The sequence below is a fragment of the Phascolarctos cinereus genome, unplaced genomic scaffold (genome assembly GCF_003287225.1).
Source record: "Phascolarctos cinereus isolate Bilbo 61053 unplaced genomic scaffold, phaCin_HiC Scaffold_1;HRSCAF=81, whole genome shotgun sequence".
NCBI classification, from domain to species: Eukaryota; Metazoa; Chordata; class Mammalia; order Diprotodontia; family Phascolarctidae; genus Phascolarctos; species Phascolarctos cinereus.
Window position 1 is genome coordinate 259,860,926 of NW_027555514.1, and position 72,089 is coordinate 259,933,014.

Below are 72,089 nucleotides of genomic sequence, written 5' to 3' on the forward strand. Positions count from 1 at the left end.
AGCAGAGGCACTGGACCGAAAAGCCTGGGAGCGTCAGGCTGAATTCGAGACAGCCTCGTAGCTGTCCGACTTACAGGGACCTACCTGAGAGATCAGGCCCGAAAACCCTTCCAAGGCAAGCTGAGCTAGCTGCTTGGAAATCTCCCTCCCAGCCACAAGACAACAAAGGAATTGGGGAGGGGGAGACCTACCAGTCATGGCTGAAGAAGAGTTTGAGGTTTAGCAGTGTTTCCCAGCCAGGGAACCATAAATGAAGAGGTCTAGGGGTTTTGGGGTGCTGGGACCCCAAGATCGCGGTACCAGGCCCTGCTAAATGAATTCAACTCAAATCTTCAGCCAGAGGAAAAGTTTATTAGTGAAATATCACATTGCCAGGTGACGCCAGTAAAGACCAGCAGGCATGAGAAGTTCTCAGCCTTGTGGGCCTGAGATTCTCAGCATCTGAATGAGGGCCAAGGTGGATCTTAAATACTAAAGTGACTTTGGGTGGCCAGAGAAGGGGGTTGGGGAAAGGGTCTAGGTAAGAATTCTAATTGGGGAGGTCAGAGAGATTGAATAGACAATGGGAATAGATAATGGAGGGAACAGGAAGGCAGAAGTTTGAAAGGCATCTGCACAAAATCAAGGTGGGGCTAGGACTTTCAAAAGGAGATAAAGGAAGGCCTTTCTGGAGCCTATAGACAAAAGGGAGCCTAAGGCTTTCAAAGGGAGATGAGGGTCTGGTGCCTGTGAGTCAGATTCCCTTTGAGGCAAAGGGTGAAGATCTTGGCTTGGGCCCCACCCTCATCACTACCATCTGCATAAAGCTAGGTTATTACTCTCTGCGATTTGGGATGGTCATGGGAGTCAGCATTAAGCATGGTAATGAGTACCCGTTTTGGCTGAAACATTGCTGGTTACAACATTTCTGATATTTGAAAGACAGAGCCAGTGAGGGCAATGCCACTTTCACTTCCTCTGTTTTTGTTTGTTTAGTTGTTGTTTTTTTTAATTCTGTATAAGGACCAATGTCCTCTATTTTACGTGAGGGTCAGTGCTTAGACCTGTGTGACAGTGACTGTTTTGTTTGACTTTCTTTGTTTAGCCAGAAGCTGTAATAAGGCGGAGGGACAGAAATGTTTTTAAAGAGTATTATGGGAATAGCAGACTTTGCCTAAGAATCACGAACAAACTTATCTCACTGAAGCATCATCCTGACTTTAAATCATTATGAGAAGAATCAGATTTAGTTCTTCTGCTGAAAGGACCTTTTCCCTGGGAGGATGTCCAGAGGCAGCTAGACAGAGGACTAATACATTTATCATCAGCTCTTTCAAGAATGAAAATCTCCATCTCTATTATAGAGAAGCATCTGTAGCCTTTCTACTTTTATCTATTTCATTTTTCTTCCTTTTTTTTTTGCTTTTTTTTTTTGTCTTTTTTGTTAAAGACAAAAGTCTTTAGTTACACTTGTGACCCTGGGTAAATCACTTCATCACTCTGGGCTCTAGAACTCTCTAAGATATCTAAAAGAAGGTGCTGGCCCACATTGACAGAGGGTGTTCCTTATCTGGGAATTCCTTATATTAATTAAGTTACAGGTACCTATTCCTAAATAAGGGTAGGACTGAGGACTGTAGTAGCTTAGGAGCACGTCATATCTCTTAAGGAAATTGATCACAGAATACAAGGCTACAATTCTAATAGAAGGGAGTCTTCATGTGTATTCAGGTCCCTAAAGTATGAAGACAGAAAAGAGAATTAAAAAAAAAAACAGACTGGGGCAGGTACCTCTTCTGCAATACTTCTTGATAAAAAATATTTTCTGTCCAACACGTCCATTATCCAAAGAGCCTGGGGTCAGGAGGCAGGGGTAATATGTTGTTGTTCGGTTGTTTTTCAATCATGTCTGACACTTTGTGGCCCCATTTTCTTGGCAAAGGTACTGGAGTAATTTGCCATTTCCCTCTCCAGTTCATTTTACAGATGAGGAAACTGAGGCCAACAAAGTTAAGTGCCCAGGGTCACACAACCAGTAAGTGTCTGAGCCTGAATTTGAACTCAGGAAGATGAATCTTCCTGACACCTGGCCCAGAAATCTATCTACTATCTACTATGCCACCTAGCTGCATTCTCCTCCTGCCCCCATGATGGGGGGTAATATGAAACAAGGTAAATCATTTCATTGTATTAGATGGAGACCCCTTCCAACTCTACATTCTGTGACATTATAATTCTGAATTTTTTAGTTAAATAGCTAATTGGCCTTCTTTAAACAAATTTAAATTCAGAATTCCGATTTTTTTTTTCAGATTTAGATCTCTAGATTACAGGGTTCATTTTTTCTTTGAAATTTACCACCCAGAATTTTAGTATATCCATCTTTCTATTTATCCCAGTCCATTCTATTACATTCTATCTTGTTTCATCTATTCCATTGTATCTCAATTTCTTTGTGTGTATACATATATAATACATCAAACATTTACTAAGCACTTACTTACGAGCCCCTAGGCACTGTGCTGATCAGGCAAGGGAGATACAAAGACAAATTTAACACAGTCGTTGCCTACAAAGGACTTACCTTACATAAGAGCGCTGGTTATGGAGTTAGTGGATCTGGGTTCAAATTCCACCTTTGACACTTAGCTCTCACTTTGGGCAAGTCAAGTCACTCAACTTCTCTGGGTCTTTTGTTTCCTCATGTATAAAATGAAAGGACCTTTCTACCTAGTGATCTATCATCCTTCAATCTTCAAGTAGCACCAATTAAACCATGTCTAAAATGATAAGGTTGAACTGCAAAAGGTTCTCAAAAATTTTGGTCTCACTCTTAAACATTATTGATGACCCCTCCCTCCCAAAGAGCTTCTCTTTTAGGTGAGTCATTTATTATTATTTAGTATAGGAGAAATGAAAATGTCTTGTTTTGACTTCATAGATCCCTTGAAAGTTCTCAAGGGCTTCCAGGTAGTCCCTGGATCACACTTGGTCTATTTAATTTCATCTCTAAATCCTATGACTTAATGTATAAGGATTTTCATCATCTATGACCAGAAGAGCAGATTTGGAAATGAGAAAATCTAGAATGCATGCCCCTAACTCTTTACCTTTTTAAATTTGTTCACTTATGTGTTTAAAAAAAAAAAGGATTAGCAATACTTACCTTAAGCACCTGAAAAGGTCATTGTGGGGAAAACACTTTGCAAATCTTAAATGGGTAAGATGTGAGTTGTTCAGTTATTGTTGGATGTCAGAGTTTACTGTCTATCAGAGCAGTTCCCAACCAGTTTGGTCCCTTGTGTTGCCCTCTACAGGCAGCATCTAATGTTTCCTAAATTCTAAATTCCATACTTCTGAGAATCATGTTGTAAGTGCCTACATATCTATCAGAAAGGTACAGATTTTAATCTCACAAAATGTTAGAACTGGCAAAAGGGCTCAAAAATCAAATCCATGACCAGTTCTAAAACACTGAGTTCTATAAGTAAAAAAATATATCAAACTATTATAAGTTTGATTTTCTTTTTACAAATAAATACAAGAATCATATCATATATCATTATTTCAGATGATACAGTGGGGAAAAAATTGGCTCAAGTCAGAGAACTAGGGTTCAAATTTTGCTTCTTCCTTATTACTTGCTTGTGTGACTTTGAATGAACATACTTTACCTTCCTAGGCCTCAGTTTCCTCATCTGTGAAATGAGGAGTTGGATGGTTTCAAACATTTCTTTCCACTTTTATATGCTTATGATTTTAAGTTATTATGCTTCCAAGATTACTTTCATTTATTCACTTACTTATTTTTTGTTATTTTTATTTTATCTTGAGACTGGGTATCCCTAGCTTGCTCAGATTAGAAAGAAAGTATAGTAAACTGCCATTCAAGGACTCCAATCCTAATACTGATGGCAATGTACAAGAGGCTTTGACTTGCTCCATTTTCCCAATCTGTTTGCTCCCTTTAGGCAGCCTCACAGTCAAACTTAGCTTCATCCTGGGCCTTGCCATATGAATAGGAATTCCAAATTTAGTAGAGACACCTGATAGGCTAAAAGATGGATGGGGGACCTTGACTCCAGGCCACATGTAGCCTTCTATGTTCTTCAGTGCAGGCCTTTTGACTGAGTCCAAGTTTTACAGAAGTAATCCTTTTATTAAGGAGATTTATTCTGTGAAGTTTGGATTCAGTCAAAGGGTGGCACATGAGGACCTAGAGGGCCACATGTAGGCCTTCAGGCCACAAAGGTTCTCTACTCCTGCTTAAAGCCACATACTACAAAACTCTGGAACTCAACTGATCCCAGCAGCCTCAATCTCTCCAGGAAGCAGGGAAAACAGAGGCATGTGCCACCATATCCCACTACAAAGTTGTCTCTTAAAAAGTGTTTGTGTCTTCTTGAATATTTGTTTCCTTTTTTTCCCCTAAATATTATCATCTGGAAGGTTGAGAATTTTGTGGGTAGGTATGTGCACTCTTATTCTTCATCTGTGGGTTACAGTATCAGAAACACATTGTAGAAACCTGCTAAGTAAATTATGGAAATCAAAATTCTTTGGGAAAAAAAAATTAAGTTTTAAAAATTTGAATGAATGCCTGGGGGGAAAAAAGCATTATTTTCCAGAACTTATTAACTAATAAAACATGCACTCTCACATACACCCCAAACTGGCCTTTGTTATTTATTTATAGTCTCTCCTTTTCAGAAGGAAAAAAAAAGCCACCCCAAGAAAAAATTAAATTTAAAAAAACCTATAAAATTGGGAAATAAAAATAAAATCAGATGTTCTTCCCCCTTATAAATGGCCAAAAGTGATCTCCAAAAAGAAAAAAACCAAAAACCAAAAAACACTCATTCTTCAAAAACCATTCACCATGGATCCTCTGAACTTGTTCACAGAAAAGTATCCATCCAGGAACCACCGCTTCAACATTTCTATGTTCCATTGTTTTTAGCAGTTACCTGGGAATATAACCAGATGTGCAAGTTGCAGTACTTGATATCTGACCATGGGGAATCCTCTCCATTCATGGATTATGGATTGCTGAGGCCATGGCAGAGAACCATATACACAGAAGCAACTTCCTTCATGTTCTTCTGAGGAAGATCCATGGCACTGTAGAACAAGGAATACAAATAAGCAATACCACCAGACACTCTCCATGGGGTTACCACAATAAAACCCACAAAAATGAGCTCTCAAGTTACAAAGCTTATTGGGGGGCAAAAGGTACATAGCAAACTAAAGAATTCCATTATGGCCCCACCGGGCTACTTTCAAAGGGCCAGTGGGGCACGTTTTCATGCATTCACTGTTCAATGCCAGTGGCATATAGTTTTAAAATATTTAACATTCCTGTGTTACTTAAATTTAAAAAGCAAAAAAAAAAGCCTTAAAAGTTCACAGGAATGCTAGAAGACATAATATTACCTGAGGTCTCATTGTGCAAATTTTTTTCCCCTCCAGTATTTGCATAGGCAAAAGAAGAAAAAAGAAAAAGAAAAACAAAGACATCAAAAAAGTGCTAGAATTCCCTGGGTGGGGGCCCTGTGGCAGGTGGGGGTGGGAGTGGGAGTGGAAAAAAATACATAACTAAATTGCCATAGTAATAAAATGTGTCCTATAAGGCAATTGCAACCATAATCCCCATTAGGGGCCTCCTTCCCCCATACCCATTATTCACACACAAACAACATTAATGTTTTTAATCATCTTACAATTTTACAGAGGAGGGGTGTGCATAGATAATATTTATTCATGGAACTCACTTTTATATTAGATTTTTTTAGCTGCTAATTTCATTTTAGCCAAAGAATCAGTTCCATCCCATTCATCCTTCCCTCTCACTCTAACACAGAACTTTCTGCACAATCATTGGGAATCTTTCTTGAAGCTTTTGGACAATTCTCCGTTTCCGGGTTAAGAAATCACAGTTCAAAATGTTTTCTGGCCCTTCTTCTTCAGGTGTTTCTGGGCTGGTGAGAGGGCTCTCTAGGGGCTGCTGCCCCTCCTCCTCATAATCCTCTTCTTCCTCCATCTCCTCCTCCTCCTCCTCCTCCTCCTCCTCCTCCTCCTCTCCTCCTCTTCACTGTCATCCTCCTCTTTCAGTTCTTCCTTGTTCTCATCTTCTTTGAACTCTTCATCCTCGTCCCCCTCCTCAGATTCATCTTCTTCCTCTCCATACCTCTCCTCTTCTTCCTCATCCTCTTCCTCATTGTCCTCCTCCTCTTCTTCCTCCTCTCTCGCCTCCAGGTCCTCCTCTTCATCCTCTTCTCTTTCCTCCTCCTCCTCCTCCTCCTCGTCTTCATCTTTCTCCTCCTCCTCCTCTTCCCCATCCTCCTCCTCTATTCCCCCTCCTGCAGAGAAAGGTGGAGCACATGCCCCTGGTCTTCGTTCTCCTCCTCCTCGTCCTCCGCGACGGCGGCCGCGGGGCTGGGCACGAGGCAGTAGAGCTGGTTCTGGACGAAGCTGCAGAAAGTCTCTTGCAGCAGCCACATTTCCTTGTCTTCGTCGTCCCGGCTGCGCACGGGCTGCAGCACGCCGCTACAGTCCAGGGGGGCCGCGGCTGCCGGGACACCCGGCGCCTGCCCCGCGGTGGCCGCAGCTGCAGCCGCGGCCGCGGCCTGCCGGGCCCGCAGGGCCTCCTGCCGCCGCTCCTGCTTCTCCTGCTTGCGCATGTCCTCGTAGACCTGGTTCATGATGAACTGCGTGGTGTTGCGCGGGGCGCGCATGCCGGGCGCCCGACGGCCGTACAGGTTGACCGGGCGCAGCAGGGCGCTCAGGTCCACGGGCGGGCTGTTCTGCAGCGGGCGGCGGGGGCGGCCGCGCCTCACGCCGCGGCCTTTCCTGCCCCAGCGCTTCTTCTTCTTCTTGCGGTAGAGCCGCCCAGGGCCCGGCTTGTCGGGCCCGCTCCAGCAGGAGCAGCAGCACGGACAGGGAGGCCTCAGTCCGTAGACCCGCACCACCTGCACACTGCCCGGCGGCTTCCAAACTTCCACGGGCGGGCAACGCCACGGGCCCGGGGTCCACCAGCCCCCGGGTCCCCAGCAGGTGGGGCTGGCCGAACGCTCGGGGCGCCGCTGAGCATGGGGCCACGGTGGGCCGGGGTCATGCTGGTGCTTCGCCTGCTTTCGCAGCTCCGCGTACTCCGACTTGGGTCCGGAGCGGTGGCGCCGTCGGGATATCGCGGTGCTCCTCCGCCGTCGGTGGCACGGGGACCAAGGAGGGAGAGGCGACGGGGAGGCCCAGCCGCCGCCTAGGTTCAGCGGGTCCGCCCTTCGGTCAAGGGCTAAGGCCATGCCTTCTTCGCACACCTGTCACGTGGAAGGCTGTAGAGGATGCTGGAGGATCCCCTTGCCGCGGGGGGCCACGGGGCGAGGAGGGGTCGGCTCGCTAAGATCTCGGGTGGCACCTTGGCCGCGGCGGTCCCCAAGCACCTCGCGCCTCCTTCTCCTCTGCTGCCAACGCCGCTTGCTGCCCCACGTGTGCCAGCCCTCTGCGGTCTCGCCTTCTCTCCAAAGGGGCCCCTTTTCCTCGCGCCCCCCGCCCGGGGGTGATAGCTTGTCCTTCTTGCCTTCTTTCTTCCTAACTTCCTTATTTTCCCTTCTCTTTGCCTTCGCACCTGAGAGGTTGCCTCTCCCCCAGGGTAGGTGATGATGGATAGATAGATGAATGATGAATGGATGGATGGATGGATGGATGGATGTGTGGAAGAATGGATGGATGGATGGATGGATGGATGGATGGATGGATGGATGGATGGATGGATGGATGGATGGATGGATGGGACAGGGGGACTGAGTAAGGATGGTCGGGGGAGGGGAGTTTATTGGTGAGCTACGCGCTGTGAGCCCCGCTCCTTGTTCCCGCACAAACCCGTCTCCGCAGTAACGCGGGGTTGGGGATTGGGGGTGGGCAGGCGGAGCGCGTTACCTTGCTGCACCCTCTCTCAGCTCAGGTGCCAGTGTGGTAGCCGGTCCAGGCCGGACTGAGGGGAGCGCGGGCCCGAGCTGCTTCAAATACCGGCCGGGGGCCCCCGCGTGCCCACAGCGTCCGTGGTTACCCCGGGCAACAGCCAATCAGAGGGCTGGGTTGTGCTCACAGTGTGTGAAGTCGAGGTTCGGCCGCAGAACTAGGAGTTGTATGAGTATTCTCAGGGGGCTTGTGACGCAGCTGGGGGCAGGGTGGTCTAAGGAGAGGGGCAGCTAATGGGGGCTGGGTTGGCTGCTCAGAAGGAGCTGGAGTTCCAAAGAGTTCCTTAGACTCCCCTCCCCTAGGTCGTTGTGGGGTGGAGGGGTAGGATAGAATTGGCCTCTAGGAGTTTAAAGAGATCCATAGATGGTCATAGATTTAGAGATAGGAGTAAACTTAGAAAAGCTTAAAAACGGGAAGAAACCTTAAGAGATCATCTGGTACCAATACCACCACTGCCTTTCATTTTACAGATGAGGAAATTGAGGCCCAGTAAGGAGGAAGTGACTTGCCCAAGGTCACACAGCTAGTAAAGAGCAGAGTTAAAATTCATAGGAAGTTCTTCTAGTGCCAAATTCAGTATCCTTGCCATTATGCCATGTCACTTTAGTCTAACCCCATCACCCACCAGTTTTACAGATGAGGAAACCAACTCAGAGAGACCTAGTGGTACCAAGTGACAAAAAATGGATTTCAACTTACTTTGGCCAAGGTACCTTCTGATGCCCTATGCACCACCACAAGCTGCCTGTTTGTTTTAGTTTTGTTTTGTTTTGTTTTTTGTTTTCCTCCCCCTCCCCCCCAGCAGTTTAGCCACATGAATCAAAATGGTCACTGCATATCCTCTGTCCTCTTGTGGTGTTTGGTGTATATTAGGTGCCCAGCAAATCCTTGTTTACTCATTCATTGACTCATTTATTAATTCATCATGAATTAATTAAAGAAACGGAACTCGAAAAAAGCCATTTCACTTATCCATTTACACATTAGGATTCAATTCTGAAACCTCATTTTGCCCAACAGATAGCAGAAGTCAATTAAACCTTACTCTGCCAAGTGTGGGCTGTGAGTTGCAATCCCAAAAGGTTGATATATTTCTCAGCATCACTTATTTTCAGGATAAGATGAAAGTTGCAAGAATAGAATATCACCTGCTGAGAACCCTGGTTTCTACAAGCCTTCATTAAATCAATAAAGAGCAGAGTGAGTAGGAAATCTGCAGTCAGCTGAGATCACTTTTTCAAATCCTGGTTAAAAATTGAGACTAGTATGGGGTCCCTAAGTTTTAACAGTTTGCACTGAGATGAAGACTTGAGCAATTGTCTTGGGGTCTGAGTATACATAGCCAGGCTTCATTTAGGTTTCCTGGCTCAGCTATTAGCTTCCCATGGACAGGCCCTCCACAGGCTCCCTTTCTTTCAAGAAGCAACTGCATGCATTTAAAATTTAGCTTATCTAGTTCTGTTTAGGTGGACATGGCACCCTGAGAGGTCAAATGTATTCTCCTCAGGACAGATGGATTACAATCCTTGCTTGGACTAAAGGTTTTGGAAACATTTTTACATTCAATTACAGAGCCCAAAGACTAATTTTTCATCAGCTGCATCTCTGTCTTAAAAGAGATTTTAATGTAAATAATACTAACAAAAGAAATAGCACAGTGCCTAAAACATTTTATCTGCTTTATAAACGCTTATCCATTGACTGATATGACATAATTTGTACTGTTAGTGTTGGCTTGGCAGACACTAGGATGACATGCAGATTTTCTCAATTGTCATGCCACCCTTTCAGCTGCTTCCTCTGATTAGAACCTTCATTTTAAGGAAGGAGTCCAGGTCAGCCTCAGCTGATTCTGTGCACTTCTTTCCCCACCTTCCCCTTTCTAGCTTTCTTTTATGTGTTGTCTTGCCCCATTAAAATCATTAAATTGTAAACTCCTTGAGAGCAGGAACTGTTTTTTTTCTCAAAATAATAGCTAGCATTTACATCATACTTTACAAATATCTTATTTAATTCTCACAGTCACCTTGGGAGACAGGTACTATAATTATACACATTTTATAGAAGAGGAAAATGGAGGCAAAGCCTAGGTAGACTTGTCCAGGGTCACATAGTTAGTGAGTTACTGTGACTGGTTTGAATTCAAGTCTCTGTGATTCCAGATCCATCCCTCTATTCACTTCAACACCAGTAGGATACCCCATTTCTCTTGCTCTTTGTATTCACAGAAGGTAACACATGAAAGGAGAAGACTGGAGAAGGAAGGGGAAGGAAACATTTATTAAGTGCCTACTGTATGCCATACACTTTGCTAAGGGCTTTGCAAATGTGATATCTCCTTTGATCCTCACAATAATGCAGGAGGCAAATGCTATTATTATCCCCATTTTACAGTTGAGGAAGCTAAGGAAGACAGGGGTTAAGTGACTTACTAAGGGTCATACAGCAAGTAAGGATCTGATACTCACTTGAATTCTGGTCTTCCTGACTCTAGGCCTAGCGCTCTCTCTACCTAGCTGCCCCTATGGCTCTACATTCTATCATGTTTCATGTTCTGTACAGGACTATGTTGTCAAATCAAAAAGAAAAAGCCTAGATGCCCTTTATATACAGCTTTAAGGTTTACAAAATCTCTTCCACAGATTAGCCCTTTTGAGCCTTACAACCATGTGGTAAGGTGGGTTTTGCAGTTTGCTGTCATTCCCATGGAGAGAGGAGAAACTGAATTTCCAAGAATTTAGAAAGTTTTCCTGGAGACATTCACAGGCAGGATTCAAACCTGGGTTTTCCAGACTCCAAGTGTATTAATTCTTTTTACTTCCCCTTTCTAATATATTCTAAACTTAATCTTCGCTGTTCTAGAAAGAAAAAAAATACTTTGTGAAAGAATACACTTCTAACACATGATGGCAGCAGTGACTCATTCAACATTCAAGCAGTCATAATTATCTGGGAAAGACCAACTCATATATTGGGTAATAGAAGTCAATATTCCAAGTACTTTATATAAGTTCGTGCAACATTTTAAATATGACATGTAAAATTCTTTATTGTTTTCAACAGAATAATCATGAGATATGTATATATATGTGTATATATATATATATATATATAATTTTTTATGTGAACAAACTACTTTTTTGAAAAATTGTCAATATTTTAAGTAAAATCTTTCCAAGGGATCTAAAGTTCGTCTATCCCTGATGCATTTCTGCAGATAAACCAATCAATTTATTAAGAAGTTATTTTGGTGCAATTTGCATATTTTAACCCTTCACACCTACATTTTGCTTTCTCGTCAGCAAAGTAGTTTCCTTATATAAATAGATGAATGGATACCAAATATGTATTCCATTTGCAAAGACAATTTCATCATGTTCCTGTGTAGACCACAGAGGAATGACTTCTAACCTAGCCCCTTTCCTACCTTTCCAGTCTTCTTACACCTCACTCTCTGAAATGTGCTCCCCAGTCCATTGACGCTGGCCTCCTGGCTGTTGTCCCACAAACAAGACACTCATCTCTCAGCTCTGGTCATTTTTTCTGGCTGTCCACCATGCCTGAAACATTCTCCCTCCTCTCTCTGTCTACCGGTTTTCTTTCAGGTCCCATCTGCTACAAGAAACCTTTCCCAACCTCTTAATTCTAGTGACTTCTGTAGGTTAACTATTTTTTATTTATCTTATATATAACTTGTTTCTATTTATTTGCTTGTCACCTTCCACATTAGATTCTAATCTCCTTGAGGGCAGGGGAAAAAATCATATAGTCCAATCTCCTTATTTTCTAGTTAAAGAAAACGAGGCTCTCAGAGATCAAGTGATTTGCCCAATACATCACAGGGACATTCAGCAAATATCCCTTTTTTAAATGGAGCTACCTCAGTTTTCTACCTATTCAGCTCTTGAGTAAGAATACAAACGTGGTCTTCCTGACTCCCAAGTCCAGGTCTTGGTATCCACTGTGCTGCCCAACTCAATCAATCGATAAATATTTATTAAGTGCCTAGTATGTGCCACTGTGTCAAGTGGCAGGGATACAAAAGAGTCCAAATACAGTTCCTGCCCTCAAGGAGTTTACAATCTAATGGGAGATACAACATGCAGACGCATAATCTACAGATAAATAGGAAGTAGTTAACAGAGGGAAGGCAATAGAAATAAGAGGGGCTCAGCAAAAGAAGAGATTTTAGTTGAGATTTAAAGGAAGTAACAGAGGTCAGTAGGCAGAGGAGAAGGGAAAGTGTTCCAGCAATGGGCACAGCCAGAGAAAAATGTCCAATATCCTTGTCTGGGGGATGTTGGTGTATTGTAAGAGCCCATGGTTGCAGTGAGTCAACATAATAGTAAATATTTTCCAAATAAGGCAGAATAATTTTCCAGTACTTTTATTTGTTCACAGTAATCCAGAATCTAATGATTTAGGGGGGAATAACAACATTGTTTAATGAAAAGAACAGAAAAGTCCGATTATAACAACAAACCTTGGATAAATACTGAAAGTGTATGTGGTTTTTTTTTCTAATTTTCATTTATTGAATAATTAGGTTTAAATCATACATATTGTAAATTAAATGTGAGTACTTCTTAAGTATAAAAATGTTACATATTTTCTATTTAAATTTGCTCAACCTGTACATTTGGTACTCTTTTATATATTTCTATGCCAATGTCATCAATTTTTTTTCCATTTTTTTTTCACTTTATCTGTTTGTTCTTCATTTTAACTTCTAACAAATTTCCAAATACAAATTTGCAAACAATACACGGCTTTTTCTGTGCTAGCACATTAATTACGATTCTTTTGCTATTATCACAGGGCATTGCCTGAGCCCTGAATTTGGCTTAGACCAGGCTACCAATTGGCAGACGAGGTAGACACATGTACGCCTGAGGAGTTTTACTCAAATTAATGGGGTTCCCATCCAGCCGGATGTCCTCCAAAGCTTTGCGTACGTAGGTCAAGTTTTTGACATTGCAGAAAGTATCTTCGTGCATCTCTAGAATGTTGTTGTTCTGCAAGAGGAATACACACAGCCACATTAGAAACCCACTTTTTGTCCTTATCTTTGCTAACCTAGTGCTTGCCTTAATTCCCCTTGCTCTATAAGAACCACAGTGATGACATCTATATAACCTTTAAGGTTTGAAAATCACTTCCCTCCAAAAGCCCTGTGAGGGAGATAGTACAACGGATATTAGCTCCATTTTATTGATGATGAAATTGAGGACTGGAGAATTTAAATGCTCAACTCAAGATCATACAAGCTAATAAGTGTCTGAGGCACGATTTGAATCCATGTATACTGATTCCAAGGTCAATGCCTTATCCTCTACAAACTCATGTTCTCTCCCATTTTTCCTAATCTAACTTATGCTCCCATGTTTTACCTTCACCTTCAGAGCTCAAAAGTATCTTTGTTCCATACCTGCTCTTCTAGCACACAACTTTGAATCATGTTACCCGATATCTCTATGGGCCTTCTGCACATCTCATCTTTGGATTACCTTCCCCTACCCATCCTGCGCCCACACCCCATTACTTCCTCCCTCTTATCAGCATCAACAAATAACCCTAAATTTATTCATGCCTCTTCTTTCCATCACTCATATATGTGTGTGTGTATGTATATATATGTGTATATATAATTTTATATAATTATATATATAATTTTAATATTATTACAAATATATAATTTTATATATAATTTTTATATAATTTATATATATGCAAAAATACACTTGGGCAAATCACTCTTTCATATACCTATTTGTTTTTCATATTTAAATGTTTCCCTTGGTTTCTGGTTTTTGTTTGTTTGTTTGTTTGTTTGTTTTTATCTCCAAGGAATCCTGGCTTGAATTCCATCATCTGTAAAATGAGGGAATTGGACCAGAAAGTCCCTGAGGTCGCTTTGGCTCTAAATATATGAAGACGGAGAGAACAGTCCAGGGGTTTGATTGATCCAGGAAAGAAAAGGGGGCAGGGCCATGGGAAAAGTTTTTGTGTGATCGGTACAACAGATAATTGATGGTGAATCACCAAAAGAATCTAAGAGGGTAGTCCTGAGATAACCTAAGAAAGTCTATGTGTCAGTGTAGTCCCCTTTCTAGACCTAAATTGCCCCATCTTTTAATGGCTTTGGAAGTTCCCCCCGGAGGGTTATGATCCTATGACCGCAACTGAAATCTGGACTACATAACAAGAACATCTCATTTGACACCACCTTCTCCTTTGAAGGGCTCCTCTATATGGCCCAGATGGGAAGTACGATGACTGCTCCATAGACTGATCCTTCTATTGATAGGCAAAAGAACTTTGATCTGCTTTGTTTCTGATCTGGGCCAGTTCAGCCCTTGTTAAGCAGCATGGTGGTCCCAACTTTGGAGGGACCACATTGGTTCCTGTCTTAGTACAGACACTCAGTGATTGGTTTGAGCCCTGCTGCAGGCCATTACTCCTGATCTCAAGCCGTTCACCACCCTAGGCCTCCTTGAAGAAGGGATTATGGGATGGCATAGACTATTGTCTTAAAAGAAAAAAATTTAAACATTTTAATGAGCCAGTTCCAACATGGCAGATAAATTTAGCACATAGATCATATTCCTTCTCTTCTCCTCATCCTAGACAGCTTTAATTTTCCTTCCACTATCCTCACAGTGGCAAAGTATTATACCTTCAGTCCCCAGGTCTTTTCCATAACCCTTATTTTCCACAAAGAAATTGGAGAATATTGCCATTGGGTTTAGAAGTGAAAAATATCTTAAAGATTCCTCTAAACCCCTCACTTTACAGATGAAGAAACTGAGGCCACAAAAGTTAAATAACTTACTTTCATCCTCAACCTTCCTCTCATCCATTCTCCTGTTACTAGGTTTAGAATGTAAGGCTTTCCTAGTCTGTTGGCATCTGCTAGCTTTTATTTAATGCTATCATAGCCTTCAAGAGAACAGATCATTTCTGCAACATGAGGCTTCAGAATAGGACTTGAGAGGTAGACTGGTCTGGTCTGGAAGGCAAGTCTGCTTGAATTTAGATCTCTCTTGTAATCCATACCAGCTATGTGACTGGGCAAGTCATCTCACTTCATAGACAGCACTCAAAGACTTTGAATTTCAGAAAAGGTTCCCACCTGCATCAGTAGAGGGAATCTACTCACCAGGTTGTTTTCTATACTAGAGAACTAGGGGGGCAAAGCATAGAGCCCGGGCCTGGAGTCAGGAAGACTCCTTTTCATGAGTTCAAATCCAGCCTCAGACACTTACTAGCTGTGTGACCCTGGGTAAATCACTTAACTCAGTTTGCCTCAGTTCTTCGTTTATAAAATGAGTTGGAGAAGAAAATGGCAAACCACTCCAGTATCTTTGCCCAGAAAAACCCAAATAGGGTCACGAAGGTCAGACACAATTGAAAAACAACTGAAGTGAGGTATGGTCCAAAACATGTATGAATAAGGAAGAATCCTGGACTTCTATTTGGGTTCAAGTAATTTTTCTTTTTTTCTAGACTCTTGTATTAATGGATAGTACCCCATCATTTAGAACTTCATTGTGTTTATAATTTCATATGTTTCAGTTTTGTGTCTCCCCAGTCTTCAAGAATCAGAAAATGTCATATGCTTAATTACTTTGGTGCCAACCACTTGTGTTGGACACAAGGTAGGAGCCTAATTAACAAGCGTTAATTAATTAATTAATTAATTGATAGAACAGGACGTCAGCTTAGGAAGAAGCCATGAGAGCAGTCTACATTATTTAACATTATTTGTCACAGGAGTAGACTATATGCCATATGACATTTAAATGAATTCTGGGAGTACTATTTATTAAAAACTTGAGGGATATTGGGGTAAAATTTAAGATGCGACAATGAATGCTGATTATACAATTATTGTTGACAACTTAAGGTTCCCATAATATTCAAAGTATTGTCATCTAATTAGCATAAGACTGCTACTTCTCCAACACTGAATTTCAAAAAGTTTACAGTCTGGGAATTTAGTCCATTTAATGAGCAGCCCAGTTTCTGGTACTTAATTTTTTTTTTTCCCTCTCTTAACATTCTGTAGGGATAGGGACCAAGCCTGTTATTTCATTGGCATCTGGAGCGAGCTCCCAAGTGAAGAATTTCGTCTATTAATGTAGTTCTTAACCTTTAATCTTCTCTGTTACTTAGAGCCTTACAGAGCTACCCGGAAACACTGAGAGATTAAAGGATTTAAATACCCAGGGTTAAATATGTTAGAGAAAGGATATGAACCTAGGTCTTCCTGGGTCAGCGGCCAGCCCTCTCCCCACAACACCATGCTGACTCTAGTCCATATATATCCGCCATAAATCGTATGGAATCTTTCTGGGTTACTTGGAAATTAACTAAATAGAGCCCTACCTCACCACCACATTTTCCTGATGTTCAGTTTGTAAAACAGCAAGTGCTTTGTGACCAGGGGCTATTATTATTTATGAAGTCATAAATCATAAAGGTGGTTTGACAATAGGGAGACAGGGACAATCACTTAAAACCTTGGTGGTGGTGTTGGGTTTGTTTGTTTATTTTTAAATCAGATCCGTGATTTCACCAGCGTAGGAAAGAACAGGTAGCTAGGTAGTATGGAGGATAGAATGCCAGACCTGGAATTAGGAAGACCTAAATTTTTTAATCTTGCTCCACATACTAGCTGTGTGATTTGAGGTGAGCCATTAAACTTTCAGCCTCTGTAAAATACGGACAATAATACCATATTGTTGGGGTAAAGAAAAATGAGATTATAGATACATGTATGTATGTGTATACACACACACACATACACATATATACACATATATGCATGTATATAATTTTATAAACATGAAAGTTTATGAACACTAGCTATTATCATTAAGAACTCCTACCACTGCAGATCAGCACCTGCTATGCAACTATTATTAGTCCCACAGAGTTACCTTCAACATTGAGCAATGACTTGTCAAGGTCACATTTGCTAGTCTGTTTCTGAGGTAGGACTTGATCCCAGGTCTTCCTGGCTCTCAGTTTACTATACCATGCTAAATATCATATTAAATCTAGGGCATTTAACAGAAAATATCCCAAACACCATATACATCTGACAAAAGTCCAGCCTCAGTGGACTCTGAAACCCAGAGAGAGAAGATTCTTTCTGCCTAAAACAAAACAAAACAATAGAAGCAGTTTCTTTTTTCTCTTTCTTGCTTTGTCAATAGATTTCATACACATGAAATCCCCCTATTTCCCAGATCTTGCTATATTGGAGTTAAAAGAACAATGGTATGGGTTCATCAAGGGATTTAATGATCTTGTCCTTAGTTTCAAATTCTGATGGCTTTTATGAGGATAAAATTAGTTAATATAGAAAGGAATATTTTCAATACATGATACAGAAATTAGGGGTGGGGTAGGCAGTCTGGTGCAGTGCACAGAATGGATAAAGCTGGATTTGGAGTTAGGAAGAACTGAGTTCAAATCCTGTCTTAGAACATTTAATATCTGTGTGACCCTGGGCAAATCATTTAATCAGTTATCTCATTTGATCATCACAACTCTGGGAGGTAGGATCTAGTATTCTTCCCATTCCCTATATGAATTTGGGCCAATCACTTAAGGTCCCTGAACTTCAATTTCTTCATCTGCTAAATGGAAAGTAAATCATCTAGAAAAAAGATAATCTCTCCAAGTACTAACATTCTATCATTCTACGAAACAGTGAGACAGTGTGGGGCAAAGGAATACTGGATTTGGGGTCAGCAGCCCTGTGTTCAAATTCCAGCCCTGTAACTGTCTTACATTTGTTACCTTAGGCAAGTGATAGACTCTTTGGACCTCAGTTTCCTCAACTGTAAAATAAGGGAGCTGGGCTAAATGACTTCTGAGGTGCCTTCTGGATCTAAAGCCATTATCCTACGACATACAGACAGAATTTCTCTGGCATATTAATGCCATCTTGTCATTCTGTTTGATATGACTACTACACAATTTTAAATGTGTCTATTCTTTCTACTCTACACTGGGCATAAATGGAGTCTCAACTTGAGGTATCTAATGCATATACTAGGAAGTAATTATGAGGAGAGTGTGACTTAATCTATGGGTGAGATGTTTTCCAAACTCAAAATGAAGGAATAATTTGTTTGATCATATATTAAGCCAAAACATTTGTTTTAAATGAACACATCTGCTATTCCAGTGATTCTTACAAAGGGGAAGCGAAGCCTAATGAAAAAAAAAAAAAGATAACGTTAAATCTCACCAGCATGGTAGTTTGTGAGAAAGGAGATGGGAATTTCTTTTCATAAACATCTACTATATGAGATTGCTTCCTGCCCTTCCCCCAAAAAATAAAACAGATGAGGAGTGAGTGTGAATTCTCGTATAAAGCATGAAATGGAATCCTAAGACTAGAACTTGTTTTCCAGGGGCTAAATAACAAAATGGAATTGTTGAGTTAGAATAATTTTACTCTGTGGTCTTGGTCTAGTAATTCCCCTTCTCCGGGCCTCAGTTTCCTCATATGTAAAATAAGGGAATTGGACTAGATGGCCTCCGAGATCCCTTTCACCTTTGGATCAAAATTCTATGATCCTATGATCTCCTTCCCTGCCCCTAAAAGTGAATATCTTTCCCCACTCCACGATCCTATTTAAGGCTAGTGTAGTTGTCTTGCATTTTTTTTTTCTTTCAGAGAAACATGTCAAATAAACAATGGCAGATATGGGGGGACAAGTTACTAAGGCTTTAAAGTTTGTTAACTGGAAATCAGTAGGTGGACAGAACAACTGTTATGATAATTTCTAATTTTCAGAATGAAAAGAAACATAGGATCATAGATTTAGAATTGAATGGAGCTTAAGTTCAAACAACTTACTTTGGCCTAATGTAACACAGATAGTGCATGATAGAGACAAGATATAAATATAGATCTTCTGACTCAGAAGTCAAAAGAAAAAGAAAAATATGGCATTTCATTCTACCAAATCATCCTGAGAAGATGAATGCATTTGCTGGTGAATAAATAAGTCCCAGTTTTATCTCTGAAATGGGGCATCATTCTTTGTCCAATCTATTTCTTTGCTAAAAGCCTACCTGGAGATGGAGAGCTCGAAGGTTAGCAGGCAGTGGTAGTGGGATGTGGTCCAAGTTATTATCCGTAATGTAAAGGTGATGGAGATCATACATATCCTATTAGAAAACCAAAGACAGGAATTTGGTGAAAAGGGAGAGCGATTGTAATTTGACTTTTACTCTCATTTCTCATGATTTTTTTTTGCCAGTCAACTAACTACCCCAGATTTATTTTACAGAGTTAGACAAATAATATCAATTCATCTGAAAGAACAAAATGTTGAGAAAAGCATGTGAAACTCTTTAAGAAATATAAAAACAAAATAATGTTCAGTGGGAATACAGAGTAGGTCTTAGACTAGGATTGATGACGGAAAGCTACATCAAAGATAACGTAGCTTTTTATAGTCAGTGCACTTTTTAAATGAGCCCAGCCCTGGCTAGGTGTTGGACATTTGATAAATGCTTCTTGATGATGACAACTGCTTCCCATGACCTTCATAAAGACCCTTTCTTTGACTGTTTACTTTGCTAAAATTGAGAGAGGTAGATAGTTCTGCTTTCTTTTAAAAAAACAAATAAAATAAAACATCTGCAAGTTGTTTTGTTTCTCCTAAATATCTTTTTAAAAACTAGATGATATATGAGAAAGAGGAGAGGAGAGAAGAAAGGAGGGGGAATGAGAATGAAGAGAGAAGGGTGGGAAGAGGGAGACAAGGACAGACAGAGAGACAGAGATCCTGATCTTACTTTAAACGCTTCTTGCTTTATCCCTTTCCGGCCCAGCCTATTGTTACTGATGTCAATGAAGGTCAGCGTGGATGGTAACTCGGGAAGCTGCCTGATTCTGTTGTCACGAAGGACAAGTTCCCGAAGCTGGGGCAATTCTCTGAAAGCATCTTCATCAATCTCAGATATTAAATTTGATGTCAAATCAATCCTTTTTAAATCACCTAGGAAAAAAAGTTAACAGAAAATATTCATGCATATTCTCTTTTTCCCCCCTCCATGAAAACAAAGAAGAAATCAAAGACTATGATTGTTCTTGGAGATGGACAGTTAGTGAATTTAGCCTTCTGTCTCTAGTGAGCTATCATTCAAATGTTTTACTATTTCCTGAAATATTCAGGCTCCCTCAGGTATTATGCATATTTATGTAATTATAAGGACATTTAATTTCAGCAAAGAAATGGGCCTGCTATCTTTTAAAAACAAAGCCCATTTATTCCTTCATATATTCGATGAATATCCATGGGCATTGCTCTTTAAAGGAGCCTTTTCTCAGTAGGTATGTCCCCTGATACGTTTTTTGACAGCCAAATTTGCAGAAAACAAAATCTCTCAACAAAAATGTTTCTGACCACGAAAAAATTCATCTTTTAGATGGAAGAATCAAACAACAGCAGCAAAAACAAAGTCTGTGGGAAGGCACTCAGTATGTTGGGTGCAAGATTTACAGGAGGATGTTGCCAAAAGTTCCACAGGCGAACAGATGTGGATGAATTACAATCTGAATCCTCAGAGAGACTGTCCCACATGAAGGAGATGACAGATGCATCCAAGAAACAAAGATGTTTGAAGAAAGATCACCAATTCAGGTTTGACCTTGGCACCTGTGGTATCTACAGGTTGGCCATATATATAATTGTATACATATATTATGGTATATACTAAATCTATCTATCTATCTATCTATCTATCTATCTATCTATCTATCTATCTATCTATCCATCTGTCTGTCTATACATCTGTCTTCTGTCTGTCTATACATCTGTCTGTCTGTCTGTGTCATGGGGCAGGTAGGTGCCCCAGTGAATAGGGCACTGGGCCTGGAGTAGGGAAGACCTGAATTCATGCATTTCTATTTTCAGTTGGCAGATATTACTGTGTGCTCATAAACAGCTAAGAAAGAATGGATAATAGGTGGTGCATGGATAGAGGACAGGGCTTGGAATCAGGAAGAGTTTTCTTCCTGAGTTCAAATCTGGCCTCAGATAGTTACTAGCTAGGTGACCCTGGGCAAGTCACTTAACCCTGTTTGCCTCAGTTTTCTCATCTGTAAAATGAGGTGGAGAATGAAATGGCAAACCACTCCTGTGTCCCTACCAAGAAAACCTCAAATGTAGTCATGTTGGACGCAGCTGAAAAACAACATTCGTATCACATATATGTATGTATTATACTATGCACATATCATGCAACTCTCGAAGCATATAAGTTACAGAGCAAATGCCCATCCCATTGTTAGAGGTTAAGTCTGGAGTGAGGGAGACCTGAGCTCAAATCTGGCCTAGCTGTGTGACCTCGGACAACTCATTTAACCCATTGGCCTCAGTTTCACCATCTGTAAAATGGACATAACAATAGTACCTACCTCCCAAGGTTGTTGTGAGGATCAGATGAGATAATATTTGTAAAGCGCTCAGCACAGTTCCTGGCACGTGGTAAGCATTATGTAAATGCTTATTCCCTCCCCCAACCCCACAACAATACAATCACAGAATTAGTACAGAGCCAAGAAGCCAAGAGCAATCAATAACCCACGCAGCAAATTAAGGAAAACAGGAACTAAACCATTATTCATCCATACTTAGATGTGCAAAGTCATTTTTGTTGATCTTTTTTATTCTGTTAAATCGGGCATAGAAATAGGCTGTGTTCTTGGGCAGCGGAGGGACAGCGTCAAGTTCATGGTCATCACAGTAGACTGTGGTGCTCATACAAGTGCACAGGAGACAGGTGGGGAAGTCTGAAAAGACAAAGAAATGAAATTAAGCAAGGTAATTTTAAATTTTTTCTAAGGAAGAATGGGATGAAATGATATATTGTAACAAGAAATAAATAGCTGCACATTTTCATAGGTTTTATCTTTTTTTTAAAAAAAATAAGTCAGTGTTTATTGACGTGAATTTCCTTTATTTATTTTTGTATTTATTTTTTGGGGGAAGGCAATCAGGGTTAAGTGACTTGCCCGAGGTCACACAGCTAGTAAGTATGAAGTGTCTGAAGCCAAATTTGAGCTCAGGTCTTCCTGACTCCAGAGTTGGGTGCTGTATCCACTGTATCACCTAGCTGCCCTTAAAGTCTAGTGTTTAAATGAAAAAGAAAAAAAGAAAAAAGAAAAGCAAGAGTAAAGATTAGAACCAGTGTCCAGTGGTTCTTATACCTTTTGTTCTCAGGACCCGTTTATACTCTCAAAATATTGAGGATTCCCAAAAGAGTTCTTGTTCATGTGGGTTATATGTAATGGTGTTTACTGTGTTGGAAATTAAAACATCTTAATGTTATTATGAAAATAGTTTTGACCTTGAGAACCCCTGAGAACGTCTTAGGGATCTCCCAGGGGTCCCCAGATCAGATTGAGAACTGCTGATCTATTCTTATCTTTTCATCTTGCAAATGAAAAGAAAGCGATCTTTAAAGTGGTTGCTATTTGTCTGACTCTCAGAGTACCACTCTTTCTATTATAGGCAGGTAGGCCGGCCAGTGGATAAAATGGTGGATGTGGAGTCAGGAAGACCTGATTTCAAATATCATCTCAGTCACAAGCTGACCCTGTACCAGTCATTCATTGACTCTGAATCTCCTCATCTGTAAAAAGGAAATAATAAAAGCACCTCCCTCTAGGGTTGTTGTGAAGCCCAAACAAGATGAATTTATAAAGCACTTTGCAAACCTTAAAATGCTAGTGCAAATGCTAGCTATTGTTATTATTTTGATACCAGGTTTCTACTGTAAGTAAAGCAAGAAAAATAGGACATAGATGTAACATCAGTGTCTAATTCAGAAGTTTTAGATGTTTTTATTTGGTTTTTCATAATTAAGAAATGTATTCTTTTAAAATCCATGTTTAGCTTATAATTCTATTTTGATTATTATTATTCAATTGTTTTAGCTGTGTCTGACCCTTTGTAGCCCCATCTGGGGTTTTCTTGGCAAAGATACGGGAGTGGTTTGTTTTCCTTCTCCAGCTCATTTTACAGATGAGGAAACTGAGGCAAACAAGGTTAAGAGATTTGCCCAAGGTCACACAGCTAGTAAGTGTTTGAGGCTGGATTTGAACTCATGAAGATGAATATTCATGACTCCAGGTCTGGTACTGTATGCACTATGGTGCCATCTAGCTGTCCCAGCTCTTGCTCTGAAGCTAAATCACTTTCATTTTGGGGGTCTCCATTTCCTTGTCTGTAAAATGGAGGAGAAGATAAGATGAACTTGAAGGTCTCTTCCTACTCTAGGTCTAGGCACAAAACTCTCTGATCTGACCTCTACTAAAAATTCAAATTCTCCTTAGCATTTATACACTGTTTTTTGTTCAGTCCTTTTAGTCATGTCCAGCTCTTCATGACCCCATCTGGGGTTTTCTTAGCAAAGGTACTGGTTTGCCATTTTCTTCTCCAGTGGTTTAAGGCAAACAGAAGTTAAATGACTTGGTCAGGATCACACAAACAATAAGTGTCTAAGGTCAAATCTGAACTCAGGTCTTCCTGACTTCAGGCCCAGCACTCTATTTGTTGTACCGCCTAGCTGCCCCTCTGTTTTGATTATCGAAGTATTATCATTTTTAACTTTACAACCTATTGCCGAAGTCTGTAACTGTCCAGAACCTTATGTTTACTTCTGAATATCCCATTAAAAAAAGGGTGAAAGTCCAAATAATTGTCTACGTAATGAAGCCACAAATATGTTCCTTAGTCATATCAGGAAAAGCTCTAAATTCAGCGTCTGAGAATCTGGGATCTATGATGTACTGTCCCTGTGACCTTGGGCAAGCTACTAAGCCCTGCTGAACCTCCATTTCTTCATTTCTCAAATGAAAAGATTATACCAGATGAGCCCTGAGGCCCCTTCTAGCTCTAAAACTATGACCTATGATTATATAGAAAAATGTAAAATGCTAATTTGGGGGAAGAAGATTATTCCAAGCAAAGAAACCAAAGCAGTTTATGTTAAGTAATCAAAGTAGACATGGAATTTTAATTCTATTGAGTTATCCCAGTTATTCTAAGTGGTACTTGCTTTTTGCCTTGAGAATTTTTTTAAAAAGTCCATTTTCTTGTATTTTAAAGTGCATATTAATTCATTTAAAATAATTGTATAGAACACATATGTATATATATATATATTAATATGTATATGTGTGTGTATATAGGTGCATATATACATATGTGTATATATATATTTATACATATATATATGTATGTATTACTTCTTTCTATTTCCTTTCTTGATTCAGTGGGAAAATTATGGATTTTGCATCAAAATATAGTCAGTGGGGGCTCTAATACATATGGGTTGGCTGACCTTAGCAAGTCATTTAACCAAGCTTTCAGTGGTCCAAGCAGCTCTCAGAACACTTGCTGAGCTTCATGGGAAGATGGTGTTCCTCACTAGCAGTTCCTTACACTAATGAAATTACAACATCTGGACGATTAATTAATGTGTGAATGAATGAATAAATAAAGGACAAATGAACAAATAAGTAGATGGATAAATGAATGAATGGCTAAGTAAGTAAACAGATAAATGAAAGTGGAGATAAATGGATGACAAATGAATGCATAAATAAATGAATGAATGAATGAATGAGTGCATCAATCAATAATGAGCGATGTTCAAAGCAAGGTAAATGATTCTATTGAAAGTCAAGGGAGCATAAATCTGAATTTGGAAGGAACATCAGAGAACATCTGGTTATCCCCTTTATTTTACATATAAGAAAACTGAGGTCCATACTTCACAAAGCTAGTAATTACCAGAAGCAGGATTGCTAACATTTTTGAAAAAGATTATTTATTTGAAAAAAAAATGCATTCTCATCTCTTGCTTCTCCTCTGCTCTACTCTGGAAATTTTCACCTTATTCTTCTTTCCTCTAGAACTTGAGACCTCTAGCATCAGTAGGTGCTAACGTGTTTGTAATCTAGAATCCCGTTCTGTATTTACCAACCTTCATTGGTTTGAGGACCAACGACACCGATGAAATCTGGCCCATGTGGGGAGGAGCCATCAATCAGTTTGGCTGTGGATTCTTCCTCCTCTGGCTCCTGGGGCAGTGGTGGTGGGCTGGGAAGCTCTCTGTTTCCAGAAGGCATCACAGTCACGATTTCAATCTGAGGGGAAATAGAGGGTTCAGAATCATCAGGACCATAGCCTTCCATGTCTCAACAGTAACCACAAGAGTCACCCTTGTTCTGGGGTTCCAGGTCAAGAAATCATTGGCTCATAAAATCATAGATCAAGCAGATATTTTCCCCCAACTCGTCTTCATTCTTAAACTTTAATATTAATAAAAATTAGATTGAAATGAACACAATTAATAAGATCTCCATTAAAATTAGAAACAAAACAAAACAAACAAACAAAAAACAACTTGTTTTTCTTAATATGTTTTTTCTTAATTCCTCTGCAGAGGAATATAGTGTAAAATGCCTCTGACTTGGAATCAGGAAAACCTTGTATTTAAAACCTGATTCTGACCCAAATTAGCTGGGAGACCCTAAACACGTCACTGAGTTGTAGCTTCTTCATCTGTAAAAATGGGAATAATAATGTCCATGTAAGATAGCTCATAGGGCTATTCAATAGCTCAAATAAGATTTTACATTAGAGGCAAAGCAGTTTGAAAACTTTTCAATACTATTTAAATGCACATTATGTTTTTGATTACTACCGTATAGGTCATGGGGATGTTATGTGAAAAGTGCTTTATAACCTTTAAGGTATTCTATCTGAGAAACAGCATAGGGTGGGTAGTGGATAGAATTCAAGACCTGCCTTCAGGAAGACCTGGGTTCAGATTCCTTCTCTGATATTTATTCCTATGTGACCATGACCGAATCATTTCACTTATGCATACCCATCTATAAAAAGAGAATGATAACACCTAGAGTATTAATACCTTAGCTTCGAGTTCTATTTTGAAACTTAAACAAGTCAGTGCATAGAAGGTAGTACACAACTGTCAGTAATTACATAAAGGTGAGTTTGTGCTTCTCTACTCCTTTTGCAGTATATCGGTGGCTTTGATCCATCCCTTCTATTTCTTGCTAAACTGTGATATTTCTTTTTAAAAGACTTTTTATGGGGACTGGAGATGAGAGAAGGGCATTACCTTTTCTTCCTGCAAAAAACTTCTGCATAAAAAGTATCCTTATTGCTTGATGGGGAGAGAATAACAATAGTTAATAATAATAATAATAATCCCAATAATAAAAATAAATAATAATAAAATAACACTTATATCGTGTTTTAAGGTTTGCAAAGTGTGGGTCTCTATTAACCTAAACAACAGCTCATTTTACAGATGAGGAAGGTGAGGAAGATGAATGAGTTGCCTAGAATCACAGAGTTAGTCAGAGGCAGGATTTCATCTCAGGTATTCCTGATCTCATTTCTCCACTATTCCACCTAGGAGCCAAGTACATTAAAAAAACAATATATATATATATACATATATATATATATACATATATATGTATATATATATGTATATAAAATTCTTTAAAATAAAACTCTACTACCGTCATTATTGAGATCAGTTTCAATCCTGTAGCATGCATGAATTGAACCCTGTCAACCCTCAACCAGATTACTGTTTGACACAATAGACATTGAATACATTCTTATTCCATGAATGAATGATTGAAAGAAGGCGCTAATTGAAATAAAAAGAAAAAAATACTTTCCACAAGTTTGTTCCAGTTCATGGCCATGCTATAAGGTAAGGGACGACCTCCCTTCTCTGGGTTTCTTTTTTTCCAACTGTAATTGAACAGACTAGAGGGGTAGCTAAGATCTGTTCCAACTCCAAGTCAATAACCTTATGATCTTATCTTTCAGTAGTGTTTTTGGGCAGCTGGGTGGTACAATGGATAGAATGCCAGGCCCGGAGTCAGGAGGATCTGAGTTTAAATTTGGCTTCAGCAGCTAGTTGTGTGACCCTGAGCGAGTCACTTAATCTTCTTTGCCTCAGTTTCCTCATTCATAAAATAAGCTGGAGAAGAAAATGGCAACCCACTCCAGTATCTTTGCCAAGAAAACCCCAAATAAGGTCAGGGAGAGTCTGACATGACTGAACAACAAAAGCATTGCCATTTCCTTATCTGTGAATTTTAATCAGTCAGGAATAAAATACTCCTATTTATCTATGACTAGACTTGGCTAAGCTTAGATACTTGAGTTTACTTCTTGTCAGTATTCATTCTAATTATTATTGGAATTATTCATTCTAATGCTAGGATTTTGTCTTTTTCCCACCTGCATAAAACAACAGGTGCTACCAGCCGATTTGTGGGAAGTCAAACAATGATTTCATAGGGCAAGCATGGAAACTGCATACCTTGCAGCCATGTGCACAATATGGTGATAAGGGTTCCATGAGACACTATTGAGCTGTGTTGATCATTCAACCTCTGGATCACTGGGCTCGGAGAGGAGCACAGTTTAGCATGAGCCATGTGGGCAAAGATGGGGCCCTAGCAAACCCGAAGCAGGCCTTAGGAGACTGAATCATGGGTAGCTGTGGCAGTTTCTAGACTTATCAATCCACAAAAGCCAAAGGCAACTTAGAAAGTCAGTGGAAAAGGTCTATCGGACCTGGGTGAGAGAGAGGCATGGTCCAGCTCTGGCCCTAGCGCAAAGCCAGGGAGGCCTCCACAGTGTTAGTGGCTGCTTCCACAGCTCTTGGCTAATCAGAGGGGGATTGCATGAATCTCTTTGCTGGTGGTGAGGCAGGATTTTCTTGATTTGCCCATGCTTGGATCTGGGTTGAAGTCCTGGGTGGAGGTCCTGGGGTGAGGAGGAGCATTGGCATGGTGGAGCTCGTGGTGGCAGTGGGAGGAAATCCTCCTCACAGTTCCAAGGCAGAAAAGAGTGCTTGTGGTCACTTACAGACCAGAGCACAGCCAGGAAAGGAGTAAATACCTCTCCTTTGATCGTACCACCTTGGCAGAACTGAAAATTTACAGGTCCCTAGAAGTATCTCTGAAAATAGCCACATAAAACCCCTGAAGCTTGGGACAGTACACCCCCCACACTGGAAGCAGAGCCCTACCTTAATAAAGAGTTTAGAAGTCAAGTAACTTGCTGGGAACATGAGCAAACAGTGGAAAAAACTCAGACTATAGAATCTTACTTTGGTGACCAAAAAAAAAAATCAAAATATACAACCAGAAGAAGACAAGGAAATCAAAGCTCTTACATCCAAAGCCTCCAAGAAAAATAAGAATTGGTCTCAGTCCATGGAAGAGCTCAAAAAGGTCTTTGAAAATCAAATAAGAGAAGTAGAAGAAAAATTGGAAAGAGAAATGAGAGTGATGCAAGAAAATCATGAACAATCAGTCAACAGCTGCTAAAAGAGGTGCAAAAAATACTAAAGAAAATAAGACTTTAAAAAATAAACTTAACTCAAATGGCAAAAGAAGTCCAAAAAGCCAATGAGGAGAAAAATGCCTTAAAAGCAGAAGTAACCAAATGGAAAAGGAGGTCCAAAAGCTCAGTGAAGGAAATAATTTCTTAAAAATTAGCATGGAGCAAATGTAAGCTAAGTTCTCTGTAAGAAATCAAAACATTATAAAACAAAACCAAGGGGGCAGCTAGGTGGTGCAGGATAGAGCACCAGCCATGAAGTCAAGAGGACCTGAGTACAAATCCAGCCTCAGACCAAACACTTGCACTTACTAGCTGTGTGACCCTGGGCAAGTCACTTAACCCCAATTGCCTAAAAATTTAAAAAAAAATATGGAAATGAAACAAAACCAAAGAATGAAAAAATATAAGACAATGTAAAATATCTCATTGCAAAAACAACTGACATGGAAAATAGATCCAGGAGAGATAATTTAAAAATTATTTGAATACCTGAAAGCCATGATAAAAAAAAAAGAGTCTAGACACCATCTTTCAAGAAATTATCAAGGAAAACTTCCCTAATATTCTAGAACAAGAGAGTAAAATAGAAATTGCAAGTATGATCACATCCTAAAAGAGATCCCAAAAGGAAAACTAGGAAAATTATAGCCAAGTTCCAGAGTTCCCAGGTCAAGGAGAAAATACTGCAAGCAGCCAGAAAGAAAGAATTCAAATATTGTGGAAACACCATCAGGATTACACAAGATTTAGCAGCTTCTACATTAAGGGATTGCAGGGCTTAGAATATGATATTCCAAAGGTCAAAGGAGGTAGGATTAAAATCAAGAATCACCTACCCAGGAAAACTGAGTATGATCCTTCAGGGGAAAAATAGAAATTCAATGAAGTAGAGAACTTTCAAGCATTCTTGATGAAAAGACCAGAGCTGAATAGAAAATTTGACTTTCAAATACAAGACTCAAGAGAAACATGAAGAGGTAAACAGAAAAGAGAAATCATAAGAGACTTATTTAAGTTGAACTGTTTACATTCCTACATGGAAATATGATATTTGTAACCCATGAGACAGAGGGCACAGGGTGAGTTGAATATAAAGAGATGATATCTAAAAAATAAAATTAAAGGATGAGAGTGGATTGTACTGGGAAAAGGAGAAAGAGAGAGGTAGAATGGGGTAAATTATCTCACATAAAAGAGGCAAGAAAAAGCTTTTATGGTGGAGGGGAAGAGGGGGGAGATAAGAAGAAATGAGTGAATCTTATTCTCATCGAATTTGGCTTAAGGAGAGAATAACGTACACAGCCATTTGGGTATGGAAAGCTATCTTTACCCTATAGAATAAGAGGGGGGAAGAGAGGGGGATGATAGAAGAAAGGGCAGATTAAGGGAGGGGTAATCAGAAGCAAACACTTTTAAAGAGGGACAGGGTCAAAGGAGAGAATAAAAAAACGGGGGCAGGTGGGATAGGATGGAGGGAAATATAGTCTTTCACAACATGACTATTATGGAAGTGTTTTGCATGACTACACATGTATAACCTGTATTGAGTTTCTTGCCTTCTCAGTGAGGGTGGGTCGGGAGGGAGGAAGGGAGAGAATTTGGAACTCAAAGTTTTAAAAGAAATTATTCTTACATGCAACTGGGAACTAAGGTATACAGGCAATGGGGTATAGAAATCTATTGTGCCCTACAGAAAAATAGAAGGAGAAAGATAAAAGGGAGGGCAGATTGGGGGAAGAGGTATTCAGAATGGGGTTGGGGGAGGAGATAGGTGGAGAGAAAACTTGGAACTCAAAATCTTGTGGAAATGAATGTTGAAAACTATAAGTTAATTAATACAAATTTTTTATAAAAAGAAATATTATTCTACTACTACTAATGGTACTGTACTACTACTCCTCTATTAGTACCACTACTACTCTGTTAGTACTCCTCATCCTTCTCCTCCTCTTACTACTACTACCACCTAGCTAGCTAGCAGCATTTATATAATAATAAGTATGCAAAGTGCTTTACAAATATCCTCTTGGATGGTGTTGATGATGACAGCACTTTAAGGTTTGTTATATTCTTTGCATCTGAGATACAAGATGTCAGAAAAGTTGAGAGTAGTCTTAAGCCTTTAAAACTGCTTTAAAAGGTTTTTTTTTTAAGTTTAAAATTACAGTAAGACTATGGAGGGGACTCCTAGATGGTGCATTGGATAAAACTCCGGCCTTGGAGTCAGAAGGACTTGAGTTCAAACCAGCCTCAAACACTTGACACTTACTAGCTGTGTGACCTGGGCCAAGTCACTTAACCCTGATTGTCTCACCAAAGAGAAAAAAAAAAGATTAAAAACTTATGGAGAACCCTGTGCACCATTCATTAACCAGATCAGAACTGACAAAGTCCTACATAGAGTTTTGTAGACATTGTTGGGGTGCATTACTTATGTATTCTTGTTTATTTCAAATCAAAAGCACAGAAAAGTAAAAAAATCAGACAATGTATGAGGCTACATTAATGCAGCCTTCAAAGGCTATTAAAAAGCAACGAGGCTAGAAATAATCTGATAAAACTGAAAGTGGGTAAACTCTCTTTTTACAAAGAAACAAACTGTTTCCATCTGTGGGCGTCTGTGAGTCAGATTAAGAAGCAATAAGAGTTGAGGAGAAACCAAAAAGAGGCAGAGGCAAGAACGGAAATTGAGGCAGATGTGCTCTGGAATGGAGGGAGCCTGAAGGGAGAAGCACATTCCTGAGTCACTTGGCTTGTGTCTCTAGGACCGTCGGGGGAATAGAAAAGCATTCACGCATCCTGACCAAGGAAAATTGTCTTTTCATTGGCTTGATGCGTAAGCTGTATAGCCTCACTTGTCATCTGATAAAATCAGGGGAAAATAGCTTTAGGGATGGCTTATCAACAGCTGAAGAAATAGATGGATAGAGAAATGGACACATAGATAAATGGATATTTTGATGAATAGATGGATGATGGATAGCTAGTTTGATGAGCAGATGGATGGATGGAAAGACAAGCGGATGGATGGATAGAGACAGATAACGATATATTTGTGTATGTATGTGTATATATGTATATTATATATATACATATGTGTACATATATACATATACATACATACTAGGTAATCATTTAAATCACATTAAAAAACAAATTAAAACTTTAACTTTTAAAAAACCCTGGGAAATGAAGTGATATCTATATCTATATCTATATATCTATATATAGATATATAGATATAGATATATGTATATATGTATATATTTATATTTTATATATTATATATAAAATATGCACATATATATGTATATATGTATATATTTGTATATATATATTACACACATACACACACATATATATATTTAGGCTAAAGTCCTATGGTATATATATGTGTGTGTGTGTGTGTGTTGTGTGTGTGTGTGTGTATGTACCATAGGACTTCAGCCTAAAATTATTGAGCTAAGAAAGTCATGCATTTTGCATTGTGGAACAATTTATTTCCAGAATTAAAACATTAGATTTGATTTCTTTCTTATTCTCTAATTTTAACAACTGATTCTCTTATTAAATGGAGGTTCAAGCTGAAGTTATTCAGCAACAGCTGAGGGGTCATGGGGTAGCGTACGGGAGGCATAGTGAAGGCACCTGGGCTGAAATCACATTGTAAAATGAGGGAGATAGACAAACTAGGCTCTAAGTTTCTTTCTTTCTTTCTTTCTTTCTTTCTTTCTTTCTTTCTTTCTTTCTTTCTTTCTTTCTTTCTTTCTTTCTTTCTTTCTTTCTTTCTTTCTTTCTTTCTTTCTTTCTTTCTTTCTTTCTTTCTTTCTTTCATTTTTTTTAGTGAGGCAATCAGGGTTAAGTGACTTGCCCAAGGTCACACAGCTAGTATGTGTCAAGTGTTTGGTCTGAGGTCGGATTTGAACTCAGGGCCTCCTGACTTCAGGGCTGGTACTCTATCCACTGCGCCACCTAGCTGCCCCTCTAGGTTCTTTCCAGAGATGCCCTGCAACCTGTAACATGTACTCTTTGGAAATTGGCAAAAAATACAAATCAGAATTTAATTTATTGCTTTGTTGATGGCGCAAACTTAACAAAGTGATAGGGAAAATGTTAATAATGCAGATAAAACTTAAAAGTAAGTCCTTCATTTTAGGAGAAGTGGGAGTGGACAGATACTTGAGGCTTGCAGACCCACCAGGATCTGGGGATGAGGGCCTCATCACATCATGCGTGGACTGGTGCCATAACCTGCTGCTGGGTCTGCCTGCCTCAAGTGGTGGAAGTGTCAGAGTTAAGTTCCTAGTAATAAGTAAGTTCTTAAGTTAGTAATAGTAATATTTTCAAAATTATATTTAATTGTAAATCAAAAGACTTGGTCTCTTATTAAATTCCTAATAATATAGACTACACACACACACACCACACACACATGCACACACATAGATATAGTATGAGACTGTGAATTGAATGTTCATTATGTTAGTGACAAAGCACTTTGCATGTCTTCTCATTATTATCCCCATTTTATAGATGAGGAAACTGAGCTGAGGGATTAAATCACACAGCTTGTAAAAGAAAGAGTCAGGTAGAGCTCAGGTCTTCCTGATTCCAAGTACATTGTACAATTGAGATAATATTTGTAAAGTGCTTAGCACAGTGCCTGGTATATAATAGGTGCTTAATTAATGCTTATTCCCTTCCCTCCTTTCCCCTATCCACTGTACCATCTGGTGCCTCTGTTCATTTTTTGTTTGTTTGTTTTTTTCCCTCAGAACTGAATTGAAGGAAACAGCATTTGTTTGAACCATATGTAGGCCTCTAGCATGTCTTTGAAAAGCAAATGAAAAATAAGCTAGTTTATCTTGGAATAGTTCACTTCAAATTTGAATGATGGCGACTATTCATTTAGTTCAAAGGATCATAGGGTTATGGGTTTAAAACTGGAAAGGACTTTAGAAACCATGAAGTTCACTCTTCACATTTTACAAATAAAGACAACTGAGGCTTAGAGGGATTAACTGATATGCCCAAGGACTCATAGCTAGTGTCTAAGGCAGTATTGGAACCCAGGTCTTCCTCACTCCAACTACTCTTTACAAAGAATTTCAGAATCTCAGAGTTGGAAGGCTCCTCATGGACCATCCAGTCCAATCCTTTCCTAAAAAAAAATCTTTACAGCACATCTAGAAAATATCCATTGATCCTTTAATTGAAGATGCCCAGTGAAAGGCAGAAGGTAGCATCCCGATAGCCCTAATGTTTAAAAAGTTCTATTTTTCACTTCGGCTCTGTCATATGTTTACCTGTGTAACCTTACCTGTACAACGTGGACAAATCACTTAATCTCTCTCAGAGACTAGGATTTATGTAAAATGAGAACATTGACTAGATGACCTCTGTGCCCCTTTCTAGCTCTTGCCTATAATCCTCACGAGTTTGAATTCACTTTTTAAAACTTGAACCCTTTTCTCCTTGTTCCACTGCAGTCAAATAGCAGAAGTCTTATTGCTCCTCTGGGTGACAGACTTTCAAATACCAGAAGATACCTATTGTGTCTCACTTATGAAGTCTTCTCTTCTCTGGGCTGAATGTTGTCGGTGCCTTCAACTAATCTTCATGTGGCATATACCTGAAGACATTTGCCTTCTAGTTACCTGTAGTTCTTTCTGAATTCATTAATTCACTTAGCTATCTACCTCTCTCTCTCTGTCTTTCTGTTTCTCTCCCCCTCTCTCTGTGTCTTTGTCTCTGTCTGTCTGTCTCTTTCTCTCTGTCTCTCTCTCTGTCTCTCTCTCTCATTCATCTACCTATTTATATCTATCCATCTAGCTAACTATCTATACCTGTCAATCTATCTATATTTATCTATTCATCCATCCCCTTACCATCCATTTCTCTGTCTTTCTACCTATGTATATCTATCCATCCATTCATCTACCTATCTATATATCTACCTATAACTATCTATCTACCTATCTTTATCTATTTATCCATGCATCTGTACATCTATCCATCCATCCATCTCTCTAACTGTCCATGTTTTTGTCTACCTATTATCTATCCATTCTACCAATCTATATCTATCTATATCCATCTACCTATCTTTATCTATCCATGTATCTATCCATCCATACATCCATCTCTCTATCCATCTTTCTATCTACCTATCTATATCTGTCTCTTTCTGTCATTCTACCCATCCATATTATCTATAGCTATCAATCCATCTATCTAGCTATCCATCTATTTATCTACCTATCTGACCATTTTCTATCGATCGATATCTACCTATCCATCTATCTATCTGCCTATCTGTATCCATGTATCTATCCTGTCATTTGTTTATTCATCTATTGATTCAGACATTTACTTATTTAGCTATTTATTTAGTTGTGTGTTTATTTATTTTGGAAAAGGGGAAAATCATTCAGATCTTGTTTTCTTGTTGTTATTTTAGTTCCTCTGAGCAGACAAGTTACACATTAGAGAGTATCAAAATATGTGCCATATTTGCATCCCTGATTAGATGACTCAGATATAGCTCGATCTCTCTGATTGCAGTGAGACAATTATAGCACCAGTAAATAACATTCAGTGCAGTAATTCATGGAATTAATATGTATATGCACTTTGCCAAATGCATATTTAGGAAATAGATGCGGCTTCTAAATACTTCACTTTGTGATTAATGTGGATTGTTTTTTCCTTTAATTCTATGGAATAAACAAAGGAGAAGCATCACATTGAGTACCATTACTGCTTCTGAGCATTCTCAGAACTAGAAAAACTGATGCCCTCACTAGAGGAAATTAACTAAAACATGGCAAACAGGGCGTTTCTAGATGGTACATTGAAGATGGACTATGGCTGCAAGATCAAATCTACAAGGCCACATTAGAACACTTTGTAGTTCACACTAATAACAGACCACCTTCATATAACACCTTGCCAGGTGAATGGCAAGCAACAATCCAGTGCAGTAGGGAGTGAAAGTATAATTATCTCCATCTTACAGATGAAGAAGACAAGGCTCAAGAAGGATAGGCAGTTTGTCCATGGTCACACAGATAGTATCAGAGCTGGGACTCAATGCAGGTCGTCTGATTTCAAATCCAGGTTCTTTCCATTATATTACACTGTGATATATGCCCTGATTTTTTCCTAACACTGCAAAGGAGCAGGTAACTTTTTCCTCACTCATCTTTTTCTTTTCCACTATCCTCATCTTATTATGAGCAAGTTCATCTCAGGATGAGGTACAAATATGGTGGTAAGCTAGGGAATACAAATAAGTTAGTCCCAGAACTCATTGACAGCTACCAAATATTTATTTAATTCTTGATAGGCATTAGAAATCATAATCAAAAGCACAGATGTGGGAAATAGAAGATATGGTGAGTAGAAGGTATGACTGGAGAATGACAAATAGTCTAGCAGATGGAATGTAGAGTGCATGGTTGGTCAAAGTTGGAAGTAAAGATGCAAAGGTAGAGTAGTGGCCAATTTTAGTGAGTTGTGAATGCCTGGCTAAGTAGTTAGAGCTTTGTTCAGTAAGTATGGCAATAGTAGAGGATTTTAAACAAAGAGAGAGATAGGACTAGGTCTAAACATAAAAATGATACATCTGGTTGTGAAAGATGGAGTAGATTGAAGAGTAGAAGCAAATTGATATGGCAGGATCTAGAGGCAGCTACATAGCACAGTGGATAGAGTACAGGGCCTGGAGTGAGGAAGACCCATCTTTCTGAGTTCAAATTTGGCCTCAGACACTTACTAGTTTTGTGACCCTGGGCAAATCATTTAACCTTGTTTGCCTTAGTTTCCTCATCTGTAAAATGAACTGGAGAAGGAAATGGAAAACCACTCCAGCATTTTTGCCAAGAAAACCCCGAATAGGGTCATGAAGAGTTAGGCATGACTGAAAATGAAACATCATCATTGGAAGGTTACTGCCATAGCCAAGGCAATTGATATAATGAAGGCATGTAATGGGGTGATAGAAATGGGAACAGAGTAGTGGACTGTATGAGAGGTGATGTTGAGGTAAGCAGGGTAGAATTTGATAACCAATTTCATATGAAATATGAGGAAAAGAGTTAAAGAAAGCCCCAAGATTTTGAACATGGGAAAATAGGCAGTTAATGATACGATTGACAGAAACTGGAAGTTGGGATCAGAAGCAGGTTTGTAAAGAACTAAATAATTAGCTATGCTTTGAATATGTTATATTCAGTCGATTCAGGGAAGGGCCAGGTATAGAGATCCTGTGGGCAGTTGGAAGAAACAGAAAGGGTCAGAAATGAAGATATAGATTAAGAAACACAGTTAATGGAAGGAAGTGACATTACCAAGAGGGAGAGTCTTGGCAGATAAGAGAGCTCAGGCTACAGCCTCGGCAGTGCTCACTTACAAGGTTCAGGAAAATATCCAAAGTCATTGAAAAAGACAAAATTTTTCAATGGGGAAAGAAAAGATAAGAAGGGCAGATTTTATAAGTACTGTGAAGTTAAGAGGGAAGAGAATATCTAGGACTAGGGAGTGGCGTAATATCCAGTGCTGCAGAGAGGTTAATGAGGTTCAAGAATTGAAAAGGGGGCCATTGAATTTAGTGATCAGAAGGTGACTGGTGGTTTTCAAGAGAGCAGTTTCATTCGAGTGGTAGAGATGGAAGCCAGATGTCAAGAGGCTGATGACTGATAGATTGGCAAGGAAGTAGGAGCATCAAGTGTAGATGACGTTTTCCAGATGTTTGACCATGACTTGGAGGAGAGAGGGCTGCAAGAGGGGAGCCAAAGGAAGGCAAATCTTATTTCTTTAAGCTGTGAGATAGTTGAGCATGTTTGTGGAAAGATAGGGAGGCAGAGAGGATGATTCTTGGTGCCAGTTCCTGAGGAAGGCGAGAGGGTCCTGGAGGTCCAAGTTGAGGGGTTACCTGTAGCAAAGAACAAGGGTGACACTTCCTCAGAATTAGAAGGGAAGGAGGAGAGATTGGGTGAGGATTCTGAAAAATATGAAAGGGTGAAAGATTAATGGTTTTGAGAGAGTTCATCTCAGTTGGCCACAGTCTTCTCAGTGAAGTGGAAACTCAGTCAAACTGTAAACTCAATGAAGGTTGGCATCTGCCCTGTAACTTGTAATCCTTATTACATACAAGTCTAGCTTCTTATCCATGCTGCCTCTTAGATAGAGATCTAGATACTGATGGTATAGATTTCAATAGTACAGATATAGATAAAGGATAGAAAAGAACATATTACTCCTCTGCATGTCTTTCTGTCCTTTCTCTCTGTCTTCTCTCTTTCTTTGTCTCTCTATCTCTGTTTCTGTTTATCCTACTCTCTCCTCCATAAAATATAATTAGTCAAATTAGATAATAGCAAGAATATCTTAGGAAGAAGAGGAGCTTCAGAAACCTAACTGATGAAAAATATGTACAGCTCATCCATATCCAGGCATCATTGTTTCAAAATGATATGAAAAGGAAACCCTCAAAAAAGTGAATTCTAAGCTAGTCTGTTCCTTAGCTGGAACTAGTTCATCACCCCACAGTGGAAACTCGTGAATGTCTAGGTTGCTGCTCTGGAGTGCTCACTGACAGTGAGGGAATGATTTCATGTAGACCGTTAGAAGCTTAGAAGTCCAGGAGTCTGGAGTTTGTTCCAAGTTTATTCATCCTTTTCCTCTTGGTTCTGTTATTCGTGTTGACTTGATTCACCTCACTGTGTGACACTCCTTCATCCTAGAAGACAACAACAGTCCTTGTCCAAAGGAAAGGATACAGATTAAAAGAATGACTGATGAACATGCAGATGATCTATGCCTAAATAGACATACATGCTAGCTAGACAGATGATAGATAAGACAAATAGATGATGCATAGTTGAATAGATAGATAAATGATCAGAAGAGATAGCGAGAGAGGTAGAATCTATATACACAGATTAAATGATAGACAGATGATACATAAGACAAACAGATGATCCATAATTGCATAGATAGATAAATTATGGAAGAGATAGATAGATGATATCTACATTGGTGTTGTTCAGGGATTTTCTTGGCAAAGGTACTAGAGCAGTTTACTATTTCCTTCTCCAGCTCATTTTACAGATAAGGAAACTGAGGCAAACAGAGTTAAGTCACTCACCCAGGGTCCCACAGCTAGTAAATGCCTAAGGCTGGATTTCAACTCAGACCTTACTGACTCCAGGACTGGCTCTATCCGGTGTGCCACCTTGCTGCCTGATATAGACATACATAGATGAATGATAGCTAAATAGATGATAGATAAGACAGTTGATAGGTAGTTATGTAGATGAGAGAGAGAGACAGAGACAGAAGCACAGAAAGGAGACTGGTAAAACCTATAGATCCCTTCTCATAGTCATGTTTTTAAATACATAAGAAAATATATAGGATGTTAAAGAAACCAATTATATTGAAATTCAATTATCAATTTTTTTTAAAACACAAATTCACAAGTATCAGGTTAAGAATGGGAGAGTTGGAGAAAGGTAGAGAAACAGTGGGATAAACAGAGCCAGAGATACAGAGACAGATTTTTTTTTTAAGGATCATAGTGTTAAAATTAATTCTATAGACTTGTTTCTGAGATATAGAGGAGTAGATGAGAAAAAGCTAAATTATCAAAAATTCAAAACATGTTGACTTACTTTTTGTACCTACTGAATTTTTAAAGCATAAATTCATTATTACTTTAAAAAAAATCTAGATTTTTTCTACCCTCATTTCTTTGATAAGGTTACAATTTCAAAGTGAATTTTCTCTAGGAAAGCCATATGATCAGCTGAATTCAGGACTGCATTCAAATCTGTTCCTCTCTAGTCTCATTTTCTTGCGGAACCTTAATATTTTTTCCTTATCTTTGTATTTATTTTTTCCTCTTTCATTTATTATTATTGTCTCAGGGTGGCAGCATTCCATTTACAATTACCAGATCTGATTCAGTCATATTTCAGTTTAGTGGGGTCTCTACTCAAAGCCATGCCCTGAAGCTTAGAGAAAATGCGATTTGAACTTGTTGGCTCCTATAGGATTTATCATCCAGTGGAGATAGAACAATGCCAATTAGTATTGTTTATCAACCCTGACAAGGGATTTTTGGAATGGCATTCCTAAGGGTGAAGGATCATATTCTAACCATGGTTGACTTTATTTTCTCTAACCAGATGGACAGTATAGGACATCATCATGATTTAAATTATAGATAGATAGATAAAGAGATAGACATATATATATATATATATATGTATATATGTAATACAATACACACATATTATATGTGTGGGTTATAGTTGCTGCTGCACACTGGTGGTATAGGGTAGACCTTTAAAATTTCCTGATATCGCTGTGGTTCTCTCTCCCTAACCATCTTTGCTCTTGCAACAAAGATTTAAGGAAAATCATCTTTCCTTTGGCACTACTAGTGAAATGATTCACTTGTAGTTAGGCTCCAAATACCCTAAATCTAAGCTTGTAGTCCTTAGAGATTGGAATAATAAATCACCTGTATTATTGATTAAAGATTTACAAAGTATATCCATTGACTGTTGCAGTGATCCTATGAAGTGGGCCACTAATGGGATTATCATCTTCATTTGGAAGAAACTGAGGTTAAGAGATATAATTTGAGTTGACAATTCCCATATATGTTTTCTCTCCCATTGGAATATGAACTCCTTGCGAGCAGGGGCCATCTTATTTTTCTATTTATATTCCCAGAGTTTAGCATAGTTCTCTGCACATAGAAAGTCTTTCCTTCCTTCCTTCCTTCCTTCCTTCCTTCCTTCCTTCCTTCCTTCCTTCCTTCCTTCCTTCCTTCCTTCCTTCCTTCCTTCCTTCCTTCCTTCCTTCCTTCCTCCCTTCCTTCCTTCCTTCCTTCCTTCCTTCCTTCCTTCCTCCCTTCCTTCCTCCCTCTCCTCCTTCCTCCTCCCTTCCTCCCTCCCTCCCTCCCTTCCCTCCTCCCTTCCCTCCTCCTTCCCTCCTCCCTTCCCTCCTCCCTTCCCTCCTCCCTTCCCTCCTTCCTTCCTTCCTTCCTTCCTTCCTTCCTTCCTTCCTTCTTTCCACACTTTCTCCTTTCCTCCATCTCTCCCACTCTTCTTTCCCTTTCTGGGTTCTTTTCATGGATAGGTTAGTTTAGATGGTAACTGAGGGCCCTTTGAACTCTCAAATTCTGTTATTCTGATCCTGTAATTCTGTGAAAGCCTTATTTTCCCCCAGAAAGGTGAGGGGATGATCCTATTAGAATTGATTATTTGGTAGCTGCTTTTAAAAATTATTAATTAGCCAAAAGTCATAAAAACTGGGGGAGCAACTAGGTGGTGCAGTGGATAGAGTACCAGACTTGGAGTCAGGAAGACCTGTTCAACGTGGCTTCAGACACTAGCTAGCTGTGTGACCCTAGGCAAGCCACTGTTTGCCTCAGTTTCATCACTTGTACAATAAGCTGGAGAAGGAAATGGCAAACCACTCCAGTATCTTTGTGATGAAAACCCTAAATGGGGTCACAAAGAGTCAGACACAACTGAAATGACTCAATGACAATTGGATAATCCATCACACAATGTCTATGCATTTGTGTGTGTGTGTGTGTGTGTGTGTGTGTGTGTGTGTGTGTGTGTGTAGTTAAAACTGGTGAAATGAAGTAAATACGATGAAGTGAAATTAGCTCTGGCTGACCACAAAGTAAATTTATGAGATGAATTAAAAAGTCTTGGATTTTTATATGTAAATGATAGTGTTAAAGTAATGCAAATAAATATAACCATGGAAGAAAGAGGGTTATGATGGATATATATGCACGTTTTATGTCTATATTATAGTCTATACAGAATATATATTTATGTCCATATTTCTACCATAACTTTAGATAACTGGACTGATGGTGTTAAATACATATATATATATATATATATATATATATATATATATATATATATATATATACATAAACACAGATATACACACATATATGTGTATATAAAACAGATAGATGGTTTGTTGAATGGATAGATAGATAGACAGATAGATAGACAGACAGACAGACAGATGATAAAGAGATCCAGCAGTATATAGTGGAGATAGAAAGTTTGCCTAAAGTCAGGAAGGCCTGAATTCAAGTCCTAACTCTGCTATCTACTGGTTAAGTGACCCTAAGCAAGTCCAGTGACTTTTCAGTGTCTAGGGGCAACTATCTGATATCATTAGTTGTAGAAAGATGCTGATGTACATTTGTAGAGGGAGACCAGCTAATATTTCTGTAACACTTTTAGACTGGGAAAGTGCTTTACATATGCATCCTCATGACAACCTTGTGAGGTAAGCAATATTATTATTACCTTTATTTTATAGATAAAGAAACTGAGGCCCAGAGAGGTAAATGACTCGCTTAAGGTGACATGGGCAGTAAGCATCATAGTCACTTTTCTTTTTCCTCTTCCACACTGCCTCCTCTGGTAGTATTACATCTTGAATTTATTTTTCACTGTAATAGATCAGAATTTTAGTGCTAAAAAGGGACCTTGGAAATCATCCTGTTTAATTTCCCCTACTTTATAGAGGAAGGAACTGAGAATTGCCCAAAGTTGGACAAAGTTAATCACCCAAAGTCACACAGAAAATATGTGGTAGAGGCAGGATTTGAACTCAGTTCCAGGAGTCAGAATCTTTTTAACTACTTCAGATTGCATCCTGATGCTCATTATAAATTCATGTCCAAAGCTGGTGGCTTAAAGCTGCTCCTCCTGGCATGCTGAAGATAGGCATGGAGGGATAGGGACTTTGACATTTCCTTTCATCATATAATAGGGAATTCCTGGAGGAGGAAACTCCCTCTACCATTGCAGGTTAGCACCCACTCTGCAACTTACAGTCTCAGAGTATTGCCTCAGAGTTTTGACTGTTAAGTATTACAGTCTTAGCTTGTTGCCTAGAGCACTGAGAAGCAAAGTGACTTGCCTGGGGTCAGACAGTTGGCATATGTCAGAGATCAGTCTGGAGCCTAGGTCTTACCGTGTCCAAGGCTGGCTTTCTATCCACTATTCCATGCTCCAGATGTGCTTTTGTTTTTATTGTGTTTATGTTTAGGTTAAACCCATTGGCATTAAGTAGTTGAGGATAATGAAATCATATTGAACCCTAGCCTCTGTCCTCATCTGCACGTTAAGTGATCCTGATTAGTTATCTAAAGGAATGTGAACACAGTCATGTGGCAGTGCAAGCTGGATCTTGTTTTCTGGTTTATCTTGGAAACAGCTGAGGTAAAAAAAATGCATTTGGCAAAGTCTGTAGAACTGCTTGGGATCCAGACAAAGGACTGTTCAATGTGTATTCAGCCCGGATATGAGAGACTTATCTTACCTTGCCTATCAAGCTTCTCTGAGAGCAGTGGGCGGTCAAAAATGAATTCTTGCTTATTATGCCAATTATGGAAACTAAGATTTTAATTAATTGTCTCAAGGGGCAGGCATGGGAGAGTGGAAAGAGAAAATAGACTTGGAGTAAAAAGACAGTTGTTTTACTTATGTCTCCAATGTTTACTAGCCATGTCCTCAGTTTTCCTGGGCTTATGGTTCAATTTATTCATTTTGCAATGTACCAGTAGAATGTAAGCTTTTCTTTTTCTTTCTTTCTTAGTAGCTAGCCTAGCCCATGATAGGCAGTTTAAATTAAATCATGATATTTACTAGCTATGGGCAAGTCACTCACCTGTTTCCTCATGTGGGAAAAAGGACACCAAGTTGTCAGAAAAGTGAAAAAGCATCCTTTAAAAACTGTCAGGTGAAATGAATCAATAAGTTACTGAAAAAGCATTTATCCAGTGCTTACTCTCTGCAAAAGGCTCTGGGGACATATTCTAATGGGGAAGAAAACAGATATAGCAAATTTTCGTGTCAAGTTATTTGATTTCTTATTAGGATAAAGGGGGAAAAAGTAGTAATATAAATTTTCATGCTGCTAGGACAAAAGGCTAAAGACTTAAAAAAAGAGGATTATCACAAATGGATATTTATTAAATCTTATGTGACATTAGATGACCTATTGGTGCATCTTGTCAGCATAGTGGATAGAAAACAGGACTTAGGGGGCAGCCAGGTGGCATAATAGATAGAGCACTGACCCTGGAGTCAGGAGGACCTGAGTTCAAATGTGACCTCAGACACATGATACTACTAGCTGTGTGACCCTGGGCAAGTCACTTAATTTCTCTATACCTCAGTTTCCTCATCTGTAAAATGGAGATAATAACAGCACTTACCTCCCTGGGTTTTTGTCAGGATCAAATGGAGTAATTGGTATAAGATGTTTTGTAAACTTTAGAGTGCTTTATGCTATCAGCTGTTGTTAATTAAAAGTGTATTTTGTCTTCTGATAGAAGGTCAGCTCCTCAAGGGTGGGGACCTTTTCATTTATATTTTTGCATCCCCACCACCTAGCACAGTGCCTGGCACGTAGGAGACATTTAATAAGTGCATATTGATTGATCAACTAATTGAATATTTAAACACATTTCTGGTGGACTGTGTAATGTGGTAGATAGTATTGTACCTGGAGTCAGGAAAACCTGGGTTCAAATGCTACCTCAGATAGTCACTCAACTTCCTCTGCCTTGTTTTTTTTTTCTCATCTGCAAGACAGAGGTAATAATAATACACTGCACAGACTTGTCATAAGCCCCAAATGAATTTTTTTGTGAATCACTTTGTACACCTTAAACTACTCTATGAATGACTTCTATTGTCATTCACGTTGTTGTTATTATTTATCAGCCTTCACCTTTAACATGGAAATGTTCTACAAAACACTTTCACTCTATTTTAGATTTTTTGACTAAAGAGGATAAAATTGCTTTTAATAAAGAATATAAAAGAGTTAAGTTTTTAAGGAAAAACAACATGCAAAAGAAATTAAGTAGCAAAACATATAATTAAATACCATCAGCACAATTCTTCCCCTCCTGACTGAATGTTTCTCTCTCTAATGAATAGAAATAGTGGATATTTATTCCTTAGCTTGAAACTAATATCTCAACCAGCTGGACTACGAATTAGGCTTAGTTTCCCAGAAATGGTGCCTTGTATAATATATTAGTATGCATTTTAAATGTGTTAATGTGTTCATTCATGTAAAACATGAGCTGACACTTTTATCACTTATTAGCTATGAACAAGTCCCACAATCTCTCTGAAACTCAGTGTCTTCATCTCAAAAATGGGAATAAAATCATGCTACAACTTCACAGGGTTATTGTGGGAAAAAGCACGCTTTGTAAATTGGAAAGTATGGTGGAAATGTGAGCTGTCATTATTAGGTACTCCTAACAGGAGTGAAAATTAAGCAACGTCAAAACAAAAGAAATGATGGATTGTCACCGATGTGTCCTATGAAGTATCAATGTCAAATTTACCAACAGTTCGAAATCCAAATATGAACATATTATAAGCATTAGGGTGAGGACTGATTGAGTCCATTGATCACCCTGTCCCAGTTAAATTATCTAAGGAGACATGGTAGCCCTGATACTTTATTAAGTGAAAATATTTCTATTGAATATTTCAGTCAATCAAAGGCATTAAACTAAACGACTCCATATTACATATTCGATGTCTTCTATAAAACATTAACACAATCAGAGCCAGTTATTATCCCAGAGTCTGGCAGCCAAGGGCAGAGAATAGTCTCTGAGAGGGAACCCGTCAGGGAAATAAAAGAAGAGGCTCTGTTTCCTCCCCTCCCATTGACCAGAGGACAGCCTTGTGAACTTTAGAGGGTCAGAAGATTTGGCCTTCTCATGAGCAGGCTAACACTGTCCCAGGAACAGCTGTGGCATGGCCATTGGTCACTACGAACAAAATAGATACAGTGGGGAGAGGCAGCTTCAGAACTTTCGAAGGGGTCCAGAAGAAAGCTACATCATACCTAAGGAGAATTCCATGAGTGTTCCTTGAAGAGAAGAAAAGTCTTTCTAGCGACCAGGAGCTGTGAGTTAACGCTTTGCTACATGTGCTTTCTGATCTTGAGCACATTTTGCCATGGACTCCATCTGTACTGTAGGAGAGTATGTCCCAGAATTCAGGGAGGCTGTTTAGTATTCATTGCTCTTCCCAGTCGCTTTAGAGATAGCCTTTTCTAAAAGCTCACTAAATCTGGTTGACTGATGTCAACTGAAGAACATGGGAGTGGGTGGGGTGGAATGTAGCAGTTGGGTCTCCTGAGCCGTGGTATCAGAAAACCATTCCCTCCCTCCCAAGTCCTCAGGGTTTCCTAGAACCTTGAGAAGGGATAAACTTGTTTTGGGGAGTTGCCTTGACAATCAAAATGGGAGTCAGGATAGCAGCCCCAGAGCATGTACCCCATAAAGTTTATTTGTTTGCTTTTTAAATAAAGGAGTACTAGACTTTCAGTAACAGCACTAGTTAAGGTCCTCTATGTTTTGTGAGTTAAGTTGCTCCAGAAAGGCATTCCTTCGCCCCAAATATCTTATCCGTTGGTGATTTAAATTCAATCATTAGCGATTAAGGCCTTTAGAACAGCACTTCATTTATAGGTTGCCTTTTCAAAATTTATGGTCGGAAGTGGCATATTACATTAATTTTACAATACCGATATGAAAGGTTAAACACATAAGTGATTTTATTTTTGAAAGGAATTCTTAATTTAGTGGATATTAAGACAGCAAATTACTTAATTTTAGCTTTCAATGGACTTCTTTTTCATACTTTTAAAAACAGTGTTTGCTTTTCAGTATTTATTTTACATATAATGATAAATATAGTAGAAGGTTAAAAAGACAGATGAAATCTTACAAATCATAGATACCAATTCCCTCATTTTACAGATAAGCAAAGTAAAGCCTAGAGAAGGGAAATGATTTGTCCAATGCTGAATAGGAGTTAGTGGTATGCTATTGGCCAAAATATTCCTCCCACACCAACCTTAACCATACCTTCCACACTTGCTTCCTAAATGTCACATGGAAGGAGCTTCATAATGGGTACCATGCTAAGCAACCATCCTTGGTATGCTTATGGGTGAGCAGAATTTTTTGGCTGTGCAAATGTGAAACTTATAATTAAACTCAGTATCGCAACTTAATTATTTTCTGTCTCGAATTACCTCCTTTGACTTTGATTCTCCTAACAGTGCTGGTAGGAAGATGAACTTCATGTCCCATAAACATTATCTTTCCCCCCAAGCCTTCTCCTCTTCCTAACACTTTTTATTACTGGGGCACCACCATCCCCCCAGGCACTCATGCTTGCATTCTTAACTCCTAACTCTCTTTCACCCCCCTCTCCAATCTGTTGCACCATGGAATCTACCTTAATGACAGATCTTGAATATTCCTTCTTTTCTCCTCTGACACTGCCACCACTCCGGTGCAGCCCTTCATTAGCTTACGCCTGTATTATTGCAAAAGCATGCATTTAGGGAATTGCAGAGCAATGCAGGGAATTTTGACTTGTCCAGGGTCATAAACCAGTTACATTCTGAAGACTCTCTATCCACTGCATGACTGCCCTGCTAGCTCCTTAATGAACATAAATATAAGATTCCCCAAATTAGCATATATGTGATTGCCTAAAAGTTACAAAACCCTGCTTGATAAAACTGGGGACACCTAACACTTGGCATTTTTGCTCAAGGAGAGTAGTTTTATACACTTTGCTATAAGAAGAGAATTGCAGGGCGCTAGGTGGCGCCATAGTGCACAGAGCTAGGCCTGGAGTCAGGAAGACTCATGTTCCTGAGTTCAAACCTAGCCTCAGACACTACTAGCTGTGTAACCCTGGGCAAATCACCTAACCCTGTTTGCCTCATCTTCCTCATCTGTAAAATGAGCTGGAGAAGGAAATGGCAAACCACTCCAGCATCTGCCAAGAAAACCCCAAATGAGGTCACTAAAAGTCAGAAACGACTGAAAACAACTGAAGAACTACCAAAAAAAAAAAGAAGAAGAAGAAGAAGAAGAGGATTATTATTTGGTTTTTGGAATTCCACTTCATTTACTCTTATGAAAACCATATATGAATTACATATCCTCATACCTGAATAACTGGATTCAGAGAAATTACTATCTTTTGGCTATTTAAAAAGCGTCCAATCTCATTATTAAATGGCTGGATCTGAATCATATAATAGGCTCTAATGACCTTGCTGTCTAAATTATAGTAAGTCAGAGTACATTAATTCTTTGAGATGGTCTCCAATGCATCAAACCACCAATGTTGTCTCTGGCATCTGCTTTTTCTGTACTGTCTCTTTGTGTCAAATCTACCTTTTTTTTTCCTTCTTCTGTTTGGTTCCACACACATTCTCTCTCCTCTCTTCATGTGACTTGTCCCTGAAAGCTTCAGGCTTAATCTCTGTTACAGCTAGAAATAGAATTTGGTAGTCTGGGTCAAAATGTAGAGTCAAGAAAGACGGCATTCACCTGCTTATTGAGGAAAAACTTGGGGAATGAAGAAAGGGAATGAATTTTACCTGTGTGACTTTAGACAAGGCCCTTTCTCTCTTTGGGCCTTTATTTCCCTAAAATGATGCAACTGGACATGAGATTCAGAGATGATCTGGAGCTAGCCAATAGTTAAATATTCCATATAGACATTTATACCTCAGAAATCACCAAATGCTACAAATCATGGCTTGATTTATTGTTTTCTTGATTTCTAGACTTAAGAAAATGATGGAAAAATATTAATAATTCAGGTTGAATTTAAAATTATGTTGTGGTATACATTTTTTTGAGACGTGGTTGTTAAACATTTTCCAGCACACCCTTGCTGAAGTCCCATCAATCTCTAAATTCATTATTCAAAGAAAACTGCCCTAATGTTTTCCTTGAAAGTATGAAGAATATACAACTGTGAGGAAGAGAGGAGGAAATAAAAATGTGAAATGATTCCAATATGAAGAGAGCATGGTAAGTCGAAATGATCCTAATATGAAGAAAATGTCTATAATCGTAGTTAATCAAAAAATTTAGATAAACTGATCTGAGCCAGTTCATTTATTACCCAGAAGTGCCTTAAAATGTTCTATAGTGGGAGATTGGTCAGTTACCTCAGAATGATCAATGCGTAGATTTTCATAGTTGTAGAAATTATCCAGGTCTTCCAATGTCACATCGTAGGTTTCAGAGTCATAGTTTATGGACTCTAGAGTAGGAGCGGCCAAGGCAGCATCAAAGACAAAAAGTCCCAGGAAAATTCTTGCTAAGGTTTTCATTCTTCAATCTTGGGTAAAATATCCAAAAAAAAAAAAAATGAATGCATCAACACATAGCTGAAAATAAATTGTGAAATTCTCCTCTACAAATAAGAATACCAAGTGAAGGACAAAGGTGAATATCTTCCGCTGGTAGCCTTTCCATTCACAGGTAATTAACAGCGTAAATAACATCTTTAATGGGGCAATTTCTCACCTCCGTACCTTTGTACAGGTTGCAACCCATGCCTAGAATGCACTTCTTCAACTCTAAGTATGCTTAGCTTCCGTCAAGGCTCAGCTTAGGTGTCACCTCCTACAAGAAGCTTTTCCTGATCTCTTCAGTCATTAGTGTTCTCTCCTTCCTGACCTTTCCATTTATTTATTTACTTATTCATTCAGTCATTTATTTATACAGCTACTTATTTATTTATTTCTTCATTTATTTTATTTCTGCGTTCATTCATTCATTTACCTATCTATTTATTTGTCTAGTCATTCATTCATTTGCTTTATTTGTTTTTCATTCCTTCTTTCATTTGTTGGTTTATTTTATCTAACAGAATATAAAGAGGGCAAGGATTGTTTTTGTTTTTGTATTCCAGGAAGCAAAGGTCCTTCCATATAGTAAATCCTTAATAAATGTGTACTGAATTGGATGGAATAAAAATCATACAATATTTTTTTCAGAATATCTTTTTTTGCCAAATTTTATAATCTTACATACACATAGAATCATAAATATTGAAGAAGGTCCTTTTGAGGTCATTTGGTCTGATTCCTAGATGAAGCATGAATCCATTCCATTCCACCAGCATTGATTAAATATCTAGCATGAATGTCACAGTGGATATAGCACACTCTACCTAGAGTTGAGAAGACCTGAGTTCAAATCCAGCCTCAGACACTTACTTGCTAGGTGACCCTGGGCAAGTCACTTAATCTGTGATGGCCTAAATTTGCTTATCTGTAAAATGAGGTAGTTAGGTGGCACAGTAGATAGAGTCCAGGGCTGGAGTCAGGAAGACTCATCTTCCTGAGTTCAAATCCAACCTCAGACACTTACTAGCTGTGTGACCCTGGGCAAGTCACTTACCATTATTTGCTTTAGTTTCCTCATCTGTAAAATGAGCTGGAGAAGGAAATGGTAAACCACTCCAGTATCTCTGCTAAGAAAATTGTGAACAGGGTCCCAAAGAGTTTGGATGTGAATAAAATAGTATAACAACAACAAAAATAACAATAATATGAGAATAATAATAGCACCTAACACTCTGGGGTTTTGTGAAGATAAAATGAGGTAATATTTCTAAAGTATTTTATAAAACTTAAAAATCTTTTCTTTAATAATTGCAATCAAAAGAGTTGATGGATTGAGCATCTGCAATGGTGAATTGAACATCTATATCTGGTTCAATGCTGATAGAAGTGATCTGTCTAATAATTTCAGAAGGACCATGCAAATCAATGAGATATTTGTGGATTCTCATCTGAGACTGCTAACTTATTGTTAATATTACTACATATTATGCACCAGATATTGTGGTAGAAGCTCAAGATACAAAGCAAAAAAAAAATATATATATATATATATAAATACCCTCTGGGAATGTGTGTGTGTGTGTGTGTGTGTGTGTGTGTAGGGATGGGGAGGGAGGGTAGAGACACAACACTAAACAGATAAATTTAATATATAGAAAAAGTAAGCAATAATCAATGAATAATTATTGAATAAACACCCATTCAGTGCCAGGCATTTTGCTAGGCACTGATGGTAGAAAGACCAAAATGAAATAGCCCTTGAGTTAAAATCTGGGCAGATGTCCTGTACATATATAAAGAGATACAGAACAAATATGTGAGGAATGTTCCCAAGGTAGTTTAATACAAGGTGGTTAGGGAGCAAGGACACCAGCAGTTAAGGAGATCAGGAAGAAATCTTTGTGTAGACAGTGGTCTGCATCCTGGAGAGAGATGCCAAGAGCCAGAGGGGAGGAGGGAGTGCATTCCAGACGTGGAGGATGGCCAATGCAAAGATACTATAAATGCAAAGCAGTTTTTTTTTTTTGGGGGGGGACTAGAAATGGTCAGTATCAGGAAAGTCCTCATGTACAAGGGGGCAGCTGAGTTGAGGCCTGAAGTAAGCTATAACTCCTTAAGAGTAAGAAGTGAGGAGAAAGAGCATCCCAGGAATGGGATTGGTGCTTATTGAAAGACATTGGGCTGGGAGATGGGGTGTCATTTATGTAATCAACAGCCACCTGAAATGGTCACTTGGCTTCTGTTCAAAATGTATAGTTATGAGGGACCCATTGGTTCTTGAGGCAGCTATTTCCTTTTGTTTTTTGAGAGGGGAGCTCCCATTGTTAGGAAGTTCTTCCTAACCGTTTCTAATTCCTTCAATTGCTAGTTAATAATTAACATTTTTGTAACCTGCTACATATACTATCTCATGTGATGCTCACAATAGCCCTGAGAGGTGAGTACTGTTATTATCTGTATTTTTACAGCAGAGACAGAGAGTTTAAGTGACCTGTCCAGGGTCATACAGCTAGTGTCTGAGGTGGGATTTGAACTCAGGTCTCCCTCCCCTCCAAGCCCAACACTGTATCCACTACATTAAGCTTCCTCCAAGAGTGGCTCATCCTTATGGGATATAGCTTCAAATCATTTCACTGTCCTGATCTTCCTTCTCTGGATACTGTCCTTCTTAAAAATATAGCCTCTAGAACAGTACTCCAGAAATGGTCTGAATAGCCCAAAATACAGAGAGACATTCAGCTCTCTCACTCTAAACCCAGAGCACACCAGGAGTGTCTATGGGGACTATTTGTCCTGTTAATATAAGATCGAGCTTGCATTCCACTAAAATCTTTGGTCATTTCCATATGAACTGATATCTAGGCACATTTCTACCATTTTTTTTTCATTGTTTTAAAATCGAGTGTAAGGCTTTAGTTACATAAATATGTTTGCATGGAAATAAATATTTATGAGTTGAATCGAATTGATATTGAATTAAAATGGGCACCTCATTCCAACCCATCTTAGGTTTTTGTTTGTTTTTGTGTGTGCATCTCAGTTGTTTCTTCCAGCAAACAAGCTGTCTCCTGAGCTTTGCATCACAGGATCCTAGCTGGAAGAAATCTTAAAGGTCAACAAATCCAGCTTCTTCATTTTACACAGGAGAAAACTGAAGCAAAGGGTGTTTAAGGCACTCAGCATCAGAGAAGCCTAGCTTTAAAGCTAGAAGAAGCCATTGAGTCTAAAGTCTTCACTTTACAGATAAGGAAAAATGCACAGAAGGCTTAAATAACTTAGGACCATAGTGGATAGAGCACCGACCCTGGAGTCAGGAGGACCTAGGTTCAAATCCAGCCTCAGACACTTACTAGCCATGTGACCATAGGCAAGTCGCTTAACTCCAGTTGCCCTCCCCCAAAATTAGGACCAAGGGATCCTAGTTTTAGTGTCATAAGATATCTTAAAGTCCATTGATCACAATCCCCTCATTTTACAAAGTAGAAAATTGAGACACTGGGAGTTAAGTAACAAATAGCTTATCAAGTGTCAGAGGGAGGATTTGAACTTGGGTTTTCCTAATTTCAACCTTAGCACTCTATTCATGCACAACTGTAATAAGTCCACCATTTATGGCTAAGCTACCAACATCTAAAAACTCCTGGAGGTTTTTATGAAAGATATTAAAATTGAACCTGTTTCACAGATGAGGAAATCAGGTACTTAAAGGCAACTTATTACGATATTTAACTGCATGACTGATTTATGCTTTTATGTCTTTTAACATCAGTAAGTCATAGGATCACAGATATAGAGCTGGAAGGGGCTTTGGAAGTCATTTAATGCAAGCCACCTCATTTTACAGATGGAGAAGCTAAGGTTCAGAGAGGTCAAGTGACTTGCCGAAGGTCACGCAGGCAATTAATGATAAATCCAGGATTGAAACAGGTGCTCTGACATCAAATCCAGCACACTTTCCATTGACCCATTTTTCAGGAAATAGATTGAAAAAGTTTCTTAAGCAGATCAAGGATAAAGAGAGAAAACTATTATGTTTTTTTTTTGCTTTGGAAGGCAGTGTTCTATCTGAACTTTGATAGAAATTCAAGGTTTGCATTTTTCCATCTCATAGTAAAAAGGAAGCATACATTTCCAAAGGTCATACTTGGAAATGTTCCCATGAGAAAGCGTGAGATCAGGACTAACATTTCAAAACTAAATCCCCTCTACTAAGCAAAGCATTGTATCACTATCATTGCTACTGTATTTTTTTTGGCTAATCATCGTCTTATCTCTTTCCCCCTTTTGGGATCCTGCTGTTTCAAAACATACCATTAATAAGAAAAAAGCTACATATTTGAAATTCTGTGTTTAGTTTAGTATTCCAAATGCAAAAAACATTTTTCTATATATCTATATCTACATGTGCGTATATGTGTGTGTATATACAGAGAGAGAGACAGACAGAGAGATGCATACACATGCATACATATATGTATATATATATGTATATTTGTTGAGCATTGTGATACAAATGCTGAATTTCCCTTCTCAAGGACAAAGCATTCAGAATTTACCATGGGCAATTATACCATGTATAATGTCATACCCCACAATGAAGTTCATTTATTAAAAAAAAAAAAGGCAGTCTTTGCAATATCTTTCTAGATGGTTTCAATAATATGCATTTGATTCATTATTTTCTCAATTCCACTTAAAATAAACATTGCCTGTGGCAGTTTATGGACATACACATCCACATAAAATGGAATCCGTGAGTCAATGCTCTTTCCAAGTTTGAATGCACAGATAGATATAGACCCTCAGAAGGTCTTGAAAGAAGGTCTTTATGAAGTTGTTTTACGCAGAGGGATATGAAATTCCTCTGGGAATGAGGAGCAGTACAAGGGACTCATTTTTCAATCCTCCTATGCGTTCTTCAAACAAACTTTTTTTTTCTCTTGCTGGATAAATCCAGAATCTGTTTCTTTTTCCTTTGCTGGAGGTGTTAGTAGAATACATTGATTCCCAAATTGGATTTGAAATTTGCACATGAAGTCTCATTTGAGCGACACAGTTTCATGTACAAATTCTTTGAAAACATATTCTACCATATTAAAATGGGAGCCATTGCACTATGGGTCTCACCATTGTTTTGCCTGACTCCTGACTTGAAATCCACGTGTCTGTAAATTTCAGGCAGAAGTTTTATTAGCTAGTGAAAATATCCCCTTGCTAGCACTTAATTTTTTTTTCTCACTTTATATTTTATAGTCTGTGTTCCTGTCAAGAGTGCACATGGCTTCAGTTCAGGGTTGGCTTGGACTTTGGCTCACTTCCTAAGGGTACCAACAATAAGCTATTGTGTGTAACTCTTTAGAAATATGCTAAGGACCAACCTTCCTCGTCAATTTGTTTCTAGTGCTTTTTAAAATTTCTTTCAATATTTCTATTAATTATCTTAATTGGAAATTTGTAATTGTCTTATTCCTTAAAAAGTTTCTGATATATTTGTTTTCAGATTTTCTTAAATGTTTAAAGTTTCCAGAATGCATAAAACTTAAGAAAAGAATTCTCAGAGTACCATGGTGCTTCATCAATTAAAAAGTCTAACCGCCCCCCCCAAAAAAGAAAACATCCTGTATCTCAATTTATATTCTATATTCTTCCCTCCTTCCCACCCCGCTCCTTAGCAATTCTCTAATCAATAGGCATCAGTCACAGCTGTCAATATCTGCTAAGAATATGGCATAAGCCTAGATACTGGCTTCAGCTAGGGTATATTGGAACCTACTCTACTTAAAGTATACTGGCATCTCGTATTGCTGGAAGATGAAATATTTTGCCATGCATTATATATATGAATGCATATATTTCTATGCAAAGTTCACAAAGAAATATCCAAGAAAAATAAAGTCACTAATAATATTAAACTACATCAATTGACCAGTGAGTTCCATGGTATTTGAAAATAAATAGAATGAAGAATGTTGTCATCTTAGAGAAGACAGAAAACACACACACACAAATAAGTCACTAACCAAAGAGGAAAGCAAGTTCAAAAACTTACCTTTGGCTCTGTCTCTCTGAAATGGCATGAAGCGACTGAGGATACAGAGCTAGTGGTATTCGCCCTTGACCAATGGAAGTGAATTTTGGGTCTGTGGGAGGTGAAACTTGTAACACTCAATTTGTTGTTTGAGAAAGCTAAACCTGAGAAGAGCTTCCCAGGTCTTTAAAACCCACTGAATTAGTTTATCTTCTCTAAGACTAAGACAGTCAATATGTAATAGTTTAGAAGCCTTTTAAAAAATCTGTTAACGTCCCTAACTTCTAGTATATTATTTAAAGTTTAGAAATGAAGTTGATTTCTTCACTTATAACTTCAGCACTTATAACAAATCAAACAATAAAAATACTTAATATGTGTATTACAGTTTTTCAAATAAACATTTGGTCATATCCATTTTTTAGTGCTATAAATATTTAGCTATGATTGCCTTTCTTTTGAGTTTTTCACACATAATGAACCAAAATTAATTATTTAATTTAATTAAAGTTATTTTAATTAAAAGCTAATTAATTAAAATCTGTGTGATGAAAATTAAGGATTATTAGGGATTGTTAAGCCTTTACCCAATATTTAATTGATAATAAAAGGATGAGGTATCTAGTATGCAATGTTTTTTTTAAATCAGAGGTGATATTAAAATATAAATGCTTTATTTGAGATTTTAAATTTTCTTTCCATAAATAAAGTACAGGACTGACAATTATGGTATAGAATGATTTGATCTCCTAATGGATGGTCTTTAGGGAATTTTTTTCTTATTTTTATTAACATAAACCAAGACATTTAATTCACTAACATCTCCCAAGATAAAATATTTCCTTCTTGAATCTTAATAGCTAGCAGTGTTTATGGACTAATTATTATTAATAACAATAATAATAATATGCCTTTACGTAGTATTCTAAGGCTTATAAATGCTATATCAACATAACATCATACATTAGAGCCAGAAGAGTCACTGGGAGATAAAGTGATTTGCGCATGGTTACAAAGGTAAGCTTGAGGGCTCCAACTTGAACCAATCCTCTGGTGCTAAAGTTAGTTCACTTTCCCTAAACCACAGAGGGCAATGTTATGATAATTTGATGTGGTCTTTATTATATGTCCTGATCTGTTTTGTTTGTTTGTCTTTATTTGTTGTTATTTTAAGAGTTCAAGTTGCTAGGGGGCAGCTAGCTGGCGCAGTGGATAGAGCACCGGCCCTGGATTCAGGAGGACCTGAGTTCAAATCCAGCCTCAGACATATAACACTTACTAGCTGTGTGACCCTGGGCAAGTCACTTAACCCCATTGCCTAAAATAAGAACAAAAAAAAAAAAGAATTCAAGTTGCTTGATGCCTGCCTATATATATGAAGGACTATGTTCTACCATATAATGCTGATGCTACTGTGTGTAATTTAGAGTCACAGAACCTGGGTTTGAATCTTTACTTACCACCTATGTAATCTTAGGCACCTCCCTTCCATCAAGGAGGTCACAGTCTAACTGGGGAGACAACATGAGAACAACTATATGCAAATACGACATAGACAGGAAAAATTCAAGATAATCTCAATGTAAACATTGCAGAAGAATGAAAGGAGCTTTTTAGAGGAGATGGTATTTCAGCTTGACTTGGTTTGTATGAATATTGGCAAATCACTTACTTTTCAGTGCTATAAGACTATGAGTGCAGATGTATTACTCTCTCTGGGCTCATTTCTCAATATGCACTCACATTTAATTACTAGGTAGTCTCAGATCTTTAAGGTTAAGCATGAAGTGCTAGAGTTTCTAGTCATGTTGATTTTGAGCCCCCACCAGTGTGTTTCCTATTAAAAATCAACCGTTTGGCAATATTAACTTTTAGAAAAAGGATTTGCTAAGAAGGATTTACAATAAGAATTATTTATGTAAAACGCCCCCATCAAAATGGACCTGTATTCTCTCTTTGAAAAAACAAGCGAGGTCAAGTACAAAGTAGCTATTAACATAAAAAAAAAAAAACAAGTGAGGCAGAGGGAACCTCATAGCATCTTGTATGTGGAGTCTTTTGCTGCTTTTATGGAGTCTTTACCAAGTTCCCTTTAGGCATAGCTTTCTTCTGGGTGGGCAGCTCAGCTGGACTCTAAAGGAATATGTTTTGGTTTTTTTTAGTTCATAATAAAAACATTGTGGAATTTTTCTGAGTCTCAATTCAACAACCACTGAGTCACCAGGTTTTTTTGAATCTGCAACTAATTTAAGCAATTTTTGTCATTATACAATATCAATCCGTTAGTCTTATGTGACCAGAATCAGGGTTTCCATGTTTACGCAGAATTCTTTGGACTGGCAACAGGTAGGGAATACCTTTTATGTTTTAAGGACTAGAAGAACATCCACTGTAAATTCTATTACACCAAAAAAGGTGCAGGCCTGTTATGGGTAAACAGAATTTCCTCCTCAAGTTTCCTATACCGATGAAATCATAGGTCAATAGTCTTTTAATTGTTCTCCTTGCTTCAAATTTTTCTACTACTGGAATTAATCATTCTCTACATAGATGCCAAAATGATTTTCCTAAAACTTAGCTATGACCAGGGTTCGAGTCTCACGTCTGAATATACTACCTGGCCTTGAGCAAGTCTTTTAGCATCTTTTAGTATCTCCAGGTAATTCTAACATTATAAATTACTGTTTAATTGCTGATATGGCTCCTCAACACTGCCCCTCCCCAATGCTAATGAAGTCATAAGTGTAAAATTTTAAAAATGCACAAGATATTTTACTAAACACTGTGGGAAAGAACAAAGATGAATATGGCACTTCTTACAATTTCAAGGGTCTTCCAACATAGGAGGTGAATTTAGAGAAATGTACTGATGGGAAAAACATAAAATGCCATGAAAGTTTAGAAGTGGAGAGTGTTAACTGAATAGCTATTGCCAATAAGGGGTTAAACTGGTGACCAGATGAGGGAAGGCTGCAAAGAGCCATAAGGGATGTTGGAAACAGATCAAGATTATAGTCATATGCACACTTGAGCTACTAGAATGGGGAAGGGCAGTGGCAGGGGCCATAAGATTGTTAGGTCATAGTATCAGAGTTGGAAATTACCCAATCCAATCTTTTTAGTATGGAGAGGATATTATGTGGTAGAGATGTTTATTATTATTATATTATTTTATTATTATTATTACTTGCTTAAGGTCACATGGGAAGAACCAGTATGGGTGGTGCTATATAGTTTATCACAGAAAACTACAAATCCAGAAGAAAGTGAATGGATCAACAATTCTGTCGTGTGAAATGAGCACACAAATGAAAGGAGCAGATTAAGTAAAGAAAGAGCTCTGAGCTGTTGATGGCAGGAGGAGGCAATCATCAGTGTCCAGTTTGAGTTCAAGTGGACCAAGCTCTGGCCCTGGAGTCAGTAAGATTCAAGTGTAAATCTGGTTTCAGACATATATTAGCTGTGTGACCCTGGGCTATTCACTATACCTCTATCTGCCTCTGTTTCCCCATCTGTAAAAGGGGGATAATACTAATACTTCCCTCCAAGGTTGTTGGGAGGATCAAATGAGCTGATTTGTAACGCTAAATTTAACACACGGCCTGACACCATAGTACATGCTTAAATTCTTGTTCCCTTCAAACCCACCACCACCACTCACTTAGAAAAAAGGCTTACAGTAGAATATCACAGATACCTATCTTTGCCTTAATTAACTTGGTTATGTAACCTTTTTTCAACGGCTTTGATAAAGGCATAAGAAAGAATGCTTATCAAAGCTTCAGACCATGCAAAGCTGGGAGGGAAATCCTAGCACACTGTGTAGCAGAGCTAAGATTTTAAGTGACCTTGAAAGGCCAGAATATTGAACTGGAATGAATAAGATAAAAGTGAATAAGGATAAATGTATAGTACAAAGGGTCACACTTGGTTTACAAAAGTAAGATGACAGAGCAACAGACAATCATTTATTTGAAAAAAAAGTTTTCAAATGTCTAGGGGTCCTAGTGGACTACGAGTATACTATGTCAATAGTGTGTTATGGCAATCAAGAAAGCAAATGAAGTCTTAGATTGCTTTAGAATGAAAATAACTCTAGGAATAAGGAAATTTTTGTCTTGCTCTATTGCCCCCTGGCCAGACCACATCTAGAGGACTGCTTTCAATTCTGTATACCACATTAGGAAGGACGCTGAGAGGCCATTGTCTCCATACTGTGCTGTCATGCCCTTGGCCCATTAAAAGACCTTTTTTTTTTCACTCATTCACTCACTAAAACATTAATTCTCTTTAATAGAAAAACTATTTTAATGTTTTCCCCTAATTTGAATTAAATCATAACAGTATTTTTAGATTTATTTCAGTGTTTAAAAGTATCAAAGGTGGTAAAACTGAAGTAGTCCTGGCTCCAGTAGAAAATCCAGAATCAAATATTAGCTCTAATACTATCTGTGTGACCTTAGCCAAGTCATGTTGCCTCCCCAGGCTATGGTTTCTTCATTTATAAAATGAAGCTGTCAGACCAGGTAGCCTCTGAGATCCTGTCTAACTCCAGGAATCCCTGAAAGACATTCAACTCACATCATTTGACTTTGTTTGTTTTCTAAATCACAAAACCAGGATCACATCAATATCTTGCCATCATTTCCCATATGCTAGAGAACAAGAAGAGAAATAATAATGTCCTGACGAGTATCATCACCTTCCTTCTTCTCTCCTTGCATTGTCCAGCCTCCAGCTCTGTTGCAAATGGGCTCAGAGAGGGGAAGCTAGGTAGTGTAGCAGACAGAGTACCGGCCCTGGATTCGGGAGGACCTGAGTTCAATCCGGTCTCAGACACATAGCACTTACTAGCTGTATGACCCTGGGCAAGTCACTTAACCCCATTGCCTAGCCAAAAAAAAAAAAAAAGAATGGACTCAGAAACATATCTGACTAACTGACCTATTGGATCTAGTCCCTGTCTTCAGACCAGCAAATGCCTAAAGAAAATATTAGGATCAAAGATGTACAGCTGAAAGAGATCTGAGAGGTCATCAAATATTACCCTTTCATTTTACAGATGGGGAAACAGGTATGTAGTGGGTAAGTGACTTGCCCAGGGTCACACAGCTATTGTGTCTGAAATTGGATTTGAACTCAGGCATTCCTATTTCCAAGCCCTGCACTCTATCCATTGAGTCCTGTATATGTATATGCATATGTGTATGTGTATGTGTATGTATATGTACGTGTACCGGTATATGTATATATGTGGGTGGGTATAGGTACAGGTGTGTTTACGTGTATATGTATATATACATATTTATATACAGATATTTTCCCTAGTTATTAAAACAATTTTTAACATTTTAAAAAAGTTTTGTGTTCCAAATTCTATCCCTCCCTCCCCTCCTTCCTCCCTGAGATGGTAAGCACCCAGATATAGGTTATACGTGTTCAATGTGTAAAACATTTCCATATCAATCATTTTGTACAAGAAGACTAGAATTAAAAAAAAAAAATGAAAGAAAGAAAGTGAAAAGGCAGCATGCTTTCTTATGTTTTCAGGCAATATCAGTTCTTCCTCTAGAGGTGGATAGCTCATGAGTCCTCTGGGATTGTCTTGGATCATTGTATTGCTAAAATAGCTAAATCATTCATAGTTCTAAATCATATGATGTTGCTATTATTGTGTACAATGTTCTCCTGGCTCTGCTCACTTCACTGTGCATCAGTTCATGTAAGTCTTTCCAGGTTTTCCTGAAATCCCCTGTCCTTTCTTATAACACAAAAATATTCCAGCACAATCATATATGACAGCTTGTATAGCCATTCCCTAATTAATGGACATCCTTTTCAGTCTCCAATTCTTAGCTGCGACAAGAAGAGCTGTTACAAGTATTTTTGTACAAATAGGTCCTTTCTCTCTCTCTCTCTCTCTCTCTCTCTCTCTCTCTCTCTCTCTCTCTCTCTCTCTCTCTCTCTCTCTCTCTCTTTGGATGTCTTTGTGCCCTAGGTTTCTTTTTTCTTTTTTTTTTTCCCCTATTTTCGGTGAGGCAGTCAGGGTTAGGTGACTTGCCCAGAGTCACACAGTTAGTAAGTGTCATGTGTCTGAGGCATGATCTGAACTCAGGTCCTCCTGACTCTAAGGCCAGAGCTTATTCTCTGCACCACCTACCTAGGTTTCTTAACAAATGTCTGTTAATTTTTAAAAGATCTCCAGGAATGGAGATTCCAAAAGTTCACTGCGTAAGCTGTCTTTGTGTTTGTTCTCACTGACAGTAAAGGATATTTTTTTTTCCCCCATAGGATTAAGAAAACATTCCTCTACTGGACTCCAACCCCATTTCCTCTTGCTATGTCTTCTTCAGTGATGGAGAAATATCATTCACTGTCCACCCACACCTTAACTTGCTCTGTTCCAGGATAAACAAGCTCAAACACTTATAATCCTTCCAAAAAGAGCTGTCCTTTTCTTTTAATCATTTTGGACAGTCTTCCCAGACCATCTCCAATTTCTCAACATCTATGTTAAAATATGGAGAGAAAAACAGAAAATGGTATTTTCATGAGGGTGTTCTCAATGCTGAGTAAAGAGGAAAGATTAATTAAGTCTTAATTTTTCTGCCCCTGACTAATATCTCCTGGTAATGCACTTTTCAGATATGGTTAAAAAAAAACTAGCCTGCTTGAATAGAAATAAAGATACTAATAACTAATATTGTTTAATCATTTCAGCCATGTATGACTCTTTGTGACCCCTTTTTGGGATTTTCTTGGCAAAACTACTGAGTGGTTTGCCGTTTCCTTTTCTAGCTCATTGTACAGATGAGGAAACTGAGGCAAACAGTGTTAAGTGACTTGCCCAGGGTCACACAGCTAGTAAGCGTCTGAGGCCAGATTTGAACTCAGGTCTTCCTGACTCCAGGCCTGGCACTCTATCTCTTGGAGCGCCTAACTACCTGCTAATCACAATAGCTAATTTTATATGTGGTTACATCTGTTTTCTAATTTGATCTTCACAAAGACCCAGTATTTTAGGAGCTATTACTATCATCAGTATTTTATTAATGAAGAAACCAAAATGGAAATATGTGAGTTTCCCAGGGTCACACAGCTAGTGTGTATTCATAGGCAGATTTGAACTCAGATCCAGAACACGAAATACTGCATCACCAAGACACCCTAATAATATATACAGCACTTTTAGATTTACATAGTACTTCCTCCTCAAAGAGTCTTGTAAAATCAGTATGGTAGAATGAACTCAATTTGGAGCCAGACAACCTAGATTCAAATCTAGGCTCTGCCATTTGCTAATCATGTGAAGTTGAGCAAGCCACTTAACTATTCTCTACCTCAGTTTACCCATTTGTAAAATGTGAGGGTTGAGCTAGATGACCTCTAAATCCTTTCCCAACTCTTCATATATGATTCTGGGGAGGTAGTACACATTTTATTAGCACCATTTAGTGGATGAAGAATTGGAGGCTCAAAGTGGTCAAAGTTTTCTGGGGCTAAATCAAAGGATCTTTACAGTGTGAGGCTGTCTCACTTCATTGTGTGCTGTCTCTATCCCTCGCTTTGGAGCTCATATATTGGATAACAATAGGTTCCTGTGCAAACACCACTTAAGGCTTATTTTTGGGCCCTCCTGACTCAGAGTGAATGTAAATAGTAACTGTTTCTCTTTTGGCTAGCAACCTGGAGGGTTTTCCCCTTCCAGTTTGATTTTTTTTTTTTAATTAAAGGGGCCATCCTTTGACTCACTTCTTAAAGAAGCCTATTCATTGAATGGGGGTTGCCTCACTGAAAGTGGGAACTTGAGAAGACCTTAGGTATAAGGGCCAAGGTCTCCCACTTCATCCTAAGCTATTTCTAGTTGTCCTGATCAATATCAGGCCACTGGACCCATATGGGTCTGGAGGAGAAAGTGAGGCTGGTGACTTGCACAGCCCTGCCTCACTCAAAACAAAGTCAGGTGCAGGTCATGTCATCATCTCCCTGATGTCATGGTCCTCTTCTAGGACAAAGGACAAAGGCAAAAATTTTATAGAAAGAGCCAAAGATGCTGAATTAGAAAAACTGAGTGCGTATTCCTCTCTTTGTTACTAACAGGCTCTGTTGGCATGGGCAAATTACTTACCAGCTTTGGGCCTCCCTGTGTTTTCCTTTTGTAAAATGAAGGAGTTATAGTGGATGATCTCTAAGTTTCTTTCAAGTTAACAGAGATATGCTAGAGATGTTCCAACTGGTTCCCAAAGCCAGTTGTTAAATTTTCATAGTGAAGCTCAGAAATCAATACATGGGTAGAAATCAGGACTTGATTTACTGCTTTGTTGATGGGACTTAAGGAAATGAGGGACAAAAGTTCAATAATACAGATTAAACTAAGAAGTATATTGTAGGTACACTTTCCCACCCTCCCCCCCACAAACCCTCCCACACCCAGAATGCTAGTTGTTAAACATTTCCAAGCACACTTCTGTTTTCAGACCCAAGACCTGTCATTCCATAAGTTTTCTGCACTTCTAAAAGTGTATTCTTTAAGTATTGAAACACTTAAAACACACACACTAAATAGAAAGTTTTTTGAAAAATGGATCGTGGATTATTTTAAGGGGATGGAATCAAGATGGCAGAGAGAAGCCGGGAAGTTACCTGAGCTCTCCCCAGTTTCCCTTGGAAAAAATGTCAAATCAAGCCTCTAAATGGATTCTGGAGCAACAGAATCTACAAAAAGACAGAGTGAAACAATTTTCTAGCTTAAGATAATTTAGAAGGACTTGAAAAATTTGTGTTGTACGGGTAAAAGGGGAGCACAGCCCAGAGTAGACTATGTTTGGGGCTCAGATCAGCAGTCAAGGCCCTTCAGTCCTGGCTCAGCAGACCAGCTGTGAGGCCTCCAGCCCCAGCGCAGAAGGCAAACTGCCAGCCCTGGAACCCTGACACAATAGGTGCAGCGAGGCTGGGCAAATTAGCAGAGCAAGGAAGAGTTCACTTATCAGATCTATGGAGAAGGGAAGAATTTATGACCAAACAAGAGACAGAAAACATTATGAAATGCAACATGGATGATTTTGGTTACATTAAATTGAAAAATTTTTGCACAAACAAAACCAGTGCAACCAAGATTAGAAGGAAAGCAGAAAGCTGGGAAACAATTTTTACAACCAGTGTCTCTGATAAAGGTCTAATTTCTAAAATACATAGAGAACTGAGTCAAATTTATTAGAATACAAGTCATTCCTCAATTAACAAATGGTCAAAGGATAGGAACACGCCAACATTTTCAGATGAAGAAATTAAAGCTGTCTATAGTCATATGAAAAGTCTAAATCATTCTTGATTAGAGAAATGCAAATTAAAACAACTCTGAGGTACCACCTCACACCTATCAGATAGGCTAATATGCTAAAACAGGAGAATGACAAATGTTGGAGAAGATGGGAAAAATTGGAACACTAATGCATTGTTGGTGGAGTTGTGAACTGATCCAACCATTCTAGAAAACAGTTTGCAGCTATGCCCAAAGAGCAACCAAACTGTGCATGCCCACTGATCCAACATTACTAGGTCTGTATCCCAAAGAAATCATAAAAAAGGGAAAAGGACCCATAGGTACAAAAATATTTATATCAGCTCTTTTTGTGGTGGCAAAGAATTGGAAATTGAGGGGATGCCCAGCAGTTGGGAAATGACTGAACAAGTTGTGGTGTGGTATAAAAAAAATGATGAGCAGGCAGATTTCAGAAAAAATAACTTGGAAAGATTTACATGAATTGATGCTGAGTGAAGTGAGCAGAACCAGGAGAACATTGTACCGAGTAACAGCAACATTGTGTGATGATCAACTACGATAGACTTGGCTCTTCTCAGCAATACAATGATACAAGACTCATAATAAAAAATACTATCCATAACCAGAGAAAGCACTATGGAGTCTGAATGCAGATCAAAGTATACTACTTTCACTTGTTTTATTTTGTTTTGTTTTGTTTTGTTTTGTTTTCTTGTGGTTTTTCCTTTTTGTTCCGATTCTTTTTTTTTTCTACAACATGACGAATGTGGAAATATGTTTTATGCGATTATACATGTATAATCTAGCGTATTGCTTGCTATCTTGGGGAATGGGGAAGGAAGGGAGGAAAGGAGAAAAATTTGGAACTCAAATTCTCATAAAAATGAATGTTGGAAACTGTCTTTACATGTAATTGGAAAAAATAAAATGCTATTAAGTAGAAAAACATTTTTCAATTAAAAAAAGAAAAATAGATTGTATAAGTCTTCAAACAGAATAGACTAAATTTAGTGTGACCTTGTCTTGAGAATGCAAATTCATCATCGTGAACATCTTTGAATTACGGCGCAATACAGTAATTGAGGCTTCACAGGCCTATTGAGATATTATTTTACCTTCTAGTCTAAATAATATTCAGTCATTTCAGACTCTTCATGACCCCATGTTGGGTTTTCTTGGCAAAGAAACGAGTGGTTTGCCATCACTCAGCTCGTAAGTATCTGAGGCCAGATTTGAACTCAGGAAAATGAGTTTTCCTGATTCCAGGCCACGTGCTCTATCCACTGTGCCACATAGCTGCCCACTATTCTAAATAGCCCTAGACTATTAATTTAAAAAAATATATATTGTTAGTAATCCAAGTTTGTATGTCTTTAGCTGTTTTAATCTTTTGTTTCACTGTATTTGAATGTGTTGGGGTGGGGAACAGAGAGATTTTGGTGGGAGATGGGATAGTGGAAAGAGCATTGAGTTTAAAGTTAGAAAACCTTGGATTCACAGCCTGAGTGTGCTACTGACTACCTGGGCAAGTCATTTCACTCTCTTGGCCTTGTTTTCCTCATCTTTTAAATGAGAGGATTGGACTTGGTCTAAGACCTCTTTGAGTTCTTGATTATCTGGGTAGACAAAAGTAAAAGTTATAAACCTACAGAATGTTTCCTTGCAATGGATGATGTTGCTACATCTATTATCTCTTTGTTTGCTCTCCTTTCCAATATAGGCATTGAAATTTGAATGGCCTTGAAAAGTAGTTTTTATAAGTTTGTCTCCTTCTCTAGGTGGATGGCTTCTTTTTCATCACTGTCTAGTGCTATCTCAAGTCAACAAGCACTTATTAAGTGCTTACTGTATACCAGGAAGTATGCTAAGCACTGGGGATCCAAAGAAACAGCCCTGCCCTCTAGGAGCTTACCTTCTATTAAAAGATACAACATGTAAACAACTATATACACATGGGATATATACACAAGTGAATGAAGGCAATTTCAGAGGGAAGTATGAAGGGTGATGCGGAAAACCCCCTTGCCCAAGGTAGGATTTGAGCTAAGACTTGAAGGATTCCAGGCAGTGAGAAGGGAGAGCATTCCAGATATAATGGACAGCCAGTGAAAAGGCCCAGAACTGAGAGGTGTGGTTTGATCCCAGGTGACCCTAATGGTTCAGACTACAGTTCTCATGGCAGGAAAGGCCTTAAAGTCCACCTAGTCTAATGCCTTCATTTTACAGATCAAGAAAATGAGTCCCTGAGCAGAGTGACTTACCCATGGTCACTCAGGTGGTAAGTGCCAAAGCTAGAATATGAACTCACTTTCTATGACTTCAGACCAAGCTTTCCCTATAATGCCTCCCTCTTCATCATCATTCTCCATAAAGTTGTGAAGTCCCATTTGTCTCTCTGTGCCATGAAAGTGGATTTACTAACGACTGGGCCTGGAACCAGAAAGAGTCATCTTCACGAGTTCAAATCCAACCTCAGACACTTACTAGCTGTGTGACCCTGGGCAAGTCTCTTTACTCTGTTTGCCTCAGTTTCCTCATCTGTAAAATGAGCTGGAAAAGGAAATAGAAAACCACTCCAGTATCACTTCCCAAATTAGGTCATGGAGAGTCAGATACAGTTGGAAAAACGACTTAACAATATAAAGCTCATTATATCATTTGTACTTACCGGAATAGATGATCAGCAATTCATTATCAACCAGGCCATGCTTGAGATAGCAGAGATTCTGAGACTATACCTTAACCACATGACTTAGTGGCTAGCCAGTGGCTGCTGATGCTTTTCAATTGGCATGTCTCCTTCCTCAGTCATATCAATTGGCCCTGCCGCCATTTTGCATTGGCCATAATGGTGGCCAAATTTGCTGCTTCCAAATTCCTGTGGCCTTAGCAAATGCATTATTAGTTTTATTAGAATTGTATGTGAGCAAAAGGCAAGTAGATGCAGTGTGAGAGACTTACTGCCTCCTACTAGTTAAGCTTATGGGCCTTTAATGCCTGGGTTTTTGTGACATCTATTTTGTATTATGAGAAGATTTATACAGAGTGCCCTCAAAGCTTAAGTAGCTTAAAACTGTACTAAAACTTTGGAATACCCCACTTTTACATTTCCTAGTTTGTCTATGTTCTAGATTACTTGAACTTACCAATTAGCTAATTTTAGAAAGGTGATTTGATATTAAATCTCTTCTCTATTACAGCTGTGTCGTAGTCAGCTTATGGTCTGCTATGCCTCCCTGGTCATTTTCTTCCCTGTCTTTTTTTTCCCCACATTGTGCCATTATAATTTATGTTTTGCCCCTGAGTATTTGCTCCCACATCCATCCCTACTGAAATTAACCTTTGTTGTCATTTACAAAATCAGTTACTTAATTTTGACATTTCATAGCATGAGTAGAAGTATTCAATAGCCAAGTCTAAATAATGCTCATTATGGCACATTATTGGATAGATCTTCCCATTGAGCTTTCAATAATGACACATTGAGTTCAGACCAACTTCCCATCTTAGATGTCATTGTCTTGTGGAAATCTTTCCTGAGGGAAGGTGTTTGAATTCCCAGATTGTTTTAATCATAAAACAGGAAATAATAGTACAGGACAGATATGCAATATCAAAAGTTCAGAGTGTTTTCTGCCTCCTAAATTTGGGTGGCTAATGTGTACACGTGGATAGCAAAAGCTCATGTATTTCAGTCCAAAATTTTCTAATTCGGTTGCTCCTTGGCCCTGCTGTAATTAATGTCTAGTGTATTCTTGGCCGAATTCTTTTTACATTGTCTAATGTAGTTAAATCACTCATTCTGGGTTGAATAAGTTAATTCATTTTCTTGTTTGCAAGATTTTTTTTCCAGTTTGACTTTTCCATTTGGCTTTGGTGAACAGACTTTTGGCCCTGACTAGGAATCCATTGCCCAAGAGAAGATCTGACTTTAATTTTTCCTGTGACTATGAAATATTCATCTGTGGTTTCCAGCTTGAGATATTCTTTAATATCCGTTTAAAAAGAAGACTACATTTTGTCTTTAATTTCCCTATTCAATATCATCCCCAATTTTTCATCATTCCTTGGGCTTTAGATAGGACAGCTAGAATAGCCCAAATCTCTGACAGACAGCTGAGATTGAGGGAAGAATAAATAGACATAAAAGTGAGAGGAGAAGATGAAGATTCAGGGTAGCTTTATAAAACACTTTCAAATAAACTATTAGTAAAGATGACAGCTTGCAGCCTAGAGAGCCAAGGACAAAGGTGAAATGCATATAGCCGTTTCTCAGATGTGGGAACACAGAAAATAGAGCAGAGTGTAAGAGATGCTACTGTCTGCCAAAGAAGGATGAAAAAATATTCGATATGACAAGTCTCTTATTTTTCATTGCTCGTAAGTAGGCTTAGACAGTGCTCTCTTATATTGCATACTGTACGGCTTTGTATAATATTTTACTCCCTAAATTCATATTATGTGGTTTCTCATGCCATCTTTATTTGTGTTATGAAGGCAACTTGCATTTACCCAGCAGTATCAAAGTCCCTCCTCAATAGTTAACAAGACTTCTCTACTTCAACCAAATTTTTTTTAACTTTATTTTTAATTTATGGAATAAAACAAGCATTTCAATAATAGAGTACAATAAAAAGATGATTGTACATGAAACTGCAAATCTATTATGTACAATTTGCTAATCCTTTTAAATATATAATAAAGTTTTGGAAATTTCTTTTTTCCCTTTTTTTTTCTCCTCACCCCGAAGCCCCCCTCTTTACAAATATAGATAAGCATAGGTTCCTCCTTGAACACTTGAACCTCCTTCACTTATCATAGTGCTTGACATCCAGTAAGTGCCTAATGAATGCTTTTTTATTCATTCATTAATGTATAACACACACAGGACTAAAATGCCAAGAGACTACTTTTAGGATAATTTAATCCAAAAACAAATATGCAATTGACCAAATAACTTTCTGTCTCTTTTCCGTTGGGGATTTAAGGTGTCTGACAAAGCTTGCCCTGTGATTACAAAGGAAGTCACTTCTGCAGTCCAGTAATGCTGCATATTGTCGTGATGGCCGAGTCTGCAGCAGGATTCACTCATGGCCACATCAAACATCTGGCCGGCAGACTGCATACATTAGTAGCATTTACGTGGCAGGGAAAGACAACCAAGAGGAAAAGAAAGCAGAACATCAGGGTTTCAACCTTACAATGACATATGACCAGAACTTGTAAGAAAAAACTAGTAACAGAACTACTAACGCTCAGAGGATCATAGATTTCAAGCTGGAAGCATTGTCAGAGGAGAGCTAGTCTAAACTCTTCATTTTAGAGATGAGGAATACTTAGAAATTGATTTAACGTGATCTTATCAGGAAAACTCTTTACAATCTTTCTCTGTCTTTTTTTGTGTGTGTCTCTGTGTCTCTTATCTCTCTTTTTCTTTCTTTGTCTCTGTCTCTCTTTCTCTATCTCTTCTCATTGTTTCTTCTGTCTTTCTGTCTCTGTGCCTCTCTCTCTCTCTCTCTCTCTCTCTCTCTCTCTCTCTCTCTCTCTCTCTCTCTCTCTCTCTCTTCTCTCTGTTCTCTGTTTCTGGCTCTCTCACTTTGACACTGTCTCTTCCCTCTTTCTCTGTCTCCCTTTCTGTGTCTCTGTCTCATCTCTTTCTCTGTCTCTCTTTTTTGTCACTATTAATTTCTTCTGTTTTTCTGTCTCTGTTTCTTCTCTCTCTGTCTCTCTCTCTTTCTCCCTCTCTCTGCTTCTTTTTGTCACTGTTTCTTCTGCTTTTCTCTTTCTGCCTCTTCTCTTTCTTTTTCTTTTTCTTTTCTGTCTTTCTCTTCTTCTGTCTTTCTCTTAGGTTATTCTCTTTCTATCTTTCTGTGTCTCTGCATCTTCTCACTCTGTCACTGTTTCTTCTGGCTTTCTGTCTCTGTGTCTCTGTCTTGCCTCTCTCTCTCTCTCTCTCTCTCTCTCTCTCTCTCTCTCTCTCTCTCTCTCTCTCTCTCTCTTCCCCCTCTCTCTTTCACTTTGTCACTCTCTCTTCTTTCTCTGTTTTTTCTGTCTGTCTTTGTATGTTGTCTCTTTCTTTCTCTCTCTCTTTCTCTTTTTGTCACTGTTTCTTCTTTCTCTCTGTCTCTTTTTCTCTCTCTCTGTTACTGTCTCTCTGTCTCTGTCTCTGTCTGTCTCTGTCTCTGTCTGTTGCTGTCTCTCTGTCTCTGTCTCTCTCTGTCTCTCTCCTCTTTCACAAACACAAACACATACCTAGGTAATACGGGTTATACGCCGTGAAGATTGCTTAGAAGTGTTCCACCTACATCTGGTTCACCTTATTGGCTCATCTCTTACTTGAAGAACTTGGGGACCATGGCATAACCAAGCAAACCTCTTAGCTCTGTGATGGAGAGAGAGGGCATTCATTAGTTTAAAAAGGAGAGATCCCTTCCAGCTTGGTCTCTTCCTTCCTGTCTCTGAAACATGTGTCCCTTAGATCTCTCTCCATGGACTTCCCATGACAAATGGAGATAGGCTGCTTGCTCCTTCCCCACCCCAGCTGCATGACAGCTGTGAACAAACAGCACAGATGCTGCTTAGACAAGCCAAAGAATGGATCTCAAAGCTCTGGCTGCCTTGTTCTGTTTTGGGTGTATTTGCCTGGAAAGAAAAGAGTGATCTGAACAGCTAACATAAAATGGATGTGTCCAAGTTTGGGCGGTTAGGTGGTACACTGGATAGAGTGCCTGGCCTGGAGTCAGTAAGACTTGAGTTTAAATCCATCTTCAGACACTAGCTGTGGGACCCTGGACAAGTCACTTCACCCTGTTTGCCTCACTTTCCTCATCTATAAAATGAGCTGGAGAAGGACATGGCAAACCAGTCCAGTGTCTTTGCCAAGAAAACCCCCGATGGGTCACAAGGAGTTGGACCCAACTGAGACAACTGAATAACAACAACACGGGCCTCATCACTTCAAAAGTTGGTAGATGTTGGATCCTCTGTCAGCGCAGGAGTTGTTGACTGTAGTGATTCTCAGAAGAGAAGAGAACTACTCACTGGAAGGAGAATGAACCCAAGCTCTGGCCTGGCTTGTTGGAAGATAGGGCCTGGTGGGAAATGATACCAGTTCCACAATAAGCATATATATTAAGTAGCAAAGAAACCCAAGAAATTCAAGTTAATAGCAAAACAGAAACAGAGATAATTATGCATGAGGGAATATATACCAAGTAATACAGAGCAAAGGACCTCTTCCATTGAGAGTGAGATAATTTAGCTCAACCAAGAGAAAAAGTCCCAGAGGAAATTCCCCAAAGTCTCTAGTGTAGACAGCTGGGGTTAGGGACATGGTGAAGACTGCAGCTCCTCTCACGCTGGCTTCTTCACAGAGTCATGTTTTCTCTTCAGCAAAGTGAAGTAGTTAGCATTTTCCATCTTCTCACTTGAATCAAGAAGCCAAAAGTGCCCTAAGTCTGAAAACACTCAACAGCTCAAAGAAAAGTTGAACAAGACTGAAGAGGTCAAACTCTCTCACTTTTGACAACTCCACCCCACACCTCATGTAGCTGGCAGGCCATCATCTCTAGTAATGAGGAAACAGTCCCATACCACTGGGCTTTGGGACTAGGGTTACACATGCTCTCCAGTCATGAATTTGTAAGTAATCTATAAACCCAGCTTATGCCTAATTTTGTAGGTGATCGCATGTGGCACAATGTAGGCTTCCAAAGTCTCACTGGGCCCTCTAACTAGCATGTTTTTGTTCTATATTACTACAAGCACTGTTTTACTACACTTCTTCCCCCCCTTTAGGAAGATTAGATTTAGGCTTCTTTTACAGAATAACTTTCCAATCTGGAGTAGCAGATAGAACTGGACTCCATGAGGAAGGGAAGTGAAACAAACATTTATTGAGCACCTCTTTCTGCCTAACCTGTGGTAAAGCCTTCCGAGCTCATATTGGTCTGATCAGCCACAGTGGGACACACTGTACCTTGACCCCAACATAGTGATGTCATTTTTATCCTCTTTGAGAACAAAGTAAACAACCACCATTATGTGCCAGGCTCTATGTTAAATGCTTTACGAATATTATCTCATTTGATCTTCACAACAA

The 72,089-nt window shown here is 38.8% G+C and overlaps 2 protein-coding genes across 2 annotated transcripts; both read right to left on the reverse strand.

The window, feature by feature from the left end:
- Window positions 1-5,719: 5,719 nt before the first annotated feature.
- Window positions 5,720-7,923, reverse strand: CCER1 (coiled-coil glutamate rich protein 1). The gene is given in 3 exon segments (XM_078149372.1): window positions 5,720-6,055; window positions 6,058-6,324; window positions 6,363-7,923. Coding segments are annotated over 3 exon segments (1,410 nt in total). The 5' UTR covers window positions 7,284-7,923; the 3' UTR covers window positions 5,720-5,833.
- A 4,407-nt stretch (window positions 7,924-12,330) lies between these two features.
- On the reverse strand, window positions 12,331-54,810 carry EPYC (epiphycan). The gene is made up of 7 exons (XM_021006449.1): window positions 54,727-54,810; window positions 48,492-48,664; window positions 24,985-25,147; window positions 21,626-21,784; window positions 19,786-19,988; window positions 19,057-19,152; window positions 12,331-12,974 (listed from the first exon to the last, which is right to left on the reverse strand). Exons 2-7 carry the CDS (start codon window positions 48,654-48,656, stop codon window positions 12,804-12,806), a joined length of 957 nt encoding a protein of 318 aa, XP_020862108.1. The 5' UTR covers window positions 48,657-48,664; window positions 54,727-54,810; the 3' UTR covers window positions 12,331-12,803.
- Between the last annotated feature and the right edge of the window lie 17,279 nt (window positions 54,811-72,089).

What these genes read in the sequence shown, in the direction of transcription:
- EPYC (XM_021006449.1), bottom strand. Translation starts at nt 48,656, where the DNA reads ATGAAAACCTTAGCAAGAATTTTCCTGGGACTTTTTGTCTTTGATGCT. An exon ending in TGGTCCTCAAACCAATGAAG is followed by an intron (nt 21,785 to 24,984) that starts GTTGGTAAATAC and finishes TTGTCTTTTCAG; the next exon opens with ACTTCCCCACCTGTCTCCTG. An exon ending in TTCGAGCTCTCCATCTCCAG is followed by an intron (nt 12,975 to 19,056) that starts GTAGGCTTTTAG and finishes TTCCTCTTGCAG; the next exon opens with AACAACAACATTCTAGAGAT.